This window comes from Solanum dulcamara, chromosome 6 (genome assembly GCF_947179165.1).
Source record: "Solanum dulcamara chromosome 6, daSolDulc1.2, whole genome shotgun sequence".
Taxonomy (NCBI): domain Eukaryota; kingdom Viridiplantae; phylum Streptophyta; class Magnoliopsida; order Solanales; family Solanaceae; genus Solanum; species Solanum dulcamara.
This window is the reverse complement of record NC_077242.1, coordinates 31,021,172-31,093,260: the sequence shown is the minus strand read 5'-3', so window position 1 is coordinate 31,093,260 and position 72,089 is coordinate 31,021,172. Positions and strand designations below refer to the sequence as shown.

General features: G+C 36.1%; 1 long non-coding RNA gene across 1 annotated transcript; it reads left to right on the top strand.

Annotated features, from left to right (window-relative positions):
• The first annotated feature begins 42,266 nt into the window (after window positions 1-42,266).
• LOC129892618 (uncharacterized) lies at window positions 42,267-44,913 on the top strand. Its single transcript, XR_008767355.1, has 3 exons — window positions 42,267-42,574; window positions 43,037-43,113; window positions 44,729-44,913. It is a non-coding gene; the product is annotated as an uncharacterized LOC129892618 (long non-coding RNA).
• Window positions 44,914-72,089: the final 27,176 nt, after the last annotated feature.

The following is a 72,089-nucleotide window of genomic DNA, read 5'->3' as shown; positions in this document are numbered from 1 at the left end:
TCTTTATAAGTTATTCCTATTGGTATATAGATACTATATGGACTTGTCATTTTGATATGAAAATTATCTTATCGTCGTAAGTAATCTTGATACCATGATCAAGAATATCATATGGTTTTACACTATCTAGGAAAGTGGTTCCTAGCAGTATTTCTAGCATATCATTATTTCCTTCTGGTTTAACCAATAGTCTTATAGGTATAGTGTTATCTTTGAATCTTAAAATAGTTTCTATCATGTTTGTTATTTCATGATTCTTTCCATTAAAATCAGTATAAAGATGATTATCTTTTAGTTTATATTGTTGGAGGTGGTTACATAGCCTAAGGCTAATGTAATTTCCACTAGCACCTGTATCTAATAGGATGTTAATGGGAACAAATTGTATTCCATTAAAATATTCTCCTTTTATCTTATAGTTTTTTATTTTATCATTTTTTGCTTTTAAGATAGGTTGTCTAGCTCTTTCTGATTGGGTTCTTCTTATCATTACTGTAGGATTTATGACTCGAGTCTCCTCAAAGGATAATCGAGAGGTGGAATCTTGTTGGTTGTACAAAGGTTTAGATTGTAAATCTAAATCTAACGGCGTATCTTCTATTTCTTGTATCTGCATTATACTAGACATTTGTATCTGACTAACTTCCTCGAATAGATGGGGATAATCTATTGTCTCTTTTATGGCAAAGCAATCAGAATGATGTGTATTAGAAATAGCATATGATATTACATATGTTATCGAATAGGGTCTATTGTATTTATGAAAGAAATCTTTTCTTTTAAAATCTTGTACTAAGCTTAAAGTTTTATCAAAGTCTTTATCTAGAAGATGGTATGAAATTCTAGGATAAACATTAAATTTAATCTTTCCATATTGTAAATTTCCTCGTAATATTCCTAAGCAGGCTTCTTTCCTGTTTATTATCCTATTATCTATAATAGCTAAATCTATTGGGCTATCTAATCCTTCTCTAAATGTGGATTTTATTATTATCTGGATTGCTCCTATATGTATCCATCCTAGAGTATTTCGAATTTCTGTTTTTATTTTTTATAATTTATCTTGAATATCTTTTTTGGATAATAAAGGAATCATTATTTTATTAGAAGTAACTGAAACTTCTAACGCTCTTTCTTGGATATTTAATCCATAAAATAAATGATGTTGTCTTATTCTTAATCCGAATCTATCAAGTGTATTTACGTCAAATCCTAAGTAGTTAGTCAAAGAAAACTTTTCTTTTTGTATTTGTTTTAATTTTCTTTTATCAATAAAAATATCTTGTTTATATTCTCCAACTTGTTCTATCGTTTCTTCTATTACATCAGTTTCTATTTCATTATTCATTTTGACTGTCTTCATCTGACGAAGAATAAAAATCTGTATCAGTTAAAATAAATATTGTATCGTCGGAATCTACTTCTTAAAAGTTATTTAGTTGTATAAATTCTTCTAAATTTATCATTTCTTCTAAAAAAGGATCTAAAAGCATGAAGCAATTTATATACTACTGCTGTTAAAAATATTAAATTAAAAGTTAAAAAATTACCATGTTTAACTTTAGCTAATTCAAATTGAAAAAAACTATTGAAACATATGCTTTTGATATTGGTTACGGAGGTATTTTAACTCAGTATTCTCCTATTGATAAAAAAAATTTATTATTCAATTTTATTCTGGCAAATGGAATAATAGTCAGAAAAATTATGCGACTGTTGCGAAAAGAAATTCTAGCTATTGTTAAATGTGTAAAACAATCCAAACTGATTTATATAACCAAAAGTTTTTAATTAAAACTGATTGCCAATCTGCTAAATTTATGTTCAATAAAGATTGTAAGCATAACGTGTGTCACGACCCAAGCCTAGGGCCTAGACGTGACATGGTGAATGAGGAACCCGAAAGTACCTCAATCAAGCCTCTTAGCATTCTTTTAGCCTTTCATAGGTAATGATGATAAATAAACAAGCGGAAATCATAATAGTAAATCTTCAACTTACATATGTCCAACAATACCTCTAACTATTAGATTTAACGGGGCTAAGACAAGTCCCTAGCTCACCCTCTATCATAATAGAAGAAATGCCATAGTAAAATATCTTAACATATCATAAGCTAGAAAAATAAAGGAGTATTATTCTCGGAACATGGGAACTCACCAAAAGTAGTCTTCAATGGAATATCAACTAGCCACGTGGAGGAGAACGAGGAGGAGCACTGATCCATACATGGTGATATCATGTAGGCAAAAGAGTATGCGTTAGTACTTTGAATATACTAAGTATGTAAGGATGCATGAACATTGGAGAAACATTAAAAGTTTATGTAATATGGAACATAATTTAATGTATGCATAATAAATCATATATATATCCTTTAAAACATTCATTTTGTGGGAAATTAACCATAACCGACATTTAAGACCATGCGAGCTATTACATGGAATCCAACATAACCCCCTACGTTGGCCGGGGAGACTACTTGCCAGGTAGAACTCCGTCAACTTCATTCATTTCTTTAACTTTAACTTTAAGGGCTTTCATGGATCCATTAGCCTAAGCCTACAAGGGCTCCTATGTTGGCACATAGTTAATGAGACAAGGGGTTGCTACTAGGATTCCCTTACCGAATCCCACCTCAATGCCTCATTCGGTGCTAAGTCAATCCCACAGAATAGTTTAATACTTCAAAATATTCATAGCATATAACTTGAGAATTCAAACATCATATTTGGTAGAATAGCTCATTAAAACATTTGATAATTCAAATATGCAAGAATTGTCGTTATTGCATAAAGAATCCATCATTCATATCATTTCATCATTATTTCATTTCATAAGACTCCCTTTTTGATCATAGATATTGCTTTCATAAACATTTATTTGGAGTCAAAGCTTTCAAGTCAAACTTTATTAGAAACATAGTAAAACTAGGTGGGATCAAATCACTTCAACTTGCAAATATGTATGTAAATAAATATACATAAATACTTTAAAATTCATTAATTAAAAATCATGGTTTAAACAACCCACCATGAATTTCAAGAACCTTTAAATAGATAAATAGAGGAATTACTTGTAAACCATCAATTCATACATATAAAATTATGTTGCATCAAAATAGACCAATAATCATTAGTTTAACCATGATTCAAAGTATTAAGTAAAAATAAGAATTACCATAAGAAAATATTACTTGAAATCAAAAGACTTAATTGAAAGAGTTTTTGGACTACATGGGTCAAAGAACCCATGGATAAACACCCACATAACTTAGAGTAGAGCTAAAAAAATAAATATAATTTATCATATAATCAAAATAATTTAGACATGATAATGGAAGGAATACTCTCATTGAAGCCTTACATACCTGGAGACCGAGCTTTAGTTGGTACCGAAAGACTTAATGAACACTCTTGAGTCCTAGCTTCTCTCCTCGCCGGAACGTTTTGTGTACTACCCGGAGTACATGAATCACCGGAATAGTATTTCTTCACTACTAGTAACTAAAATTATATTTGAAAATGTGTAAAGAAGTGTATAGAGAGAAGATTTGCTTGATAAAGCTTGATGAATAAAATGAGGAAATAAGGTGGGTATTTATAGGTGGGAAAGAGGGATCTAACAATAAATAAAATAATTATAAAGAAAAATCTGAAAATTTAGTGAAATATATTGATGTCATGGATGATGTTAAATGAAGGACAATTTATGTCATGAGTGATGTAAAATGTATCTAGATCTTTCTATGGTAGGTGAAATGAGTTATCTTTGAAAGAATACTCTTTTTGGGAGCTACGTTTGAATAAGATAAATTCCTTATTAGGATTTGGTGTCTTCATAAGAATTGTAGATATGGAAGTCTAATTTCATATCGTTCATGAATAAATAAATTTGGATAAACCTACAGTGATATATGATTTTTCTTCTATAAATACTCATTTCCGTCACAACATCCTACCTTACAAAAAATAATTTATTTGACCTACTTAACCTCCGAATCTTAAAATATGGTCTTCATAAAAGTTGTAGGTAATGATCTTGTGGTTACTCAGAAATTTGAATCACTCAATGTCGATATTCCTATGAAAGGTTATGCCCACAATACAGAGGTTGTATCATGTTTAGGCGAAAATTGAAACATCGTATACAACGTTTTTAGGGGATGTTACATTATCTCCCCCTTGGGACCATTCGTCCTAGAATGAGAAAAGATTTAGCTTGAGTAGAGTAGAGTGTTAACAAACAACCTATCATTAATGCAACAGTGTAATTTAAAATATCATTTAAAATATATTTTATAATTTTGCAAGCATATGACAAGAAAAGTTGAGATGTAAAGATTTCAAGTAATTGAGCAAGGGCAACTTAATACCTTAGGTTTGGGTAGAGGGGAAAAGATGAGGGTATCTCTTAATCATATCCGCTTCCGCTTCCCATGTTGCACTTTCTATTTATTGATTCCTCCAAAGAACTTTAACAGATGCAACTTCTTTGTTCCTCAATCTCTTAACTTGTCGGTCCAAAATTTCCACAAGAACTTCTTCATAGGTCAAGTTTTATTCAATATTCACTACTCCCATAGGTACAATGGAACTAGGATCACCCACACATTTTTTCAACATAGATACATGAAACACCGGATGAACCATGGCCATTTCCAATGGTAATTCCAACTCATATGCAACCTTACCAACACGTCTCACGATTCTATAAGGCCCTACATATCTAGGGCTCAATTTCCATTTCTTGCCAAATCGAACCACACCTTTCATGGGTGAAACCTTCAGATACACCCAATAATCCACATTAAACTCAAGATTCCTTCTTCTAGTGTTAGAATAGGACTTTTGACGACTTTGAGCCGTCTTCAACCTTTCTCTAATGATCTTCACCTTCTTTAAAGCATCAAGTACCAAATCGGGGCCCAACAAGGTCATCTCGTCTACTTCGAACCAACCAACTGGTGATCTACATCGTCTCCCATACAAAGCCTCAAACGGCGCCATCTCAATACTTGAGTGGTAACTATTATTATAGGCAAACTCGATGAGAGGTATATGATCATCCCAATTCCCTTTAAACTCCAACACACAAGCCCTTAACATATCCTCTAGTGTTTGAATCGTCCTTTCGGCTTGCCCATCCATTCGAGGATGGAATGCTGTGCTCAACTTTACCTTAGTACCAAGGCCTTTTTGAAATGATCTCCAGAAGTGTGAAGTGAATTGGGTACCACGATCTGAAATAATGGATAATGGCACACTATGCAACCTCACCAACTCTCGAATATACAACTTAGCATAGTCTTCAGCACTATAGGAAGTTTTAATCGGTAGGAAGTGAGCTGACTTAGTCATTCTATCAATAATTACCCAAATCGAGTCATGACGGGTATGAGGCAAACCCACTACAAAATCCATATTTACATCTTCCCACTTCCAAGTAGGGATTTCAATGTCTTGAGCTAGTCCACCCGGCCTTTGATGTTCGGCCTTCACTTGTTGGCAATTTGTACATTCGGACACAAACCTTGCTATGTCCTTCTTCATGCCACCCCACCAATACAACTCTTTTAAGTCTCGGTACATTTTCGTTGAACCGGGATGAATGAAGTATCTAGAATTATGAGCCTCCATCAAGATCAAACTCCTTTACCAACTTCTTTAACTCAATAAACTTTGGGTCAAGATCTTGCTTTGTTTTAACATCCACCACCAAAGAGGATTCAGACCTATTTTGAACAACCATACCCCCATCATTAGTACTACCCAACTTCACCCCTAATCTAGCCAATCGGTGAACATCTTTCACCAACTCCCTCTTCCTTTAATCCACATGGGCCATACTCCCCATAGACACTCTACTAAGTGCATCAGCAACCACATTGGCTTTACCCGGATGATAGTGCACACTCATGTCATAGTCTTTAAGGAGTTCTAGCCACCTCCTTTGCCTTAGATTAAGGTCCTGTTGGGTGAATACATATTGAAGACTCTTATGATCAGTATACACATCCACATGAACCCCATAAAGGTAATGCCTCCAAATTTTCAGAGCAAAAACAACGGCCGCCAATTCAAGGTCATGGGTAGGGTAGTTGCGCTCATGCACCTTTAATTGCCTAGAAGCATAGGCTATTACCTTGCCTTTTTACATTAAGACACAACCTAAACCAATCTTTGAAGCATCACAATAAACTACAAACCCTTCTAATCCTTTTGGGAGAGTCAAAATAGGAGCAGAGGTAAGTCGATCTTTTAAGGTCTGGAAACTCTTCTCACACTTATCTGTCCATATGAATTTGGATTTCTTTTGGGTCAATTTTGTCATAGGAGATGAAATGGAAGAAAAGCCTTTGACGAACCTTCTATAGTACCCCGGCTAGACCTAAGAAGCTCCTAATGTCTGAAGGAGATAATGGTCTAGGCCAATTTTTGACTGCCTCTATTTTCTTAGGATCAACCTTGATTCCATCACCGGACACTACGTGACCAAGAAATGCTACCTCCTTTAACCAAAATTCACACTTACTAAATTTTGCAAATAATTGTTTATCCCTCAATGTTTGAAGCACAACTCTCAAGTGATTTTTATGTTCTTCCTCACCCCGAGAGTAAATTAAAATATCATCAATGAAGACTACTATAAAAGTATCAAGGTAAGGTTTGAACACCCTATTCATCAAGTCCATAAACACCGCCGGTGTATTCGTCAACCCAAAACTCATCACCACAAACTCATAGTGACCATACCTTGTTCGGAAGGCTGTTTTGGGAATGTCACACTCCCTTACCCATAGTTGGTGGTAGCTGGACCGAATGTCGATCTTGGAGAAGTGACTTTCCCCTTGTAATTGATCAAATAAGTCATCTATTCTAGGGAGTGGGTACTTGTTCTTAATGGTCATCTTATTTAATTGCCAGTAGTCTATGCACATTCGAAGTGACCCATCTTTCTTTCTTACAAATAGAATGAGAGCACCCCATGGAGAAATACTTGGTCTTATGAACCCCTTCTCTAACAAGTCCTTTAATTGTTCCTTCAGCTCTTTTAATTCTGCTGGGGCCATGCGGTAAGGAGGAATAGAGATAGGTTGGGTATCGGGGAGGAGATCAATACCAAAATCAACTTTCCTTTCGGGAGGGACACCGGGAAGGTCATCAGGAAAGACATCAGGGAATTCATTGACTATAGGAACTGACTCAGGAGAAGGACTTTTGGAGTTGACATCCCTAACCCTCACAATATGGTAAATACATCCCTTAGAAATTATTTTGCGAGCCTTAAGATAAGAAATAAACTGACCCTTCACCATCGAATCACGACCCTGCCATTCAATAACAGGCTCATTTGGAAATTGGAACTTGACTCGACGATTCCTACAATCTATGGAAGCATAAGATGCATGTAACCAATCCATACCAAGAATGACATCGAAATCTATCATATCAAGCTCAATGAGATCACAAGGAATAACTTTATGCAAGATAGACACAAGGCAACCCCTATAGACCTTTCTAGCAATAATTGACTCACCAACAAGGGTAGACACCAAATAAGGCTCTAATAATATTTCAAGTAAAACATCAAATCTATTAGCAAGGAATGGAGTAACAAAAGATAAATTTGCACCCGGATCTAATAGTGCATACACATCAAAAGAAAAGACCTTTAACATACCGATAATGACATTGGGTGCATCCTCAACCTCTTGTCTCCCATGCAAGGCGTAAAAGCGGTTGGTGTGTTGGACACCTCCTTGGACTTGTTGACCATGAGCAATTTGTCCTTGAGTCCTACCACCACCATTTCTACAATCCTTAGCATAGTGGCCCAGCTTGCCATACTTAAAGCATGCATTGGAGCCGGCTAAGCATTCCCCTTTGTGAGTCCTTCCACACTTTTTGCAAGTGGGGAAAGTTTGAGTAGCAACATTCTCTCTTGGAATCATTGGTTTACCACTTTTGTCCTTGTTGAACTTTGGAGGAGGAGTATTGGTGGAACGTTGTCCCACAAATCGTTGCCCACCTTGGCCTTTGCCATTGTTACCATGATTGGACCTTTGAGGGTTAAACCCTCCACCATCCATTCTAGCCTTTTTGAACCCCCTTGATCTCTCTCTAATCTTCTCTTCTTCGATTTGTTCTGCGTAAGTCATTAACCGAGAGATGTCCATCTCCTTGACCAACATGGCCATTTTGCACTCCTTGGACACCAAGCTTGAGACACCGGAAATAAACTTGCTCATCCTAGCTCTTGGGTCGGAGACCATGAAGGGAGCATACTTTGACAACTTAGTGAATTTGAGAGCATACTCCCTCACGCTCATACTTTCTTAATGGAGGTTGATGAACTCTTAGAATTTGGCCTCCCTTAGCTCCAATGGGAAGAAGCGGTCTAGGAAGGCACCTTTGAACTCTTCCCATCCTATCGACCCTATTTCTTCATCCCTCTCAACAATCCATTGTTCGTACCACACTCGAGCCACACCTTTGAGTTGATAGGCCACTAGCTCAGCCTTCTCATTTGGTGGCACACCCATGATAGCCACAATCCGGTACACCTCATTAATGAACTCCATAGGGTCCTCATCTAGTTTAGAACCATCGAACTCGGGCAGATTCATCCTTTGGAAATCCCGAATCCTAGAGGCTGGATTTTGCATTTGGGGAAGTAGAACACCTAGATTCCCTTGGTTGGCTACGACTTGAGCTAACAAAGTAATAACACTGCAAAACTCAGCATGGGTTACCCCATCCTCATGATGTTGGGCATTGGGAACTGGAGGAGTTTGGTCCTCATCGTCAACCCTTGTTCTTTGAGGTGGTATTCCACGAGTCATTATCTAGAGCACACAAAATAGGTCGTTAGTTAAATGAAAGCTTAGGATGCTCTAAGGCACGACATGAATTTGAAAGAAGTGAAAAGTTTTCCTAAACGACTTATAGTCTCCTATTCATAATTGTGGCACGCTTCACAACCATGAACAAGACCCTATTTGACGCGGTATGTTGGACTCCAAGGATCATTCAAAACCTCGGGCTCTGATACCAAGTTTGTCATGACCCAAGCCTAGGGCCTAGACATGACATGGCGAATGAGGAACCCGAAAGTACCTCAATCAAGCCTCTTAGCATTCTTTTAGCCTTTCATAGGTAATGATGATAAATAAACAAGCGGAAATCATAATAGTAAATCTTCAACTTACATATGTCCAACAATACCTCTAACTATTAGATTTAACGGGGCTAAGACAAGTCCCTAGCTCACCCTCTATCATAATAGAAGAAATGCCATTGTAAAATATCTTAACATATCATAAGCTAGAAAGATAAAGGAGTATTATTCCCAGAACATGGGAACTCACCAAAAGTAGTCTTCAATGGAATATCAACTAGCCATATGGAGGAGAACGAGGAGGAGCACTGATCCCTACATGGTGATATCATGTAGGCAAAAGAGTATGCGTTAGTACTTTGAATGTACTAAGTATGTAAGGATGCATGAACATTGGAGAAACATTAAAAGTTTATGTAATATGGAACATAATTTAATGTATGCATAATAAATCATATATATATCCTTTAAAACATTTATTTTGTGGGAAATTAACCATAACCGACATTTAAGACCGTGCGAGCTATTACATGGAATCCAACATAACCCCCTACGTTGGTCGGGGAGACTACTTGCCAGGTAGAACTCCGTCAACTTCATTCATTTCTTTAACTTTAACTTTAAGGGCTTTCATGGATCCATTAGCCTAAGCCTACAAGGGCTCCTATGTTGGCACATAGTTAATGAGACAAGGGGTTGCTACTAGGATTCCCTTACCGAATCCCACCTCAATGCCTCATTCGGTGCTAAGTCAATCCCACGGAATAGTTTAATACTTCAAAATATTCATAGCATATAACTTGAGAATTCAAATATCATATTTGGTAGAATAGCTCATTAAAGCATTTGATAATTCAAATATGCAAGAATTGTCGTTATTGCATAAAGAATCCATCATTCATATCATTTCATCATTCTTTCATTTCATAAGACTCCCTTTTTGATCATAGATATTGCTTTCATAAACATTTATTTGGAGTCAAAGCTTTCAAGTCAAACTTTATTAGAAACATAGTAAAACTAGGTGGGATCAAATCACTTCAACTTGCAAATATGTATGTAAATAAATATACATAAATACTTTAAAATTCATTAATTAAAAATCATGTTTTAAACAACCCACCATGAATTTCAAGAACCTTTAAATAGATAAATAGAGGAATTACTTGTAAACCATCAATTCATACATATAAAATTATGTTGCATCAAAATAGACCAATAATCATTAGTTTAACCATGATTCAAAGTATTAAGTAAAAATAAGAATTACCATAAGAAAATATTACTTGAAATCAAAAGACTTAATTGAAAGAGTTTTTGGACTACATGGGTCAAAGAACCCATGGATAAACACCCACATAACTTAGAGTAGAGCTAAAAAAATAAATATAATTTATCATATAATCAAAATAATTTAGACATGATAATGGAAGGAATACTCTCATTGAAGCCTTACATACCTGGAGACCGAGCTTTAGTTGGTACCGAAAGACTTAATGAACACTCTTGAGTCCTAGCTTCTCTCCTCGCCGTAACGTTTTGTGTACTACCCGGAGTACATGAATCACCGGAATAGTATTTCTTCACTACTAATAACTAAAATTATATTTGAAAATGTGTAAAGAAGTGTATAGAGAGAAGATTTGCTTGATAAAGCTTGATGAATAAAATGAGGAAATAAGGTGGGTATTTATAGGTGGGAAAGAGGGATCTAACAATAAATAAAATAATTATAAAGAAAAATCAGAAAATTTACTGGAATATATTGATGTCATGGATGATGTTAAATGAAGAACAATTTATGTCATGAGTGATGTCAAATGTATCTAGATCTTTCTATGGTAGGTGAAATGAGTTATCTTTGATAGAATACTCTTTTTAGGAGCTGCATTTGAATAAGATAAATTCCTTATTAGGATTTGGTGTCTTCATAAGAATTGTAGATATGGAAGTCTAGTTTCATATCGTTCAGGAATAAATCAATTTGGATAAACCTATAGTGATATATGATTTTTCTTCTATAAACACTCATTTCCATTACAGCATCCTACCATATACAAATTAATTTATTTGACCTACTTAACCTCCGAATCTTAAAATATGGTCTTCATAAAAGTTGTAGGTAATGATCCTGTGGTTACTCGGAAATTTGAATCACTCAATTTGGATATTTCTATAAAAGGTTATGCCCAAAGTACAGAGGTTGTATCATGTTTAGGCGAAAATTGAAATATCGTATACAACGTTTTTAGGGGATGTTACATTATCTCCCCCTTGGGACCATTCGTCCTAGAATGAGAAAAGATTTAGCTTGAGTAGAGTAGAGTGTTAACAAACAACCTATCATTAATGCAACAGTGTAATTTAAAATATCATTTAAAATATATTTCATAATTTTGCAAGCATATGACAAGAAAAGTTGAGATGTAAAGATTTCAAGTAATTGAGCAAGGGCAACTTAATACCTTAGGTTTGGGTAGAGGGGAAAAGATGAGGGTATCTCTTAATCATATGCGCTTCCGCTTCCCATGTTGCACTTTCTATTTATTGATTCCTCCAAAGAACTTTAACAGATGCAACTTCTTTGTTCCTCAATCTCTTAACTTGCCGGTCCAAAATTTCCACAGGAACTTCTTCATAGGTCAAGTTTACTTCAATATTCACTACTCCCATAGGTACAATGGAACTAGGATCACCCATACATTTTTTCAACATAAATACATGAAACACCGGATGAACCATGGCCATTTCCAATGGTAATTCCAACTCATATGCAACCTTACCAACACGTCTCACGATTCTATAAGGCCCTACATATCTAGGGCTCAATTTCCATTTCTTGCCAAATCGAACCACACCTTTCATGGGTGAAACCTTCAGATACACCCAATAATCCACATTAAACTCAAGATTCCTTCTTCTAGTGTCAGAATAGGACTTTTGACGACTTTGAGCCATCTTCAACCTTTCTCTAATGATCTTCACCTTCTTTAAAGCATCAAGTACCAAATCGGGGCCCAACAAGGTCATCTCGCCTACTTCGAACCAACCAACTGGTGATCTACATCGTCTCCCATACAAAGCCTCAAACGGCGCCATCTCAATACTTGAGTGGTAACTATTATTATAGGCAAACTCGATGAGAGGTATATGATCATCCCAATTCCCTTTAAACTCCAACACACAAGCCCTTAACATATCCTCTAGTGTTTGAATCGTCCTTTCGGCTTGCCCATCCGTTTGAGGATGGAATGTTGTGCTCAACTTTACCTTAGTACCAAGGCCTTTTTGAAATGATCTCCAGAAGTGTGAAGTGAATTGGGTACCACGATATGAAATAATGGATAATGGCACACCATGCAACCTCACCAACTCTCGAATATACAACTTAGCATAGTCTTCAGCACTATAGGAAGTTTTAATCGGTAGGAAGTGAGCTGACTTAGTCATTCAATCAACAATTACCCAAATCGAGTCATGACGCTTCCGGGTATGAGGCAAACCCACTACAAAATCCATATTCACATCTTCCCACTTCCAAGTAGGGATTTCAATGTCTTGAGCTAGTCCACCCGACCTTTGATGTTCGGCCTTCACTTGTTGGCAATTTGTACATTCGGACACAAACCTTGCTATGTCCTTATTCATGCCACTCCACCAATACAACTCTTTTAAGTCTCGGTACATTTTCGTTGAACCGGGATGAATGAAGTATCTAGAATTATGAGCCTCCATCAAGATCAAACTCCTTTACCAACTTCTTTAACTCAATAAACTTTGGGTCAAGATCTTGCTTTGTTTTAACATCCACCACCAAAGAGGATTCAGACCTATTTTGAACAATCATACCCCCATCATTAGTACTACCCAACTTCACCCCTAATCTAGCCAATCGGTGAACATCTTTTACCAACTCCCTCTTCCTTTCATCCACATGGGCCATACTCCCCATAGACACTCTACTAAGTGCATCAGCAACCACATTGGCTTTACCCGAATGATAGTGCACACTCATGTTATAGTCCTTAAGGAGTTCTAGCCACCTCCTTTGCCTTAGATTAAGGTCCTTTTGGGTGAACACATATTGAAGACTCTTATGATCAGTATACATATCCACATACACCCCATAGAGGTAATGCCTCCAAATCTTCAGAGCAAAAACAACGGCCGCCAATTCAAGGTCATGGGTAGGGTAGTTGCGCTCATGCACCTTTAATTGCCTAGAAGCATAGGCTATTACCTTGCCTTTTTGCATTAAGACACAACCTAAACCAATCTTTGAAGCATCACAATAAACTACAAACCCTTCTAATCCTTTTGGGAGAGTCAAAATAGGAGCAGAGGTAAGTCGATCTTTTAAGGTCTGGAAACTCTTCTCACACTCATCTGTCCATATGAATTTGGATTTCTTTTGGGTCAATTTTGTCATAGGAGATGAAATGGAAGAAAAGCCTTTGACGAACCTTCTATAGTACCTCGGCTAGACCTAAGAAGCTCCTAATGTCTGAAGGAGATAATGGTCTAGGCCAATTTTTGACTGCCTCTATTTTCTTAGGATCAACCTTGATTCCATCACCGGACACTACGTGACCAAGAAATGCTACCTCCTTTAACCAAAATTCACACTTACTAAATTTTGCAAATAATTGTTTATCCCTCAATGTTTGAAGCACAACTCTCAAGTGATTTTTATGTTCTTCCTCACCCCGAGAGTAAATTAAAATATCATCAATGAAGACTACTACAAAGGTATCAAGGTAAGGTTTGAACACCCTATTCATCAAGTCCATAAATACCGCCGGTGCATTCGTCAACCCAAAACTCATCACCACAAACTCATAGTGACCATATGTCACGACCCACTTTTCATCAGGTCATGATGGCACCTACTATAACCCTCTAGTAGGTAAGCCAACCCGTCAACCCAGAACTTCAAGTAATGTGTTTGAAGGCAAAAACTATATAAGAGCATTGAATTATAAAAGTAAACAGAATGAATAAGCGGAAGTAAACCAAAATATGTTTTAAACAACTAAAGATCCCTCCCAGAACCTGGAAGTCACAAGTACAGAGCTGCTACAAAATAAAATACGAGTACAAGTCCCGAAAGTGGACCAAAAAGATATAAAACAACTGGCTAGTCTCAGAAGGCAAAAGACGGGCCATCCATGCTGAAGGAGACAAGAATGATCTAAAAACGCCAAGTACTCACCCTAGTCTCCGAAGTTGACTGCAACAGGCTCGATTTATCCACGGCGATAGCTGGTGCTCGGTCCTGCATCACGAAAGTAGATGCAGAGTGTAGTATGAGTACCAAGGCAACAGGTACCCAGTAGGCATCATAGGCCGACTGAGCAGAAAAGGTGAAAACAATATGAAAAAGAGGAATAAGCCTAAATAGGAATCAACATAAGCATCTAAAGTGAAAAGAGTACTATCTACGAGAGCTACAGCTAACTATACCCAACTGGGCCCCCATAAGCCCAGCCGAGACACTCGTACGCAAGTTAAATAAAAACCCGAACGAACCCCCATAAGTTCGCCGAGTACACAGAATAGCTACAACTACCAAGGCTAGGAACCAAGAATATGCGATGTCAGGAACTGAAGTACTGTATCATTTCCAAAACCCAGAATCTCCAAGAGTCAATCGATCTAGGGGTGACTTAGGGGTCGAGGCTGGGACTGGGACCCAGAGGCTCACCCGAATATTCAAAGTGGTCAAGGCCAGGACTGGGTACCCGGATGCTTGCCATAATACAAAAGTACGGTCGAGGCCGGGACTGGGTACCCGGATGCTCGCCATAACACATCGATATAATCGAGGCCAGGACTGGATACCAAGATGCTCGACATACTACCAAGTCGACGGAGGCCGGGGCTGGGTACCCGGATGCTCCTCGATAATTCAGAATGGAGGCCGGGACTGGGTACTCGGATACTCACAGATATTTTATCTTATGGTGCCGAATATTCTCCTTTCCAACTAAATAATAATAGTACCGAGAATCTCCTTTCTAATGAGTCAACCAATATGCCGCCAAAACTAAAACCGGAGTCAAAGTCAACGATCACGAAATCTAGTGCTGCCGACGCCTCACAAAAGTCACGATTATATCGAGTTATGGATGATGGTATTTTTAAGAGCAAGAGTAACGCCTAACTAAGGCCAAACTACTAGGCACTAGCCCGCTACACCATTCTACAAGGATCTAAGTCTACCGGAGCGACGCCGGGACATCTAAAGCAAGTTTACATCCTATACTAAGGCCAACATACCCCACTGTATCAATAACATGCTCATTCAACTCTACTTATAAAACTTAACAAATAACGACAAGATACACATGCTTCTAAATATCCGAAAACCCTATAATAAGCCTAAAGCATGATTTCTAACGCCTAAGATATACAATCAAACTACCCAACCCAAATTCCAACTATTTCAACATGCTTTCACACATTTCGGCTCAATCTAAAGAAAGGTAAACCGTAGCCTACCTGTAGGCCAAACACGCGGGCTCCAAATCACTGTGCTGTAGCTTTTCCCTTTTGAACGGCCTCAGAATGCTGCCAAGCTGTCAAAAATAGAACCACAACGTCGATACGGTCGTTTAGACACTAATTTCATAATTTTTGGAGATGGACCAATTTTTGGGTCGAAAACGGGAATTGTGGGGCCCACATACGAAATTCCGGATTTGACCCCCAAAACAGGTTCTAAACGTCACCCCAAGCTCAAAAATTAGATTTATAATACAATTCGGGGTGGGAAATTACGCAAGATGATCAAACAACCAAAACTCATAAATTTGGACTAAAGGACCAAAAATGGCAGCATCGAAATCAGTAGATTTTGGAAATACGAGACTCTTTCAACCCAAACAAATTGCACTATGATGATCCTTGCGAAAAACCCCACAATCTAGCCTCAAGAATCACTCAAAACGGAGTTATATTGACCAAGATACACTCTTTCAAAATTCAATAAAATTTCATTCCGAAAATCACTAAATCTGCAGCTAAAAATCAATTTATTACCTCGAACGACATGCCAAAAACAGATTCTGAAACTTCCACTATGTTCTCCTTAAATTTCCACGCAAGATAGCCTCTGGAATCGCCCAAATCGGATTTATATTGGTCAAGAAATAACTTGTCAAAGTTCTTCAAAAATCCATTCCGGAAATGGACACTGCTGCAAATAATATCACGATTTTTACCTGAATCGAATACTCCAAATCAGTTTTCAATCTCTCCAATGCATTCTCCACGAAAAACCTCACAATTTTGCCTTTTGAATCACCCAATTTGGAGCTCTAGAACTCAAGAAATGAGGGTTCAAAGTTGAGGAGAAAATCTGAAAAATTTTCTGCACTGTTGCTGCAGATTTTCTGGTTTTGCCACAATTTAAAGTCTCCGAACGAACCTTCGGAATTCGTTCGGAATCAGATAAAAATAAACCAAATATGCTACCCCACTAAATTCGATATTCCGGACTCAATGGCGTATTCAGAATTTCCATACGAGATCATTTTAATAAAAAGTGGGTCCCACATCCAAGAGTCATTTTAAGCCTCATTCCACAACGGGCCTCGATATTAGTTCGGAAGCCTCGAAAAATGAACGAAGGGTCGTTCTAGACCAAAATCAACATTTCGGAACTAACCGCGCTGCCATAATTTTCATTTGAGCGCATTTTCCAAGAATGTTGACCAAAGTCAACCATAAGCTAAGTTTAAAAGTCAAAAGCGTCAAATGGCCTCAAACTCGTATCGATTGCCTCGATAGTCATTCCAACAGTGCTACTAGCCTAATTTGATCATTCCGGAGCTGATGGAACCATCAAAATTTGAATTCGAGATCTCGTTGACCCAAAACTCGAAAAGTCGCAACTAAACTAACTTAGGCCTTTAAAATACCAAAATGGACTCGAGACCTCTAAAAAATCAAACAACACTTCTTCTAGACCAAAAACCATCTCCTAAATCCAACGGAGTTGTCGGAATTCTATTCCGAGCATTGGAACTCCAAAAGTTGACCAAAGTCAAACCTTGGCTTAAAGTTCCTCAAATTCTCAACTCAAGGCCTCAAATCTTCGTTACAACTCCAAAACTGATTCCGTAAAGTCTCCTAAGCCTATTTCGACAATTCGGAGCTGCTGGAATCGACGGAATTCCATTCTGAGACCCATAGCTCCAATTGACCCCAAATACCACTTTTTAACACTTAAAACTTATGAAACTCAAAATTTCCAAAGACTTAACTTTTCATAGGATTTTCTAAAAATCAACATCCGATAACAATTAGAAATGACTCGGGGCATCTAAAGGGATGGGTAAAATGGTTATTTTACAAAAAATTCAAAAAAATGACCTTGAGGATCATTACACCATACCTTGTTCGGAAGGCTGTTTTGGGAATGTCACACTCCCTTACCCATAGTTGGTGGTAGCTGGACCGAATGTCGATCTTGGAGAAGTGACTTTCCCCTTGTAATTGATCAAATAAGTCATCTATTCTAGGGAGTGGGTACTTGTTCTTAATGGTCATCTTATTTAATTTCCAGTAGTCTATGCACATTCGAAGTGACCCATCTTTCTTTCTTACAAATAGAACGAGAGCACCCCATGGAGAAATACTTGGTCTTATGAACCCCTTCTCTAACAAGTCCTTTAATTGTTCCTTCAGCTCTTTTAATTCTGCTGGGGCCATGCGGTAAGGAGGAATAGAGATAGGTTGGGTATCGGGGAGGAGATCAATACCAAAATCAACTTTCCTTTCGGGAGGGACACCGGGAAGGTCATCAGGAAAGACATCAGGGAATTCATTGACTATAGGAACTGACTCAGGAGAAGGACTTTTGGAGTTGACATCCCTAACCCTCACAATATGGTAAATACATCCCTTAGAAATTATTTTGCGAGCCTTAAGATAAGAAATAAACTGACCCTTCACCATCGAATCACGACCCTGCCATTCAATAACAGGCTCATTTGGAAATTGGAACTTGACTCGACGATTCCTACAATCTATGGAAGCATAAGATGCATGTAACCAATCCATACCAAGAATGACATCGAAATCTATCATATCAAGCTCAATGAGATCACAAGGAATAACTTTATGCAAGATAGACACAAGGCAACCCCTATAGACCTTTCTAGCAATAATTGACTCACCAACAAGGGTAGACACCAAATAAGGCTCTAATAATATTTCAAGTAAAACATCAAATCTATTAGCAAGGAATGGAGTAACAAAAGATAAATTTGCACCCGGATCTAATAGTGCATACACATCAAAAGAAAAGACCTTTAACATACCGATAATGACATTGGGTGCATCCTCAACCTCTTGTCTCCCATGCAAGGCGTAAAAGCGGTTGGTGTGTTGGACACCTCCTTGGACTTGTTGACCATGAGCAATTTGTCCTTGAGTCCTACCACCACCATTTCTACAATCCTTAGCATAGTGGCCCAGCTTGCCATACTTAAAGCATGCATTGGAGCCGGCTAAGCATTCCCCTTTGTGAGTCCTTCCACACTTTTTGCAAGTGGGGAAAGTTTGAGTAGCAACATTCTCTCTTGGAATCATTGGTTTACCACTTTTGTCCTTGTTGAACTTTGGAGGAGGAGTATTGGTGGAACGTTGTCCCACAAATCGTTGCCCACCTTGGCCTTTGCCATTGTTACCATGATTGGACCTTTGAGGGTTAAACCCTCCACCATCCATTCTAGCCTTTTTGAACCCCCTTGATCTCTCTCTAATCTTCTCTTCTTCGATTTGTTCTGCGTAAGTCATTAACCGAGAGATGTCCATCTCCTTGACCAACATGGCCATTTTGCACTCCTTGGACACCAAGCTTGAGACACCGGAAATAAACTTGCTCATCCTAGCTCTTGGGTCGGAGACCATGAAGGGAGCATACTTTGACAACTTAGTGAATTTGAGAGCATACTCCCTCACGCTCATACTTTCTTAATGGAGGTTGATGAACTCTTAGAATTTGGCCTCCCTTAGCTCCAATGGGAAGAAGCGGTCTAGGAAGGCACCTTTGAACTCTTCCCATCCTATCGACCCTATTTCTTCATCCCTCTCAACAATCCATTGTTCGTACCACACTCGAGCCACACCTTTGAGTTGATAGGCCACTAGCTCAGCCTTCTCATTTGGTGGCACACCCATGATAGCCACAATCCAGTACACCTCATTAATGAACTCCATAGGGTCCTCATCTAGTTTAGAACCATCGAACTCGGGCAGATTCATCCTTTGGAAATCCCGAATCCTAGAGGCTGGATTTTGCATTTGGGGAAGTAGAACACCTAGATTCCCTTGGTTGGCTACGACTTGAGCTAACAAAGTAATAACACTGCAAAAAATCAGCATGGGTTACCCCATCCTCATGATGTTGGGCATTGGGAACTGGAGGAGTTTGGTCCTCATCGTCAACCCTTGCTCTTTGAGGTGGTATTCCACGAGTCATTATCTAGAGCACACAAAATAGGTCGTTAGTTAAATGAAAGCTTAGGATGCTCTAAGGCACGACATGAATTTGAAAGAAGTGAAAAGTTTTCCTAAACGACTTATAGTCTCCTATTCATAATTGTGGCACGCTTCACAACCATGAACAAGACCCTATTTGACGCGGTATGTTGGACTCCAAGGATCATTCAAAACCTCGGGCTCTGATACCAAGTTTGTCATGACCCAAGCCTAGGGCCTAGACATGACATGGCGAATGAGGAACCCGAAAGTACCTCAATCAAGCCTCTTAGCATTCTTTTAGCCTTTCATAGGTAATGATGATAAATAAACAAGCGGAAATCATAATAGTAAATCTTCAACTTACATATGTCCAACAATACCTCTAACTATTAGATTTAACGGGGCTAAGACAAGTCCCTAGCTCACCCTCTATCATAATAGAAGAAATGCCATTGTAAAATATCTTAACATATCATAAGCTAGAAAGATAAAGGAGTATTATTCCCAGAACATGGGAACTCACCAAAAGTAGTCTTCAATGGAATATCAACTAGCCATATGGAGGAGAACGAGGAGGAGCACTGATCCCTACATGGTGATATCATGTAGGCAAAAGAGTATGCGTTAGTACTTTGAATGTACTAAGTATGTAAGGATGCATGAACATTGGAGAAACATTAAAAGTTTATGTAATATGGAACATAATTTAATGTATGCATAATAAATCATATATATATCCTTTAAAACATTTATTTTGTGGGAAATTAACCATAACCGACATTTAAGACCGTGCGAGCTATTACATGGAATCCAACATAACCCCCTACGTTGGTCGGGGAGACTACTTGCCAGGTAGAACTCCGTCAACTTTATTCATTTCTTTAACTTTAACTTTAAGGGCTTTCATGAATCCATTATCCTAAGCCTACAAGGGCTCCTATGTTGGCACATAGTTAATGAGACAAGGGGTTGCTACTAGGATTCCCTTACCGAATCCCACCTCAATGCCTCATTCGGTGCTAAGTCAATCCCACGGAATAGTTTAATACTTCAAAATATTCATAGCATATAACTTGAGAATTCAAACATCATATTCGGTAGAATAGCTCATTAAAACATTTGATAATTCAATTATGCAAGAATTGTCCTTATTGCATAAAGAATCCATCATTCATATCATTTCATCATTCTTTCATTTCATAAGACTCCCTTTTTTATCATAGATATTGCTTTCACAAACATTTATTTGGAGTCAAAGCTTTCAAGTCATACTTTATTAAAAACATAGTAAAACTAGGTGGGTTCAAATCACTTCAACTTGCAAATATGTATGTAAATAAATATACATAAATACTTTGAAAAACCATTAATTAAAAATCATGCTTTAAACAACCCACCATGAATTTCAAGAACTTTTAAATAGATAAATAGAGGAATTACTTGTAAACCATCAATTCATACATATAAAATTATGTTGCATCAAAATAGACCAATAATCATTAGTTTAACCATGATTCAAAGTATTAAGTAAAAATAAGAATTACCATAAGAAAATATTACTTGAAATCAAAAGACTTAATTAAAAGAGTTTTTGGACTACATGGGTCAAAGAACCCATGGATAAACACCCACATAACTTAGAGTAGAGCTAAAAAAATAAATATAATTTATCATATAATCAAAATAATTTAGACATGATAATGGAAGGAATACTCTCATTGAAGCCTTACATACCTGAAGACCGAGCTTTAGTTGGTACCGAAAGACTTAATGAATACTCTTGAGTCCTAGCTTCTCTCCTCGCCGGAACGTTTTGTGTACTACCCGGAGTATATGAATCACCGGAATAGTATTTCTTCACTACTAATAACTAAAACTATATTCTAAAATGTGTAAAGAAGTGTATAGAGAGAAGATTTGCTTGAGAAAGCTTGATGAATAAAATGAGGAAATAAGGTGGATATTTATAGGTGGGAAAGAGGGATCTAACAATAAATAAAATAATTATAAAGAAAAATCAGAAAATTTACTGGAATATATTGATGTCATGGATGATGTTAAATGAAGAACAATTTATGTCATGAGTGATGTCAAATGTATCTAGATCTTTCTATGGTAGGTGAAATGAGTTATCTTTGACAGAATACTCTTTTTGGGAGCTGCGTTTGAATAAGATAAATTCCTTTTTAGGATTTGGTGTCTTCATAAGAATTGTAGATATGGAAGTCTAGTTTCATATCATTCAGGAATAAATCAATTTGGATAAACCTATAGTGATATATGATTTTTCTTCTATAAACACTCATTTCCGTCACAGCATCCTACCTTACAAAAATGAATTTATTTGACCTACTTAACCTCCGAATCTTAAAATATGTTCTTCATAAAAGTTGTAGGTAATGATCTTGTGGTTACTCAGAAATTTGAATCACTCAATTTGGATATTCCTATGAAACGTTATGCCCAAAATACAGAGGCTGTATCATGTTTAGGTGAAAATTAAAACATCGTATACAACGTTTTTAGGGGATGTTACAACGTGTCTAAACAGATGTTTGTAAGGTGGCAAGGCTTATTAGCCCCTTTTGATTTTAATATTGAATATAAAAAAGGGATTGAAAATAGTTTACCTAATTTTCTTACTAGGGAATATTTAAATTAACTATTTAAATGTGCAGGATGCATCCCAATTGGTCCGAGTCCTCTAATAGAGGAAGAGCCCGACCTCAATATGGAAATAGATTTCAGTCACTAGGGCAAATTCCAAGCCCCAACAGATTACTTTCAGGAACAATTTCTCCAGGAGCATCGTCTTCAATAGCTGGCAATGCCAGTATTCGACCTTCCTACCAAGATTATCAGAATTACCTAAATTTTATCAATGCCAGCAATGCTGGAACTACTGGGGGTAACCATGTTACCAGTCAACCCACCTCTGTTGAGGATTACATTGATGAAGATTCTTTTGCCTCAGTTATTGACAAATCGGATAAAGAGATTTTTGAAACAAATTCAAAAAAGGAATTGATTTTATATATTGATCCAAAAGATTTTCAATGGAAACACAATCCATGGATCGTAATTAAAAGGTATTTAAGTAATGCATTATTTCCTATGCAGACATACAAGAACATATTACATTTTGAGATGATTTTAACATCAACAGGGTCAATTGGGATTACTCACAATAATACTGGTGGCCCAAATAAATTGTATTTTACATATTCAAAAATGGTTATTAAATGATTAATTTTACCAGAAGAATGGGGATTAAGCACTTTGAAAGATTCCCAATATGCCCACCCAATAGCCAAGACCTCTGTTAATTTTAACTACTGGGATTATGTTGAAGCTTTTTCTAAGACTTTATTTTATGAAAATGATGACCATAAACATTCATGGTTCAATAAGGTTTGTTCCCAAGTTTTTAGAAGTACAACAATTCCCACATGGTTTATCAAATGATGGTCTCTTTTCGGACCCTCTAGCAAGATCTTACCCAAACAATTTCGGAGCAGTTTCTTCAGGAGCGTCGTCTTCAACAGCTGGCAATGCCAGTATTCGACTAAAATTAAAGGGGTAAACTTAGACTAAAATTTCCGTCTTTTAAAATGGAGAGGCCTCGAAAATCGATGAAGAAATTTTTTCATTGGCCAATTAATATGTGTATAACAATGATTATAAATATTAAAAGATAAAATAATAAAATAACTATATGAAACCATATAAATAATGATATAGGGACAATCACCCCAACAACACAATCAATAATAAAAGGGCAGCCCGGTGCACTTAAGCTCCCGCTATGCGCAGGGTCCGGGGAAGGGCCCGACCACAAGGGTCTATTGTACGTAGCCTTATCTTGCATTTCTGCCAGAGACTGTTTTCAAGGCTTGAACCCGTGACCTCCTGGTCACATGGCAGCAACTTTACCAGTTACTCCAAGGCTCCCCTTCAACACAATCAATAATGATAGCAACAAATAAAAAATTTGGACAAAAAAAAATGAGATGTATAAATAATAAAAAATTAACAATAATTAAAGCAACGTAAGATTCATTAAAAATGAACAAAAGATATATAAAATTAATTTCAAACAACTATCGCTTCGCGCGCGGGAAGGCAACGAAGTTCAGTTCATGAGACCGCAGCGGAGTGGAGCAGCCGCGACACTTCCTTACTGGATCTCAACAAAAGCCATTAAATCTATTTATATATAATAGAAGAGGCAAAACTGCCATGTGTCAATGCCACAATTTTTCTTGCATTTTTCATTTTAAAAAAATCTATTAATTAAATATTATAAATTAGATTTTTAATTGTATTTTAGAATGCAAATCGGTTACATGAAAGTTTAATATTTAAATTAAATTCAAAAAATATGCAACAAATATTATTTTTATATTCCCATTATCCAGTAAATGACTAATTCCACGTTTTCTAATCGAATGACCCATTTTGTCTCATGTATTACTATCCCGACTTTTTAATTTTTAAAATGCCAATTGACAAATAATAAAAAAAATGTAAAAGATTAATGTGAAAAAAAAAACATTAATGAAGGGTCAAGTAAAATCAATCAATAAATGATAGACCCAAAAAAATATCAACTACTCCAAACCACTCCTAAAATTCACCCACTAGCCTACCTTCTCTATTCCCCAAAACTCAATCACCGTATTCTTCAATAAATTTAACAACATACCTCCATCCTTTCTTGAGTTTTTATAGTGCAAAAATGAAAGTTTCTTAACAAAAGACAAGAAATATCAAGGCTATAATGATCCCTACAATTCATGAAAAGATAAGTCTTTGTATATTTAATTTTTCTTCTGTTCTTCTTTTTTACTAATGAAAATGTACTAATTATTTAACATTATGCATTATTCTATGGGACTCAAATCGTGGATATAAATTGAAACTCATGGTTAAAGTTAATTTGAAACATAAAAGATCAAATTATTTTGATCTTTCTTCAGTGTCTACGCAATATATGTTGTATCTATTTATGCTAATTATAAACTAATTATATAGAAAAGTAAATTCGTTCATAGAAAAGTAAATTCGTTCTTTTTGACCATTTAAAGCACAAATAAATAAACTCACTAATTCAAAAAAGAAAATACACTATATCTAAAAAAAAATACACTATATATATGGAAGAAAAGAATATTATAAATTTAAATTTTTATCCCATTATATTTAGTCTACTTATGAGGAAGGAGACTCAATATTAAAAGATTCGTATCTAAGTATTTAAAGTTTCATCGTAATATCTTAAGTGTGTTGCAAAAAATATTATTTATAATTTCGTTGCTTTCATATTATCTGCCATAATTGCAATTCTATTTAACATAGTATTTAAATTATAGCTAATATATATCTTTATTTGGATGCAAGAAATAATCTGGATATACCTACAAAATAAAAATAAAAATATTAAACATTGCAGAGATACTTACAATTGAAACTGCTTGGAGATTAGCCTTAATTCTCTCCTTCTCTATTAGATAATCATTAAAAAAAATCATCTTTCTGTTTGTGTGTGTAATGTGTATATATGTGATAAGTTGATGAATCTTGAATTCTTTCTTCAAATGCTAGGGATTTGTTTATATTTTTTTATGTGGATTGAGATAATATATTATGTAGTTTTTGATGAGTTGATTAATGCCTAATATAAAAAATTTTAATACAAGATTAGAAATGAGGCTATTCGAGACAAGGTAGGAGTGACCTCGGTGGAAGACAAGATGCGGGAAATGAGACTGAGATGGTTTGGGTACGTGAAGAGGAGAGACACAGATACCCCAGTGCGGAGTTGTGAGAGGTTGGCCATGGATGGTTTCATAAAAGGTAGGGGTAGGCCGAAGAAATATTGCGGAGAGGTGATTAGACAGGACATGACGCAGTTACAACTTACCGAGGACATGACCTTAGATAGGAGGGTGTGGAGGACCCATATTAGGATAGAAGGCTAGTTCGTAGTCTCGTTATTCTTCCTTTTTAATAGGCGTATTAGCGCATTATAATTCCTTGTGGTCTGATTTCTGTTATTATCTATTACTTTCTGTACTTTGATTGCTCTATTTTATCTGGGTTGCTTTCGTTATTTGCTTTGCCATATCGCTTTGAACTTCTTATCCTTATCTGACTTCTTTTTATGATTTTACTAAGCCGGGGGTCTTTCGGAAACAGCCGTCCTACCTTGGTAAGAGTCAGGTCTGCGTACACTTTACCCTCCCCATACACCACGTTGTGGGATTTCACTGGGTTGTTTTGTTGTTGTACTATAAATTTTTTTATATATTTTTGGTCCTTTCACAAGAGGACAAAGAAGAAAATTAGCATAAATATTAAAATTTTGAATGCTAATCATATGTCAAACGGACAGAGTTGAAAAAGGATGAAAATTGATGCTATCTATTTATCCAAGATAAAATACTTTATATAAAAAGAAGTAATTAAAAATTTTATCATTTTTTCACGATCCAAAATGGGTCGTGAGTGGCACCCACATTTAACCTCCTAGGTGAGAGAATCAACGATACAAACCTCAACTTATATTAACAATTTAACTTATAAACCACGACAATAATGCGGAAGCTCAATCTTATTAAAGTCAGAAATAACAAAAGCCACTAAAATCTATTACATAACGTTTCCCAAAATCTGAAAGTCATCACATTAAGGACATCTAAATTTTAAAACTAAGTCTGGAAATGTCAAGCACCAAAATAAATAAATAACAAAATGTGTCCGAAAACTAAGGACATCATGCCATAACCGAGAGAATCCATCACGAGCTAGAAAGATAGCTTACCCTGAAATCTTATGAATTGGAGACTGACTAGAGCTGAGGTCGAGTTGAAGTCGGTGGAACATTCACTGCACTCCACAAAATAAAATAAGAAAAGATACAAGTAGGGGTCAGTACAGGACAACATGTACTGAGTAGGTATCATCGTCCGACTCAAAATAAAAAATCAATATGCATAAAGTAATAGCAGAAAATCAACAATAACACTTAACAGGTGGCAACCAATGAACAATTACATAACCATTCAACAATATCAAGATCACACATGAGGACTTAAGCCTCCACATCACACTCTTTTTGAAAATGAGTTATTGGACATACGGTAGTATTAAGTCATTTTAATTTATTTTCCTTTAATATTATCGTGACGAAATGTGAAACCTGATCCAAAGATACCATATCGGAATGTGACACCCGATCTAAATTTACCGTGTCGGAATATGACACTCGATCTAAATATACCGTGTCGGAATGTGACACTCGATGCAAATATAGCTTAATTTATCATTCTTTATGGTTACATTCTATTTCATTAACAATATTTCATAAAGCCTTCTTTATTCAAGGCACTATTTTCGATAGGGCAAAGTTCAAGATTATTGATTTCACGGTCTTGGATTTCAGAAAAATCACAAGAACATACCAACCATCCAAACCACGACAATTAAATGCATAATTAACTTCACGCATTACTCAATGACTATCAATCACTATTAAGAGTCTATCTATGATATAGAATAAATCATAACCTACCTCAACCGAAGAACGAAAGTCGAGTGAGCTAATTCACCAATGTCTTTCCTTTATTTGATGCCTCAAAATGTTTCCAATCTATCAAATATATAATATTCATAAGTACACGAGAGTTTAGACACCCATATTACTATAATCAATTTTTCAAATCTCAAGCCTAGTGTTAAGTCTCAATTTTCTCAAATATCATCTACCTAATGGATATACAATACACCTAATATTTAATTACCCATCTTAATACGTCAAAAATTAATTTATTATATAATAACAAAGAACGTAAATTCCAAATTACACAAAACAGTACCCAACCTAACTTTGCAGAACCTTAAACCTAATACTAAAAAATATATCATCTACACCTAATCGTTCCTCATGACCACCGAATGATTAGCCTATAATCATCTTCCAATCATTACCAATTGACCTCAATTCTATAGAAAATTCCAAAAATATTCCAATTCCCTTTCTTTCCGTAAGAATCTAAACCATTAAATAAATAAATTTGGATAAGACTAAGAAATTAAATATTACTAAAAAGATTACTTAGAAGTGCACAATGTAAATAGTGGATGAGAATGGTTTAATAAATAATAAATTCCCCCCCACCCATCAGTAACCATTGTTGTACAAAAGATATTTACTTAAGAATGTCAAACATAAGATTTTCTAATTGATATTCTATTACAATAACCTACCAACATTAGTGCTTTCTGAAGATTCTCACCTGGGGTCACTGCTCGCCGCCATTGCCGCACAGGTACGTCCTATCTCCCAATTTGTTTTGTTTTAAAAAATAGGGCAATTAATTATGTACCAATACATAAATAAAAGTGAAATCACACTAACTTATTAATAATATAGAACAAGTGGTATAACATATTAATCAAATTATTAATTTAGCCCACGAATAAAATTAATTATCTAAAAGCACCCCTCAACTAATTAACCATAGTTATCGAATGGTCCAAATACCCATTAAAAATTTACAAAGTAAATCTTTTATGAAATAAAAGGTCCTAGTACTCAAAATGACCTAATGGGTCATTACAACAAATACCAATTTACCCACCGTTCGTCCTCGAACGGTCAAAAAAAGAGCGAGGGTTGAAAAAGGTACCTGACTCGATGAACAAATGTGGATACCTTCTATGCATATCCGCCTTAGTCTCCCTAGTGGACTCCTCAACTGGACGATTCTTCCATTAAACCTTCACAGATGCAATCTCCCTTGATCTCAACTTGCGGAACTCCCTATCAAGAATAGCTATAGGCTCTTCCTCATACAATAAATTCTCATCAAGTAATATCGAATCCCAGCGGATAATATAGTTTCCGTCACCATGATATTCTTTAGCATAGACACATGAAACACTGGGTGCACTCCAGACAAACCTGAAGGTAAAGCCAATTCATAGGCCACCTCTCCAACATGCTTAAGGACTTTAAATGGCTCAATATACCTCAGACTGAGCTTACCTCGCTTACCGAATCTCACCACACCCTTCATGGGTGAAACCTTCAACAACACTTTCTCTCTCTTCATAAACTCCATGTCCCTGACCTTTCGGTCTGCATACTCCTTCTGCCTGCTCTGAGCTGCTAGAAGCTTCTCCTAAATGAATTTCACCCTCTCTAATGATTCCCTCAAAAGATCAGTTCCCCAAGGTCTTACCTCAAACGCATCAAACCAACCAATAGGAGACCTATATCTCCTCCCATATAATGCCTCAAATGGAGCCATATCAATACTCGAGTGATAACAGTTATTATACGAAAACTCTGCCAAGGGTAGGAACTTATCCCAATGACTGCCAAAATCTATCACGAATGCACGAAGCATATCCTCCACTACTTGAATTGTCCTCTAAGACTACCCATCGGTCTGAGGGTGAAATGCAGTACTAAGATCCAATCTAGTACCTAACTCAGCATGCATGTAACATCCCCTAAAAACGTTGTATACGATATTTTAATTCTCGCCTAAAAATGATACAACCTCTGTATTTTGGGGATAACTTTTCATATAATTGTCCAAATTGAGTGATTCAAATTTATGAGTAACCACAAGATCATTACCTACAACTTTTATAAAGACAATAATTTATGTTTCGGAGGTTACATAGGTCAAATAAATTAATTGTTGTAAGACAGGATGCTGTGACGGAATAGAGTGTTTATAGAAGAAAAATCATATCTCACTGTAAGATTATCCAAATTGGTTGATTCTTGAACTATATGAAACTAGACTTCCATATCTACAATTCTTATGAGACACCAAATCCTAATATTAAATTTATCATATTCAAACGCAGCTCCAAAAAAGAGTATTCTGTTAAAAAGAACTCATCTCACCTACCATAGAAAGATCTAGATACATTTGACATCACTCATGACATCAATTGTCCTCCATTTAACATCACCCATGACATCACAATTTTCTATTAAATTTTTAGATTTTTTCTTTATAATTATTTTATTTATTGTTAGGTCCCTCCTCCACACCTATAAATACCTACCTTATTTCCTTATTTTATTCATCAAGCTTTCTCAAGCAACTCTTCTCTCTATACACTTCTTTAGTCTTTCTCAAATATAGTTTTAGTTCTTAGCAGTGAAGAAATACTATTACGGTGATTCATATACTCTGAATAGTACACAAAATATTTCGGCGAGGAGAAAAGCTAGGACTTAAGAGTGTTCATTAAGTCCTTCGGTTCCGACTAAAGCTTCAGATTCCAGGTATGTAAGGCTTCAATGAGAGTATTCCTTCCACTCTCATGTCTAAATTATTTTTATTATATGATAAATTATATTTATTTTCTTTAAACTCTACTCTAAGTTATGTGGGTGTTTATCCATGGGTTTTTCCACCCATCTAGTCCAAAAACTCTTTCAATTAAGTCTCTTGATTTTAAGTAATATTTTATTATGGTAATTCTTATTTTTACTTAATAGTATGAATCATGGTTAAACTAATGATTATTGGTCTATTTTGATGCGACATAATTTCATATGTATGAATTGACGGTTTGCAAGTAATTCCTCTATTTATCTATTTAAAGGTTCTTGAAATTCATGCTGGGTTATTTAAAGCATGATTTTTAATTAATGGATTTCAAAGTATTTATGTATATTTATTTACATACATATTTGCAAGTTGAAGTGATTTGAACCCACCTAGTTTTACTATGTTTTTAATAAAGTTTGACTTGAAAGCTTTGACTTCAAATGAAAGTTTATGAAAGCAATATCTATGATCAAAAGGGAGTCTTATGAAATGAAAGAACGATGAAATAATATGAATGATAGATTCTTAATGCAATAAGGATAATTCTTGCATATTTGAATTATCAAATGTTTTAATGAGCTATTCTACCGAATATGATATTTGAATTCTCAAATTATATGCTATGAATATTTTGAAGTATTAAATTATTCCGTGGGATTTTTTTTTTATGGGAACAGACCCTACATGAGGCTCCCACCTCTCGTGCACAGTCAGGGGTTGAGCAGCACCCGCAAGCCTTATCATAAATAAAATTAAAGAAAAATACACAGAGGGGGACATAAACCTTACCTCCGAACTTAGGATGGTTCATGAGTCAGCCGACCTACTCAAGTCGGCCTACTCATCCCCATTACTAGATGGAAAGCGATAAACCTATGGGATGACTCCTCCCGGTACAAGTCGACTAAGAAAGCATAAATGAGGGAGACTCTCCCCTTCCATGAGAAAACAAGAAAGTAACCTACACTAGTCCTATTCAACTACGCTACGTATCATACATAGCTAAATTGAAGAAGAACAAGTATATGAACCTTCTATCTCGCATGGGGTGAGGAGGTTCTATTCATCTTTTCCCTTTTTAGTCTTGTCATACCAAGTAAGTCCAAATGGAAAGGTGCATCCACATCAAGATCATGTATATATCAGTTAGGGAGGATGATAGGAGAGGAAATATATTGAGCTGTAGCAACCAGCAGCCTTGGAGTTGTTGTTGATAAAATATTGGCACTGATGTTTTGCATGCTGCATTTTGAAGGTGTTGCAGCTCTAACGTGTGCAGCTGCTTGGAAGCTCCTCTGATGGTGCCTTGCATATTGGAGTATTCTAGCCAGTAGTGTAGCCTGCACTCAAACAAGTAACCCACCAAGGATTCCAAGTAGCTTGGCTGCCATAGGACTGCTGCAAACAACGAAGCATAGTAGCTGGCATGTATGGATTGTTGGAGAGTGTTGGGGAGGCCTTAGCATGCCAGTCTTTAGTCTCCCTTCGTTTGAAGATTTGTAAACCTGCACCTACAAGAGGCCAAAGAAACAGACAAATGTAGGATATGTAAAGGCTGCTGCAAATCTGTAACCTATTCCTTATGGCCTCTCTTGCTGAAGTGGTAGGCTGCTTGTTGTTGCATGTTATACTCAGAAATAGATCCTTCATTGTGATGAGGATCAGCTCCTTGGGATACCTGCATAGACAAACAAACCCAGAGCAATACACAAATAAACAATTCTGCAAGCTGCTGTAACTAGTATTATTGACTTGTAGTTACTCCTTGTGTGCTGCATATAGGTAGGGAAGATGATGGATGATGTTGGCAGCTGATGAATTGAGAATCAATGTTTTCTCAAATTTGGATCTATAGCTGGGGTGCAAGAGTGTTGCTGCAGGTGTTGAAGTATGGAAATTGGTATGGATGGATTGTTGATGTGTTGATGAGTTCCCAGCATACCAGGCTGTTGTCTCCCTTTGTTTGAGACTCTGAGAACCTGCATAAGCAGTTAGTAAAGAAACAAACAAATGTGGGGGATGGATAGGCTGGTGCAGGTCTGTGTGCAGTTCCTTGTTGTTTCCATAGTAGTAGTAGTTAAGATGCTTGTTGGTGCAAGTTTCACAGAAAAGGAGACCCTTCCTGGTGAACAGGTTCAGCTCCTTAGAATACCTACAAAGACAATCAAAAACAAAACAACACACTACCAAACAAATCTGCAAGCTGCTGTAATTTGTACTATTAACTTGTAGTTGTTCCTTGTGTGCTGCAGGTTGGAATTATTGTTCTTGGCTTGTCTTCCTTGAAGATGTTGCTACTTGTTGGTGCAGCTGCTTAGTGGTTGTGTCTCTCCACAGTTGAATCCTGCACAAATAAAGAAACCAGAAGCAAGCAAATGACCACCCAACCATGTCTCCTGCTGTACCCTGTCCATGGTTGCTGTACTTGGTTTGGTTGTTGATAACCCTGTTGTTGTTTGCATAGTTGTTGTAGTTAGGATGTTTGATGTTGTATAGTACACCTATTGTTGCTGCAAAAATACTCCCACTCACACACCAACACTTATGTTTGATCTCCAAAGTTGTTGCTCTGCAGCTGCACCCTGGCCATGATAAGTACTTTGTTGGATTGTTCAGCTGAGGTATGTTTTTCCTGTTGGATTTCCACAGATGATGTATATGTCTTTGTTGCTGACTGACACCTTCACAACTAAGGAAACAAGAAACAACAAAGCAAACATCCAAAAAAGGCTCCTGAGTTTCTAAAGTTTCTGCAATTCTGAGAGTTAAGCCGACTAACTTTTTCAAGGTCGCTCGACTAAAGTCTCTAATTATACGTTTGAGCTGAAACTTATTAGGGTTTGAAATTACTATATTTGTTGTAGTCTTGTAACATTTGGAGGCCTTTTCCACAAGCTGGAAGCTCCAAATAGCAAATTGCTCCCTTATTATGCTTAAGTCGTCTAACTTTTTCAAGGTCGCTCGACTAACGTCTCCAATTATCCGTTTGAGCTAAAACTTCATGGGCTTTGCAATTACTATATTTTCTGTAGTCCTACAACATTTGGAGGCCTGGAAACTCCAAATTGCAAGTTGCTCTCTCATTAGGCTTAAGTCGGCTAACTTTTTCAAGGTCGCTCGACTAACGTCTCCAATTGTCCGTTTGAGTTAAAACTTCTTGGTCTTTGCATATACTGTACAACAACAACAACAACCTAGTGAAATCCCACATCGTGGGGTCTGGGGAGGGTAAAGTATACGCAGACCTGACTCCTACCAATGTAGGACGACTGTTTCCGAAAGACCCTCGGCTCAAAAAAGCATAGAAAAAAGTCAGACAAGAATATTAGAGTAAATAAGTAGATGACGAAAACGGTTCAAACAATAGTATAATCAAAGCATAAAAAAAACAGTAGATATTATTATTGGATAATAACATAAATCTTTGCATATACTGTATTTGCTGTAATACTGCACAAGCTGGAGTCATTTTGATTTTGCATGGTGTATTTGTTGAGGATTGTTGATTGCTTCTGGGCTCTGCTGTTGCTGTTGAGTTGCTGCTGCTGTTGCTCAGTTGCTGTCACTGTTGCTGCTGTAGTATGGCCTATGTTGTTGAGGTATTGGTGCAAGAACTCCAAACTCAGCTGCTGCAAGTCCAACCCAAGGCTCAAAGTAGCATGATACCTGAAGTGAATTGCAATTGTTGGCTAATATGTTTCTGATCTGCAGGTACCTGCACAATCACAAAGGAAAAGAAAAAGGAAGATATCTATTTTAATCCTTACCTCAAGGGGTAAGTTGATTGTTCTAGGATGACAATAAACAAGGGAGACTCTCCCCTTTACAAAATTCCTATCTATGAATTTATACATAGGGAATTCTATACTACAATTAATGATATACAAATCAAGGAGGTTGTTTGATCCTCTTCAGTTTTGTCCTCCTAAAGTTTGCCATCCCCATTTTGTCCAAGAGGTAGTATCCTCTTGTTTCCTTAGGAAGCTGTTGAGCACTGTAGAATTGAACCATGCTGTCTACACTGTGGCTATGCTTGGAAAGTGTATCTGCAACAAAGTTAGCTTCCCTATAGATGTGCTTACATTGAAAGAAATCCAGCATTATGATCAGCTCCTGCAGGTTTGTGATGTAGTTCCTGATGGTCCAGGGAGATGTGATCTCTTGTTTTAGCCATTTCATAAAGTAATTCAGAGTCAACCTCCAGTAGAACCCTGTTGTAGCCATGTTGAATACACCAGATAATGCCTATGACTGCAGTTTGTACCTCAGCTTGGTTGTTAGAACTAATTCCAAGTGGTGCAGCAAATGCATAAAGGATGTTTCCTTTATGATCTCTTAGGATGCCCCAGCTGCAATTCTTCCAGGATTATCCAAGGCACTTCCATCAGTATTCAATTTAACCACATGGTAAGCTAGTTTGTGCCAACTAACTTGGATGATTTTAGCTCATGGCTGCAGCTTTCCACCATAGCTATTAGCTCCTTCCAGTCACTTGGCCAATTAATGTAAGGGAAAGTTGTGAAGATCAGCATGTATAGTTCTTTGATGACTGAGAACTTCACTCTAGTACTGCTTGACTTTTTGCCACCATATTTGCTAGCACATCTGTTCTTCCATAGGTTCCAACAAATAAATATAGGCGTCTCTTGCAATAATAGTTTATTGAGGTGGGATTCGGTAATGTGTCATTGAGGTGGGATTCGGTAAGGGAATCCTAGTAGCAACCCCTTGTCTCATTAACTATGTGCCAACATAGAAACTCTTGTAGGCTTAGGCTAATGGATCCATAAATTGCCCTTAAAGTTAAAGTTAAAGAAATGAATGAAGTTGACGAAGTTCTACCTGGCAAGTAGTCTCCCCGACCAACGTAGGGGGTTATGTTGGATTCTATGTAATATCTCGCATGGTCTTAAATATCGGTTATGGTTATTTTCCCACAAAATGAATGTTTTAAAGGATATCTATATGATTTATTATGCATGCATTACATTATGTTCCATATTACATAAATGTTTTAATATTTTCTCAATGTTCATGCATCCTTACATACTTAGTACATTCAAAGTAATAACGCATAATCTTTTGCCTACATGATATCACCATGTAGGGACCAGTGCTCCTCCTTGTTCTCCTCCACATGGCTAGTCGAGATTTCGTTGAAGACTACTTTTGGTGAGTTCCCATATTCCAAAAAACAATACTTCTTTATCTTTCTAGCTTATGATATGTTAAGATATTTTACTATGGTATTTCTTCTATTATGATTGAGGGTGAGCTAGGGACTTGTCTTAGCCCCGTTAAATCTAATAGTTAGAGGTATTATTGGACATATGTAAGTTGAAGATTTACTATTATAATTTTCGCTTGTTTATTTCATCATTACCTATGAAAGGCTAAAAGAATGCTAAGAGGCTTGTTTGAGGTACTTTTGGGTTCCTCATTCGCCATGTCACGTCTAGGCCCTAGGATTGGGTCGTGACAATGCAAGGTCCTCCAAAAATTAGAAATAAATTGCGTACCTCTATCTGAAATGACCTTGCATTGTCGGACCTTGCATTGTAGTAATTTAGATAGAGGTACGCAATTTATTTCTAATTAGAGGTACGCAATTTATTTCTAATTAGAGGTACGCAATTTATTGCGTACTATTACTACTACTACTACTACTATTATTATTATTATTATTATTACTACTACTACTACTACTACTATTATTATTATTACTATTATTATTATTACTATTATTATTATTATTATTATTATTATTATTACTACTACTACTACTATTATTATTATTATTATTATTATTATTATTATTATTATTATTATTATTACTACTATTACTATTATTATTACTATTATTATTATTATTATTATTACTATTATTGTTATTACTATTATTACTATTACTATTATTATTATTATTATTATTATTATTATCATTATAATTATTACTACCACTACTATTACTATTACTATTATTATTATTATTACTATTACTCTTACTATTATTATTATTATTACTGTTACTATTATTATTATTACTATTACTATTACTATTATTATTATTATTACTATTATTATTATTATTATTATTATTATTACTATTATTATTATTATTACTATTACTATTACTATTACTATTATTATTATTATTACTATTACTATTACTATTATTATTATTATTATTATTATTACTATTATTATTATTATTATTATTATTACTATTACTATTATTATTACTATTATTACTATTATTATTATTATTATTATTATTATTATTATTATTATTATTATTATTATTATTATTATTATTATTATTATTATTATTATTATTATTATTATTACTATCTCCCAATGTCTTACTTCGAACAAAATAACATCCTGAATTTTACAAAAAATGTCAATTGAAAAGAAATAACAAATCAAAAAGTGTCATTTAATGGCATGACAAACCAATTAAAAAAAGTATCATTTTGAATGGCATGATAAACCAATTTTAAATAGTATCATTTTGTAAGAAATAACATATCAACTTTAAAAAAGTGTCAATAGTGAATGGTCAAAGAAAAGTCCTTTGACAAGTATTAAAAGGCGGGTATCAACCCATTTTTATTTTTCGAATGAGGAAACATATTTTAACTATAGTTAGCACCAACAATAATATTGCATAGAAATATCTCACCAATGCTTTCTCATTCAACCGAGATAGACTTCGAGGTAATTCATATGGCTTCAAATGGTACCTCAAATGTACTTAAGTGACGACAAGATTTGTTCATTTTGCTTCAAACAAAGGTTTTGAACTAGGCTCATAATCATGCTTCAAGTGCTCTCACCAAAAGGAAAGTATTAATTTGCACAGATTTAAAGTGTTTTGATTTGAGGACATTTTGTAAAGTATACTCACACTCCAAAAAATATTCAATACATGCAATTGTGATGCCATAGGCTTGGCCTTTATGTTAATCTCCACTAATGTGAGAACATTTGAAATAAAATCATGTTGGATTTGTTATTGGCTTGTAATGTAGACTTAGGGAAGGGTAGGATAGTCATTTGGGATAAAAGTGACTTAATTCCTTCTTGAGCATTGCACTAAATTTGTTCTTTCAACATTTGTTATGCCTTTAGTGCTTGATCCTTATTGTTGTCCCTTTCTTGTGTACTTTTAGACTTCTTTTGAAGCTTAACTTTGTTTGAGCTTTTTTTTTCAATTATTTTTTTGAAGTTTCTCCTATTTGTTTGGAGTGTTCTTCTTTTTTTTTTTTTTGCAATTTTGCAATTTTGCTTGCTTGAACTTCTTGGAAATTTTCAACTTTCTTATCTTTTGAAGTCATTCTTGCATCCTAAACTTTGAAGGACTTTTCAACTTTTGTCTTTGACAACTTTGAACTTTGAATCTTCTTTTGTAACTCATATGTCTTCACTGCGCTCAAAAAGATCAGGTCAAGAGAGAGATAGTTTGTATAAGCACTCACAAAGGGTATAGACTAAAAATGTGGTTGTCCAAAAAAAGGTTTTAGGTTCACAGTGGGATATGATTAGGATTAATGTCATTTGGTAGGCTTTGAAAAGCACAAACGTGTCAAAGAAGGCTTACAGTCATTTTTCAAATCAAACAGTACTCAAAATTTTATCTCAATAACATTCAGGCCAAGTTCTAGATCAACAATGCAACACATTGAATTTAATTCAAAACTCACTGCACAATGCACATGAAACAGTGAAGCTGACTTTGTTCTTATCTTGAAAGCATGTAGGAAAATATTTTCATATGTAACAAAAGTATGAATGAGAGGTACCAAAAGAATCTATGATTTACCATGAAGTCAGTCCTCTCCATTGTATTAGTTGTTCTTTCATATGCACACTCTAACTGTGTTGGCACCAACTAAGTTAAAAACAATGATTCTACTAATATATATTTCTCTTTTGAAATTTTATGAGTAAAGAATATCGAACCTTATAAGGGCTGCCTACGTATCTCATTTGGATGAGAATGAGGTGTGCGTAGTTCGTACATGTAAGACACATAATATGTGTTTTGAAAAGTAAATGTACTTTTTGAAAGAAAAAATAACAGAATTGAGAAACCAATGAGTCACATTGAAGGGCGGACAACCCAATTTTAAAAAAAAGTTAAACAATTTTTTTTAAAATTAATAAAGTTGTAAGATAACAAAAATTAAAGATATATACTAAATATAACATCATGTACAAAAATTAATAAGAAGATGTAGACAAACTCGGAGCGATGCCTCGCAAGTATGGTGTCTGAATGTAGCCTTGGTTGAATTTTTGAGAATTTTCCTAAAATTTTTTGCCCCTGTTCTAGCTTAAACAAACTCTGGTATTCAATGTTGTAGCAAATGTCTTCTTGGGAATTTTTTTGAGATCTTCTCAAAATAATTGCCCCAGCTTCTGTTGTAAAATAATGGAAAGCTTATGGAGAAAATGACCGAGCTGCGGTGGCACCTACGTATCCCGTTGAAACAGGAATCAGGTCAAACCTAGTTCCAATAATTGATTAGGTAGCCATAATTTTTGACAAGACAACAACTTTTGACTAAAATAGCCATAACCTTTGACTAAGCAGCTGCAACTTTTGACTAAGCAACCATAACTTTTGACTATACAATCAAAACTTTTGACTAAGCAGCCATAACTTTTGACTATACAACCGCAACTTTTAACTAAACAACCACAACTTTTGACTAAGTAGCCGCAACTTTGGACTAAACAGCCACAAATTTTGACTATACAACCAAACTTTTTGACTAAGAAGCTATAAGGTTTGACTATAAAACCACAACTTTTTACTAAGGAGCCGCAACTTTTGACTAAGTAGCCATAACTTTTGACTATACAACCAAAACTTTTGATTAAGCAACCGCAACTTTTGACTATACAACCACAACTTTTGACTAAGCAGTTATTTTTATGAATCATCAAGAGTGGCTTTTGAAAGACCGGTAACCCAAGCGGACAACTTGGGTTGGAACTTATGACAACCATTGACCACATGGTGAACTCATAAATTGTCACGCATTCTGAAAAGGGTTATGTATAAAAAAGACAAGTTGCGGGTTCTCAAAACTATTCTTTCAAATATAAAAAATTAGAGTCGATTGAAGGAATATGCCATGAATGCAAATGACAGTATACATATAACTGAACAGATAATGAATAAATAATAAGTACAATATATAAATAATCAACAGAATATAAAAGATACAATGTATGACATAATAAAAATAAAATCTCCTCATTTAACCCATAATGGTTAGAACCTCTATGTTCTAGTAGAGTCGTAATTCTGTTACATCCCTATTTTTATAAATAAGGCACAACGTCTTGGGACTCATAAAAAGATCAATTTAATTATTTAAAAAATAATATTATTTTAAGGAGTCGTCACCTAATTTTAGGATAATTAGGAAACTAATTAATTATAAAAAAAATATTTACAAAATCAATAGATTCTAGATAAGGGGTTCAAGTGATTCCGAAGGGAAGGTATTACCATCTTTCAGAATCCACAACTGTGGGTCCTTACTGAATTCATTTTTTAAATTGAAGAGGAGATAAACATATCGCACAAGTATAATAAATATAAAATAAACACAAAATATAGAGTAAAACAATAATATAAAGAGTGGTTTAATATTTGTCTAACGTCAATAATATACATAATAATGAATAAAAGATATTATTTGAATTTAGTTCAAATAGCTTACTCGGGGTGAAACTCTGGGTACATGCAGAAACACTTAGTAAAAATATTAGTAATAGATAAATATGAATAACAATAATAATAATAATAACAACAACAACAACAACAACAATAACAACAACAATAACAACAACAATAATAATAATAATAATAATAATAATAATAATAATAATAATAATAATAATAATAATAATAATAATAATAATAATAATAAAAAAATATTATGTAAGGATCTCTTCGATTCTAAATTAATGCAAGGAGAATCAATCAGGCACGACATATGACAAAGACATCCAATCATGTAAAAGGTTGTTCCAACTTAAAAAAAATTAAAAAGGAGAAATAATAAATCACTATCTTATCCCCCTTTAGTTTGGTCAACAATGGAGGCAAATTATCACGATCCAAAAACCGAGGTCATGATGACACACATTCTCAAGCCCCATCCCAATGTGTAAGTCAAAAAGTAAAATCATATGAGACTCCCAAAGAGAAGTCAGGCCAGAATAAATACAATAAAAGGGCAACAACAACGAAATAATCTAAAAATCTGGTGTCATAAGTGTAAAGAACATCTAAATACAAATCTAAGTTTGAATACACAGTGTAAGTCTCTGAATATAGAAAAAACTAGACATGAAAGATGGACTAGCGGCAATCTGGATCCTAATATCTCACCACAGATCCAATGATTAATGTATCCGCTGGAATCAACTACCGCTGAACACCCTGGCTAATATCTTCATCAAAAGGGACACAGAAGTAGGGATGATTACAATCCATATGTACTCAGTATATTTAACCGACTGAATATAAAGAATTAATCAAAAGCTACAAAATAAACTAATGAACGCTTCCACATGTACGCAGAACAGTCCCATTTCGGCTACGTTGCCTCCAATTTATATAGAACGGCTTGACTAAAGTAAACACATAAATATAGTTCAATATCACAATGTAACACCTTCTAAAAACGTTGTATATGATGTTCCAATTCTCGATGAAAATGATATCTCTTTTGTATTTTGAGCATAAATTTTAATAAGATGGTTCAAATTAGATAATTCAAATTTCTGAATAACTCAACATCATTGCCTACAACTTTTCTGAAGACCATATTTTAGGTTTCGTAGGTTAAGTGGTCAAATAAATTAATTTTTGCAAGACATGATGTTGTGACGAAATAGAGTATTTGTAGAAGAAAAATTATATATTAATGTAGGATACTCCAAACCAGTTGATTCTTAAATGACATGAAATAAGACTTCTAGAGCAACAATTCATATTAAGACACCAAATCCTAATGAGAAAGTTATCTTTTTCAAACGCAGCTCCAAAAAAGGGTATTCCGTTAAAAGAATGTTCATCTCACCAACCATGGAAAGATCTAGATCCATTTGACATCACCCATGACATCAATAGACCTCCATTTGACATTACCCATGAAATCATAATATTTCATTAAATTTTTAGATTTTTCTTTATAATTATTTTAATTATTGTTAGGTCCCTCCATTGTAATGACCCTCAAGGTTATTTTTGGAATTTTTGTAAAATGACCATTTTACCCCTCCCTTTAGATGCCTCGAGTCATTTCTAATTGTTACCGGATGTTGATTTTTAGAAAATTCTATTAAAAGTTAAGTCCTTGGAAATTTTGAGTTTCATAAGCTTTAAGTGTTAAAAAGTGGTATTTGGGGTCAATTGGAGCTACGAGACTCAGAATGGAATTCCGTCGATTCCAGCAGCTCCGAAATGTCGAAATAGGCTTAGCAGACTTTACGGAATCAGTTTTGAAGCTGTAACGAAGATTTGAGGCCTTGAGTTGAGAATTTGAGGAACTTTAAGCCAAGGTTTGACTTTGGTCAACTTTTGGAGTTCCGATACTCGGAATGGAATTCCGACAACTCCGTTGGATTCAAGAGATGGTTTTTGGTCTAGAAGAAGTGTTGGTTGAATTTTTAGAGGTCCCGAGTCCATTTTGGTATTTTAAAGGCCTAAGTTAGTTTAGTTGCGACTTTTTGAGTTTTGGGCTAACGAAATCTCGAATTCAAATTCTGATGGTTCCATCAGCTCCGGAATGACCAAATTAGGCTAGTAGCACTGTTGGAATGACTATCGAGTCAATCAATACGAGTTTGGGGCTATTTGGCACTTTTGACTTTGAAACTTAGCTTATAGTTGACTTTGGTCAACATTCTTGGAAAAAGCGCTCGAATAAAAATTCTGACAGCGCGGTTAGTTCCGGAATGTTGATTTTGGTCTAGAACGACCCTTCGTTCGCTTTTTGAGGCTTCCGGACTAATATCAAGGCCCGTTGTGGAATATGACTTAAAATGACTCTTGGATGTGGGACCCACTTTTTATTATAATAACCTCGTATGAGAATTCTGAATGCGCCATTGAGTCCGAAATATCGAATTTAGTAGGGTAGCATATCTGGTTTATTTTTATCGGATTCCGAACGAATTCCGAGGGTCCATTCGGAGACTTTAAATAATAGAAAACCAGAAAAATCTGGTGCAATAGTGCAGATTTTTGCACCAGATTTTCTCCTCAACTTTGAACCCTCATTTCTTGAGTTCTAGAGCTCCAAATTGGGTGATTCAAAAGGCAAAATTGTGAGGTTTTTCGTGGAGAATGCATTGGAGAAATTGAAAACTGATTTGGAGTATTCGATTCTGGTAAAAATCGTGATTTTATTTGCAGCAGTATCCATTTTCGGAATGGATTTTTGAAGAACTTTGACAAGTTATATCTTGACCAATATAAATCCGATTTGGGTGATTCCAGAGGCTATCTTGCGTGGAAATTTAAGGAGAACATCGTGGAAGTTTCAGAATCTATTTTTGGCACGTCGTTCGAGGTAATAAATTGATTTTAAGCAGCAGATTTAGTCATTTTCGGAATGAAATTTTGTTGAAAATTGAAAGAGTGTATCTTGGTCAATATAACTCCGTTTTGAGTGATTCTTGAGGCTAGATTGTGGGGTTTTTCGCAAGGAACGTCATGGTATAATTTGTTTTGATTGACAGTATTTCGTTTTTGAGAAATCGACGTGTAAAGAGGCTGCCTTATATCGTTTTCTTAGTTTAAAAATGTGGGAATTGATTTTTGATCGTCTTACGTAATTTCCCACCCCGAATTATGTTAAAAATCTGATTTGTGTGCTTGGGGTGACGTTTAGAACCTGTTTTGGGGGTCAAATCTGGAATTTCGTATGTGGGCCCCACAATTCCCGTTTTCGACCCAAAATTGGTCCATTTCCAAAAATTATGAAATTAGTGTCTAAACGACCGTATCGACGTTGTGGTTCTATTTTTAACAGCTTGGCAGCGTTCCGAGGCCGTTCGAAAGGGAAAAGCTCCAGCACAGTGATTTGGAGCCCGCGTGTTTGGCCTACAGGTAGGCTACGGTTTACCTTTCTTTAGATTGAGTTGGAATGTGTGAAAGCATGTTGAAATAGTTGGGATTTTGGTTGGGTAGTTTAATTGTATATCTCAGGTGTTAGAAATCATGTTTTAGGCTTGTTATCGGGATTTTCGGGTATTTAGAAGTAGATGTATCTTGTCGTTATTTGTTAGTATTATAAGGAGAATTGAATGAGCATGTTGTTGATACTGTGGAGTATGTTGGCCTTAGTATAGGTGTTAGAAATCATGCTTTAGGCTTATTATCAGGTTTTTCAGGTATTTAGAAGCATGTGTATCTTATCGTTATTTGTTAATATTATAAGGAGAGTTGAGTGAGCATGTTGTTGATACTATGGAGTATGTTGGCCTTAGTATAGGTGTTAGAATCATGCTTTAGACTTGTTATTAGGTTTTTTTAGGTATTTAGAAGCATGTGTATCTTATCGTTATTTGTTAGTATTATAAGGAGAGTTGAATGAGCATGTTGTTGATACTGTGGAGTATGTTGGCCTTAGTATAGGATGTAAACTTGCTTTATATGCCCGGCGTCGCTCCGGTGGACTTAGATCCCTGTAGAATGGTGTAGCGGGCTAGTGCCTAGTAGTTGGCCTTAGCTAGGCGATACCCTTGTTCTTAATAACACTCCCACCCATAACTCGATATAGTCATAACTTTTGAGATGCGTTGGCAATACTAGAATTCATGATCGTTTGGCTTCGACTCCGGTTCAAGTTTTGGCGGCATATCAGTTGACACATTGGGGAGGAAATTCTCGGTACTGTTGTTGATTAGTTGGAAAGGATATATTCGAAACCATGGGATAAATTATCTATGAGCATCCAGGTACCCAGTCCTGGCCTCGATCATATCGATGTGTTACAGCGAGCATCCTGGTACCAGTCCAGGCCTCGACTGCACCGATGTATTACGGCGAGCATCCGGGTATACAGTCCCGGCCTCGATCGCACCAATGTATTACGACGAGCATCCGGGTATCCAGTCCTGGCCTCGATCATATCGATGTGTTACAGCGAGCATCCTGGTACCAGTCCAGGCCTCGACTGCACCGATGTATTACGGCGAGCATCCGGGTACCCAGTCCCGGCCTCGACCGTACTGATGTATTATGGCAAGTATCCGGGTATCCAGTCCCGGCCTTGGCCACTATGAACATTCGGGTGAGCCTCTGGGTCCCAGTCCCAGCCTCGACCCCTAAGTCACCCCTAGATCGATTGACTCTTGGAGATTCTGGGTTTTGGAAATGATACAGTACTTCGGTTCCTGACATCGCATATTCTTGGTTCCTAGCCTTGGTAGTTGTAGCTATTCTGTGTACTCGGCGAACTTATGGGGGTTCGTTCGGGTTTTTATTTAACTTGCGTACGAGTGTCCCGGCTGGGCTTATGGGGGCCCAGTTGGGTATAGTTAGCTGTAGCTCTAGTAGATAGTACTCTTTTCACTTTAGATGCTTATGTTGATTCCTATTTAGGCTTATTCCTCTTTTTCATATTGTTTTCACCTTTTCTGCTCAGTCGGCCTATGATGCCTACTGGGTACCTGTTGTCTTGGTACTCATACTACACTCTGCATCTATTTTCGTGATGCAGGACCGAGCACCAGCTACTGTCACGAATAGATCGATCTTGTTGTAGTCAGATTCGGAGACTAGGGTGATAACTTGGCGTTTTTGGATCACTTCTGTCTCCTTCAGAATGGATGGCCCGTCTTTTGCCTTCTGAGACTAGCCAGTTATTTTATATCTTTTTGGTCCACTTTCGGGACTTGTACTCATATTTTATTTGTAGCAGCTCTGTACTTGTGACTTCCAGATTCTGGGAGGGATCTTTTGTTGTTTAAAACATGTTTTGGTTTACTTCCGCTTATTCATTCTGTTTACTTTTATAATTCAATGCTCTTATATAGTTTTTGCCTTCAAACACATTACTTGAAGTTCTGGGTTGACGGGTTGGCTTACCTACTAGAGGGTTATAGTAGGTGCCATCATGACCTGATGAAAAGTGGGTCGTGACATACTCATTCTCAAAATATAATTTTAGTTTTTAGTAGTGTAGAAAAACTATTTCGGTGATTCATATTGTCACGACCCAAGCCTAGGGCCTAGACGTGACATGGCGAATGAGGAACCCGAAAGTACCTCAATCAAGCCTCTTAGCATTCTTTTAGCCTTTCATAGGTAATGATGATAAATAAATAAGCAGAAATCATAATAGTAAATCTTCAACTTACATATGTCCAACAATACCTCTAACTATTAGATTTAATGGGGCTAAGACAAGTCCCTAGCTCACCCTTAATTATAATAGAAGAAATGCCATAGTAAAATATCTTAACATATCATAAGCTAGAAAGATAAAGGAGTATTATTCCCGGAACATGGGAACTCACCAAAAGTAGTCTTCAATGGAATATCAACTAGCCACGTGGAGGAGAATGAGGAGGAGCACTGATCCCTACATGGTGATATCATGTAGGAAAAAGAGTATGCGTTAGTACTTTGAATGTACTAAGTATGTAAGGATGCATGAACATTGAGGAAAACATTAAAACATTTATGTAATATGGAACATAATTTAATGTATGCATAATGAATCATATATATATCCTTTAAAACATTCATTTTGTGGGAAATTAACCATAACCGACATTTAAGACCATGCGAGCTATTATATGGAATCCAACATAATCCCCTACGTTGGCCGGGGAGACTACTTGCCAGGTAGAACTCCGTCAACTTCATTCATTTCTTTAACTTTAACTTTAAGGGCTATTTATGGATCCATTAGCCTAAGCCTACAAGGGCTCCTATGTTGGCACATAGTTAATGAGACAAGGGGTTGCTACTAGGATTCCCTTACCGAATCCCACCTCAATGCCTCATTCGGTGCTAAGTTAATCCCACGGAATAGTTTAATACTTCAAAATATTCATAGCATATAACTTGAGAATTCAAACATCATATTTGGTAGAATAGCTCATTAAAACATTTGATAATTCAAATATGCAAGAATTGTCCTTATTGCATAAAGAATCCATCATTCATATCATTTCATCATTTTTTCATTTCATAAGACTCCCTTTTTGATCATAGATATTGCTTTCATAAACATTTATTTGAAGTCAAAGCTTTCAAGTCAAACTTTATTAAAAACATAGTAAAACTAGATGGGTTTAAATTACTTCAACTTGTAAATATGTATGTAAATAAATATACATAAATACTTTGAAATCCATTAATTAAAAATCATGCTTTAAACAACCCACCATGAATTTCAAGAACCTTTAAATAGATAAATAGAGGAATTACTTGTAAACCATCAATTCATACATATGAAATTATGTTACATCAAAATAGAGCAATAATCATTAGTTTAACCATGATTCATACTATTAAGTAAAATTAACAATTACCATAAGAAAATATTACTTGAAATCAAGAGACTTAATTGAAAGAGTTTTTGGACTACATGGGTGGAAGAACCCATGGATAAATACCCACATAACTTAGAGTAGAGCTTAAAGAAAATAAATATAATTTATCATATAATCAAAATAATTTAGACATGAGAGTGGAAGAAATACTCTCATTGAAGCCTTACATACCTGGAGACCGAAGCTTTAGTTGGTACCGAAAGACTTAATGAACACTCTTGAGTCCTAGCTTCTCTCCTCGCCAGAGCGTTTTGTGTACTACCCGGAGTATATGAATCACCGAAATAGTATTTCTTCACTACTAAGAACTAAAACTATATTTGAGAATGTGTAAAGAAGTGTATAGAGAGAAGATTTGCTTGAGAAAGCTTGATGAATAAAATGAGGAAATAAGGTGGGTATTTATAGGTGGGAAAGAGGGACCTAACAATAAATAAAATAATTATAAAGAAAAATCAGAAAATTTAATGGAATATATTAATATCATGGATGATGTTAAATGGAGGACAATTTATGTCATGAGTGATGTCAATTTATCCAGATCTTTCTATGGTAGGTGAAATGAGTTATCTTTGACAGAATACTCTTTTTCGGAGCTGCGTTTGAATAAGATAAATTACTTATTAGGATTTGGTGTCTTCATAAGAATTGTAGATATAGAAGTCTAGTTTCATATCGTTCAAGAATCAACTAATTTGGATAAACCTACAGTGAGATATGATTTTTCCTCTATAAATACTCATTTCCATCACAGCATCCTACCTTACGAATATTAATTTATTTGACCTACTTAAACTCCGAAAATTAAAATATGGTCTTCATAAAAGTTGTAGGTAATGATATTGTGGTTATGCATAAATTTAAATCACTCAATTTGGATATTTCTATGAATAGTTATGCCCAAAATACAGAGGCTATATCATGTTTAGACGAGAATTAAAATATCGTATACAACGTTTTTAGGGGATGTTACATTATCTCCCCCTTGGGAACATTCGTCCTCTAATGAGAAAAGACTTAGTTTGAGTAGAGTAGAGTGTTAACAAACAACCTATCATTAATGCAACAGTGTAATTTAAAATATCATTTAAAATATATTTCATAAGTTTGCAAGCATATGACAAGAAAAGTTGAGATGTAAAGATTTCAAGTAATTGGGCAAGGGCAACTTAGTACCTTAGGTTTGGGTAGAGGGGAAAAGATGAGAGTATATCTTAATCATATCCGCTTCCGCTTCCCATGTTGCTCTTTCTATTTGTTGATTCCTCCAAAGGACTTTAACAGATGCAACTTGTTTGTTCCTCAATCTCTTAACTTGCCAGTCCAAAATTTCCACAGGAACTTCTTCATAGGTCAAGTTTTATTCAATATTCACTACTCCCATAGGTACAATGGAACTAGGATCACCCACACGTTTTTTCAGCATAGACACGTGAAACACCGGATGAGCCATGGCCATTTCCAATGGTAATTCCAACTCATATGCAACCTTACCAACATGTCTCACGATTCTATAAGGCCCTACATATCTAGGGCTCAATTTCCCTTTCTTGCCAAATCGAACCACACCTTTCATGGGTGAAACCTTCAGATACACCCTATAATCCACATTAAACTCAAGATCCCGTCTTCTAGTGTCAGAATAGGACTTTTGACGACTTTGAGCCGTCTTCAACCTTTCTCTAATGATCTTCACCTTCTTTAAAGCATCAAGTACCAAATCGGGGCCCAACAAGGTCATCTCACCTACTTCGAACCAACCAACTGGTGATCTACATTGTCTCCCATACAAAGCCTCAAATGGCGCCATCTCAATACTTGAATGGTAACTATTATTATAGGCAAACTCGATAAGAGGTAGATGATCATCCCAATTCCCTTTAAACTCCAACACACAAGCCCTTAACATATCTTCTAGTGTTTGAATCGTCCTTTCGACTTGCCCATCCGTTTGAGAATGGAATGTTGTGCTCAACTTTACCTTAGTACCGAGGCCTTTTTGAAATGATCTCCAGAAGTGTGAAGTGAATTGGGTACCACGATCTGAAATAATGGATAATGGCATACTATGCAACCTTAACAACTCTCGAATATACAACTTAGCATAGTCTTCAACACTATAGGAAGTTTTAATCGGTAGGAAGTGAGCTGACTTAGTCATTTTATCAATAATTACCCAAATTGAGTCATGAAGCTTCCGGGTATGAGGCAAACCCACTACAAAATCCATATTCACATCTTCCCACTTCCAAGTAGGGATTTCAATGTCTTAGGCTAGGCCACCCGACCTTTGATGTTCGGCCTTCACTTGTTGGCAATTTGTACATTCGGACACAAACCTTGCTATGTCCTTCTTCATGCCACCCCACCAATACAACTCTTTTAAGTCTCGGTACATTTTCGTTGAACCGGGATGAATGGAGTATCTAAAATTATGAGCTTCCATCAAGATCAAACTCCTTAGGCCATCAATATCTAGAACACATATCCGACGTTAGTATTATAGAACCCCATCTCCCCCTTGGGAAAATACCTCTATTTTTTTTTCTTTACCAACTTCTTTAACTCAATAAACTTTGGGTCAAGATCTTGCTTTGTTTTAACATCTACCACCAAAGAGGATTCAGACCTATTTTGAACAACCATACCCCCATCATTAGTACTACCCAACTTCACCCCTAATCTAGCCAATCGGTGAACATCTTTCACCAACTTCCTCTTTCTTTCATCCACACGGGCCACACTCCCCATAGACACTCTACTAAGTGCATCAGCAACCACATTGGCTTTACCCGGATGATAGTGTTTGAATCATATTTTTGTCTTGCCCCTCTATTTGAGGATGGAATGTGGTGCTCAATTTTACCTTAGTACCGAGGCCCTTTTAAAACAATCTCTAAAAGTGAGAAGTGAATTAGGTACCACGATCCAAAATAATAGATAACGACACACCATGCAACCTTACCAACTCCCGAATATACAACTTAGCATAGTCTTCAGCACTATAAGAAGTCTTAACCAGCAGAAAGTGAGCCGACTTAGTCATTCTATCAACAATTACCCAAATCGAATCATGACACTTCTGGGTATGAGGCAAACACACTACAAAATCCATATTTACATCTTCCCACTTCCAAATAGGGATTTTAATGTCTTGGACTAGACCACCTGGCCTTTGATGTTCGGCGTTCACTTGTTGGAAATTCGGGCATTCCGACATGAACCTTGCTATGTCCTTCTTCATGCCAACCCACCAATGGAACTCATTTAAGTCTTGGTACATTTTCATCGAACCGAGATGAATAGAGTATGTAGAATTCTGAGACTCTATCCAGATTAAACTTTTTAGGCCATCAACATCCGGAACACATAGTTGACCTTGGTAGTATAGCACCCCATCTCCCCCTTGGGAAAAGACCTCTATCTTTTTTTCTTTCACCAACTTCTTTAACTCGATAAACGTCGGGTCAAGATCTTTCTTTGATTTAACATCCACCACCAAAGAGGATTCAGACCTATTTTGAACAACCATACCACCATCATCAGTACCATACAACTTCACCCCTAATCTATCCAACCGGTGAACATCTTTCACCAACTCCCTCTTCCCTTCATCCACATGGGCCACACCCCCATAGACACTCTATTAAGTGTATCATCAACCATATTGACTTTACTCGAATGATACTCATATCATAGTTCTTAAGGAGTTCTAGCAACCTCATTTGCCTTAGATTAAAGTCCTTCTAGGTGAACACATATTGAAGACTTTTATGACCGTTATACATATCCACATGCACCCCATAGAGGTAATGCCTCCAAATCTTCAGAGGAAAAATAATAGTCACCAATTCAAGGTCATGGGTAGGTTAGTTACACTTATGCACCTTTAATTATCTAGAAGCATAGGATATGACCTTTTTATTTTGCATTAAAACACAACCTAAACCAATCTTCAAGCATCACAATAAACTACAAACCCTTCTAATCCTTCTAGTAGAGTCAAAACAAAAGTAGAGGTAAGTCAATCTTTCAAGTCTGGAAACTCTTCTCACACTCATCCGTCCATATGAATTTTGCTTTCTTTTGGGTCTATTTCTTCATAGGAGATGAGATGGAATAAAATCCTTTGATGAACATTCTATAGTACCCGGCTAGACCCAAGAAGCTCTTAATATCTGAAGGGGACAATGGTCTAGGCCAATTCTTGACTGCCTCCATTTTCGTAGGATCAACCTTGATCCCATTACCGGATAATATATGACCAAGAAATGCCACCTTCTTCAACCAAAATTCACACTTACTAAATTTTTCAAACAATAGCCTATCCCTCAACGTTTGAAGTACAACTCTAAAGTGATTTTATGTTCTTCCTCACCCCGAGAGTAAATCAAAATATCATCAATGAAGACCACTATAAACATATCAAGGTAAGGTTTGAACACCCTATTCATCAAGTCCATGAACGCCGCCGGCGCATTCGTCAACCCAAAACTTATCACCACAAACTCAAAGTGACCATACCTTATTCAGAAAGCCATTTGGGGAATGTCACACTCCCTCACCCATAGTTGGTGATAGCTGGACCGAAGGTTGATCTTGAAGAAGTGAATTGCCTCTTGCAATTGATCAAATAAGTCATCTATTCTAGGGAGTGGGTAATTATTCTTAATGGTCATCTTATTTAATTGCTGATAGTCTATGCACATTTGAAGCGACCCATCCTTCTTTCTCACAAATAACACGGGAGCACCCCATGGTAAAATACTTGGTCTTATGAACCCATTTTCTAACAAGTCCTTTAATTGTTCCTTCAGCTCTTTTAATTTTGTTGAGGCCATCTAGTAAGGAGAAATAGAGATAGGTTGGGTATCAGGGAGAAGATCCATACCAAAATCAACTTTCCTTTTAGGAGAGACACTGGGAAGGTCATCGGAAAAGACATCAGGGAACTCATTTATTATGAGAACCGACTCAAGAGGGAGACTTTCGGAGTCGACATCCCTAACCCTCACAATTTGGTAAATACAACCCTTAAAAATTATTTTTTGGGCCTTAAGATAAGAAATAAACTTACCCTTCACCACCTAATCACGACCCTCCTATTCAATGACAGACTTATTTGGAAATTGGAACTTGACTCGATGAGTCCTACAATCTATGGAAGCATAAGATTCATGTAACCAATACATCCCAAGAATGACATCAAAATCTACCTTGTCAAGCTTAATTATATCACAAGGAATAACTTTATGCAAGATAGACAAGAGACAACCCTTATAGACCTTCCTAGCAATAACCGACTCACCAACAGGGTTAGACACCAAATAGGGCTCTAATAATATTTTGACTAACACATCAAACCTATTAGCAAAGAATGGAGTAACAAATGATAAATTTTCACCTGGATCTAATAGTGCATACATATCAAAAGCAAAGACCTTTAACATACCAGTAATGATATTAGGTGCGTCCTCAACCTCTCATCTCCGATGTAAGGCGTAAAAGTGGTTGGTGCGTTGGACACCTCGTTGGACTTGTTGACCATGATCAATTTGGCCTTGAAGCCTAACACCACCATCTCTATAATCCTTAGCATGGTGGCCCAGCTTCCCACACTTAAAGCATGCATTGGAGCCATCTAAGCATTCCCCTTTGTGAGTCCTTCCACACTTTTTGCAAGAGGGGAAAGTTTGAGTAGTAACATTCTCTCTTAGAACCATTGGTTTAGCACCCTTGTCCTTGTTGAACCTTGGAGGAGGAGTATTGGTGGAGTCTTGTCCCACAAACCGTTGCCCACCTTGGCCATTGTCATTGTTACCATAACCGGATCTTTGAGAGTTAAACCCTCCACCATCCACTCTAGCCTTTTTGAACCCCCTCGATCTCTCTCTCTACTTCTTTTTTTCAATTTGTTTTGCATAAGTCATTAACCGAGAGATGTCCATCTCATTGACCAACATAGTTGTTTTGCACTCCTTGAACACCAAGCTTTAGACACCAAATATAAACTTGCTCATCCTAGCTCTTGAGTCAGAGACCATAAAGGGATCATACTTTGACAACTTAGTGAATTTAAGAGTATACTCCCTCATGATCATACTCCCTTGATGGAGGTTGATGAACTCTTAGATTTTGGGCTCCTTTAGCTCCAATAGGAAGAAGCGGTCTAGGAAGACACCTTTGAACTCTTCCCATCCTATCGGCCTCATTTATTCATCCTTCTCAACAACTCATTGTTCATACCACACTCAGCCATACCTTTGAGTTAATAGGCTACTAGCTTGGCCTTTTCATGCAGTGGAACACCCATGATAGCCACAATTCGGTACACCTCATCAATAAACTCTATGGGCCTCATCTAGTTTAGAACTATCAAACTCGAGCGGATTCATCCTTTGGAAATCTCGAATCTTAGAGGCTGGATTTTACATTTGGGGAGGAGGAACACCTTGATTCCCTTGGTTGGCTATGACTTGAGTGCACTATCATCCGGGTAAAGCCAATGTGGTTGCTGATGCACTTAGTAGAGTGTCTATGGGGAGTGTGGCCCGTGTGGATAAAAGAAAGAGGGAGTTGGTGAAAGATGTTCACTGATTGGCTAGATTAGGGGTGAAGTTGGGTAGTACTAATGATGGGGGTATGGTTGTTCAAAATAGGTCTGAATCCTCTTTGGTGGTAGATGTTAAAACAAAGCAAGATCTTGACCCAAAGTTTATTGAGTTAAAGAAGTTGGTAAAGGAAAAAAAGATAGAGGTCTTTTCCCAAGGGGGAGATGGGGTTCTATAATACCAAGGTCGGATATGTGTTCCAGATGTTGATGGCCTAAGGAGTTTGATCTTTATGGAAGCTCATAATTCTAGATACTCCATTCATCCTGGTTCAACGAAAATGTACCGAGACTTAAAGGAGTTGTATTGGTGGGGTGGCATGAAGAAAGACATAGCAAGGTTTGTGTCCGAATGTACAAATTGCCAACAAGTGAAGACCGAACATCAAAGGCCGAGTGGCCTAGCCTAAGACATTGAAATCCCTACTTGGAAGTGGGAAGATGTGAATATGGATTTTGTAGTGGGTTTGCCTCATACCCGGAAGCTTCATGACTCGATTTGGTTAATTATTGATAGAATGACTAAGTCAGCTCACTTCCTACCGATTAAAACTTCCTATAGTACTGAAGACTATGCCAAGTTGTATATTCAGGAGTTGGTGAGGTTGCATGGTGTGCCGTTATCCATTATTTCGGATCGTGGTACCCAATTCACTTCTCACTTCTGGAGATCATTTCAAAAAGGCCTCGGTACTAAGGTAAAGTTGAGCACAACATTCTATCCTCAAACGGATGAGGAAGCCGAAAGGACGATTCAAACACTAGAGGATATGTTAAGGGCTTGTGTGTTGGAGTTTAAAGGGAATTGGGATGATCATCTACCTCTCATCGAGTTTTCCTATAATAATAGTTAACACTCAAGTATTGAGATGGCGCCGTTTGAGGCTTTGTATGGGAGACGATGTAGATCACCAGTTGGTTGGTTCGAAGTAGGCAAGATGACCTTGTTGGGCCCCGATTTGGTACTTGATACTTTAGAGAAGGTGAAGATCATTAGAGAAAGGTTGAAGAAGGCTCAAAGTCATCAAAAGTCCTATTCTGACACTAGAAGAAGGGATCTCTAGTTTAATGTGGACGATTGGGTGTATTTAAAGGTTTCACCCATGAAAGGTGTGGTTCGATTTGGTAAGAAAGGGAAATTGAGCCCTAGATATGTAGGGCCTTATAGAATAGTGAGACGTGTTGGTAAGGTTGCATATGAGTTGGAATTACAATTGGAAATGGCCATGGTTCATCTGGTGTTTCACGTGTCTATGTTGAAAAAATGTGTGGGTGATCCTAGTTCCATTGTTCCTTTAAGACTAGTGAATGTTGAAGAAACTTGACCTATGAAGAAGTTTTGATTGAAAATTTGGGCCGACAAGTTAAGAGATTGAGGAACAAAGAAGTTGCATCTGTTAAAGTCCTTTGGAGGAATCAACAAATCAAAAGTGCTACATGGAAAGAGGAAGAGGATATGTTTAAGTAATAGCCTCATCTTTTTCCCTCTACCCAAACCTAAGGTATTAAGTTGTCCTTGCTCAATTACTTGAAATCCTTGCATTTCAACTTTTCTTATCATATGCATGCAAAATTATGAAATATGTTGGAGTAGGAATATTAGGAAGAGCCGCAACCCCTTGGTTGGCCACAACTTGGGCTAGCATGGTAATAGTGGTCCGAAACTCCACATTAGTCACTTAGTCATGTAGGGGACCATTCTCTTGATGAACCAGACGAGCTTGGGGTATATTAGCATTGATTCCTTTTTGCATAGGTGCTCTTGGAGGCATTTTTTGAAAATCGCAAAGGACAATCGTTAGGGAAAAGAAGTATTAGAACACACTCTATCACACGATACAAATCATGAAAGAAGTGAGGATTTCTTAAAACTCCTTATAGCCTCCTATTCATTGATGTGGAATGCTTTACATCTATGAATAAGACGCTACTTGATGCAGCATGTTGGATATCCTAGGACATCATAAACTTTATGCTCTGATATCTAGTTTGTCATGATCCGACATAGGGCCTAGGCATAACACGATGATCAAAACCCCAAAGGGTTCCAACCAAGCATCTTGACATATCATAAGTATACATAAGATAAAATAAAGTGGAACATAGCATAAGAAAGAGTCCAAGTATGAATCATAAAAAGAGATTGTAATGTTGACTATAAAGACTCTATTTCATTTTTTCCCAACAAATGCCTCTACTAAACAATAAGGGCGAGGGAAAAGACATATCCCTAGCTCATGCTCAATCATAAATAAATGAAAGTCCTTGAAAGAACACAACTCATTACCATTCCTGGATAGATGATGACTCACCAAAATTTCATCAAATGGAAGCTCAACTAGCTACGTGTAGGAATATGATCCTTGACACCTACATTATGGAACAATGTAGGCAACAATATGCGTTAGTAAGTTTAAGTATACTAAGTATGTGGACATGACACGCAATATAAATCATAGGATGCAATGATCAATAAGGTACATGATAAAATGGATAAGTAAAGTCATGAGAAAATCATAATGATCAAAGCATTTGGAGACATAGTTGAAATCATAAAGGAACACAAAGAAATATACATATATGGGATAGAACCATAGCCAACAATAAGACCATGCGAGCTATGATATGGAATCTCGTTGTCTCCCCATACAACGGAAGATAGGGAATATAGTTTCCAAGGTAGACTCTACCCCGCTAGGTGGGTCATGTACATACGCTATATGTGGATCTACTAGCTAGGCCATAAAGAGCAATCCTACGGTGTCACTTAGTTATGAGACAAGTGACTTTATATAAGGACTCCATAGGTCGATCCCCCACCTCAAGTCATCATTTGGATCTAAATCAAATCCCACAGAATATATATGTAGTGATCATACTTAATATATATGATGCAAAATTGTACATACGTTTAACATGCATTAGCTCATTTTCCTAACATACTTGCAATGTGAGTATTAGCCTTTCATCATTACAATATCATACTTAAATAATTAATATCATGAGGTCCCTTGGTCACCAACATACGTCCCTAAGTCACCTTCTTTCATAACTTACATAAAATTCATAATTTGATTATTATTAAAATCATAATAATGATTCATACTTGAAATTAGGGTAAAACTTGAATATATTGTCAAAAAAACTGGAAGATTGGATTAAAAAATGCATGATCATACTAGTTTTAACAATCCATAGACAATTCATGAAAATAACATCAATTAGGTAGGTGACTTAATAAAATATCATAGAATTCATCATAAGTAAGAAAACCCAATGCATAACCATTGAAATTAGGGCTTCTAAATTGAAAATCATAAGAATAATTTGAGAAGAACCTTGGACTCCATAGTTGGAAGGGCCGATGAATGAATCCACACATACCATGATTGAAATTGAAGTTGAAATTGAAAAAGAAGACTTGATATTGAAGAAACACTAACAAAAGCTTGATGAAGATGATGAAATCTTAAGGAACTTGCGGAGAGAAGTCTAAAACTTGTTTGGGAAATAATGTGGAAATGAAAAGGTTTTAGGAGTGTTTATGAAAAATTACAAACTGAATCTAGTTCCAAAAATATCTACAAATATTGATCGAATATAGGGAAAATACCAAAATTCCCCTTATTTAATTCTGATTCAGACAACTTTATGATTGGGTTATATGATTCGAAGACACTTCGATGAGTTGTAGAAACGTTTCATCCGGTAGGCTTCCCAAAACTCTAAAAAATCTATCTCTAATCTTTCTCTATGAGTCATCTTTGTGACTCGCCTATGACCAATCCTACAGATTCATATTACCTCTCCTAAACTTTGGTCCGGAACAAGCCCTAAGGCTTCCCTCTACGACTCGTCCTTACGACTCGTAGGAAATTATACGAGTCGTAGGAATACTTGTCAATCTAAAGTTAATCCTTATTTTGGGAAAGTTTTTCTTTGGGTCTAACTTTCTGACTTTCGAGGTGTTACATGAAGTATCACAACACACCACAAAACCTTTTAAGTCGATCTTTCAATGTTTGGAAACTCCTCTCACACTCATCTGTCCAAAGGAAATTTGCCTTTTTTTGAGTCAATTTCATCGTAGAAGATGATATGAAAGAGAACCCTTCAACAAACCTTCTATAATACCTGGATAGACCCAAAAACCTCCTATAGTCGAAAGGAGAAAAGGGTTTAGGCCAATTCCTACCACCTTGGTTTTCTTAGAATCAGTCTTGATCCTATCACCGAACATTATGTGACTAAGAGACACCACCTATTTCAACAAAAATTCACACTTACTAAATTTGCCAAGCAATTGCCTATCCCTCAAGGTTTGATACACGATTCTTATGTGACTCCTATGTTCTTCCTCACCTCGAGAATAAATTATAATATAGTCAATGAATACCACCAAAAATATATCACGGTAGGGTTTCAACACCTTATTCATTAGATCTATATACACTATCGGTGTATTCATCAATCCAAATGACATCACTAAAAACTTAAAGTGACCATATCTTGTTTGAAATGCTATCTTGGGAATGTCACACTCCCTTACTCTTAATTAATAATAGCTGGACCGAAGATCAATTTTTAAGAAATGACTTGCCCCTTGCAATTGGTAAAATAGGTCATCAATCCTAGGAATCGGATATTTGTTCTTAATGGTCACCTTGTTCAATTGTTGGTAGTCGATGCACATTCAAAGCAACCCATCCTTCTTCCTGACAAATAATATGGGAGCACCCCATGGTGAAATACTTGGCCTTATGAATCCTTTTTCTAACAAGTCCTTCAATTATTCCTTTAAATACTTTAATTCCATCGGGGCCATTTGGTAGGGTGGAATAGAGATAGGTTGGGTATCAAGGAGAATTTCAATATCGAAATCTTCACTTTCAGGAGGGATACCAGAAAGATCATCGGGAAAGACATCGGTAAACTCATTGAACCAATTCAAGAGAAGGACTTTTGGAGTCAACATACCTAACCCTCACAATATGGTAGATGAAACCCTTAGAAATTAAATTTCGGACCTTAAGATAAGAAATGAATCTACCCTTAACTATCGAATCATGACCCTTCTATTCAAGAATAGTCTCATTTGATAAAATTGGAATATGACTCTATGAGTTCTATAATCTATAGAAGCACAAGATGTATGCAACCAATCCTTCCCCAGAATAACATCAAAATCTACCATGTCATACTCAATGAGATCAAAAGGAAAAACTTTATGCAAGATGGAAATGGGACTACCCTTATAGACCTTTCTAGAAAAAATCGACTCACCAATGGGGGTAGACACTAAATAGAGATCTAATAGCATTTTGAGTAAAACATTAAACCTATTAGCAAGGAATGGAGTAACAAATGACAAGCTAGCACCCAGATCTAATAATGCATACACATCAAAACAAAAGACCTTTAACATACTGGTAACAACATCAGGAGGTTCCTCAACCTCTTTTTTCTCATGCAAAGCATAAAAGCGATTAGTGCGTTGGACACCTCCATGGGCTTGTTGACCATGAGAGATTTATCCTTGAGGCCTACCACTACTCCCTCTACAATCTTTAGTTTGATGACCCAGTTTACAACACTTGAAGCATGTATTGGAGCCGGCTAAGAATTCCCTTTTGTAAGTCTTCCCACACTTCTTGCAAGCAAAAAAAGCTTGAGCACCAACATTCTCCCTTGGAGCCATCAGATTAGTACCCTTGTCCTTGTTGAACCTTGGAGGAGGAGTATTGGTGGGAACTTGCCCCATGAATCATTGCCCACCTTGGCTCTTTCCACTACCACTATAACCGGACCTTTAGTGATTGAACCCTCTTCCATCACCTCTAGCCTTCTTAAACCCTCTTGACCTCTCTCTCAACTTTGCATCCTCAATTTGTTCCGTATATATCATGATTCTGAAGATATCTATCTTTTTGACTAATATGGCCATCTTACATTCCTTGGACACCAAACTAGAAATGTCAGAAATGAACTTGCTCATCCTTTCCTTTGGTTGGAAATCATGAAAGGAGCATACTTAGAAAATTTAGTAAATTTGAGGGCATACTCCCTCACACTCATGCTTCTTTGGCGGAGATTGATGAACTCTTGAATCTTTTTCTCCCTTAGCTCTAAAGGAAAGAACCAATCTAGAAAGGCACCCTTGAACTCTTCTTATTATATTAGTTCCATGTCTTCACCCCTTTTAGCAACCCATTGCTCATACCAAATCCTTGCCACGCCCTGGAGTTGATAGGCCACTAGCTCAGCCTTTTCACTTGGAGGTACTCCCATGATAGCTATAATTTGATAACATTTCTCAATAAACTCCATAGGGTCCTCCTCTACCTTGGAACCTTCAAATTTGGGTGGATTCATTCTCTTGAATTCCCGGATCTTAGAAGCCAGAGTAGGCCCTTGAGGAGGAGAAGGAGGAATAATGCCTTGGTTAGTTTGGATGGCTATGGCTTGGGCAAACAAAGTGATGATGTCTCATAATTCCACATGTGTGACTTCTTCCTCATGATGTGGAATATCGGGAACCAGAGGAGCTTGGTCCTCATTATGAATATGCATTATCTAAAGAACACAAATAAATCGTTAGTTAGAGGAAGTCTTAGGACGACTCTAAGGAACAACATAAATCATGAATAAAGGAAAAACTTTCTTAGACATTCCATATTCTCATATTCATAGTTGTGGTGCACTTCACAACCATGAAAAATGCCCTATTCGATGCAGTATGTTAGACTCTAAGAATTGTTCAAAATCTTATGCTTTAATACCAATGACCTAAGCCTAGGACCTAGACATGACATGGCGAATGAGGAACCTGGAGGTACCTCACCCAAGCCTCTTAGAATTCATTTAGCCCTCATAGGTAATGACAATGAAGAGTAAGCAGAAATAAAAGGTGAAAATGGGACTAAGGGAGAACATCAAAGAATAAGAGTCAGTATCAACTTCAAAACTACTTATGTTTGTGTCCAAACATAAACCTACATATAGATTTGGCGGGGGATAAGAAATGTACCTAGCTCACCCTCAATTGAAATTAAAATAAATACCATGAAAGGTATCTAAAAGTCTTACATAACATAAGCTAGAAAAGGAAAAATATTTTTCCTGAAATATGGGAACTCACAAAAGTAGTAGACTTCAATGAATCCAACCAGCCACATGGAGGTGAATATGGAGCAACGCCGGTCCCTACATTGTGATATCATGTAGACAGAAGAGTATGTATTAGTACTTTTAATGTAAAAAGTATGTAGGCATGCAATTCAATGAAAACGTTTAAGCATTATAGGATAAAGTACATAAGTAGATGTATGCATAAATAGTTAATACGAATAACCCTTGAAATATTCATTTTTGTTGAAAGATGACTATAACTAACATCTAAGACCATGTGAGGTATTACATGGAATCCAATATAACACCTATATTGGCACGGGGAGACTACTTATCGGGTAGAACTCCATCAAAATTTATTCATCTCTTTAACATTTAGGGCTATTTGTGGATCCACTAGCCTAGCCTACAAGGGCTCCTACATTGGCACATAGTTCAATAAACTAGAGGTTGCTAATAGGATTCCTTTACCGAACCCCACCTCAAGCCTTATTCGGTGCTAAATCAAATATCATGGAATAGTTCATATAACATAAGAACATAGTCATTTACATAGAATTAGATCATCAAAATATCATTCAATAGAATATCTTCTTAAAAACCTTTCATTCAATAGAATATCTTCTTAAAAACCTTTCTCTGATTCACACAAGTGAGAATTGGCCTTTCACAAGTAGAATTCATCATTTCATATTCATTTCCTCAATAACTCGTTCATAGAAGAACCTTTACAATCATGGTTGTACTTTTTATAAATATTCATTTGACACCTTTTTCATTCAAGTCACAATTTATTGAAAAATAAGACATATTAGGTTGGTTTTGTGTAAAACAATATTAAAACTTGCAATTTAGCTAAACAAAGCATAACTACGTTAAAATCAAACAGTTTGCCTTCATAATTTAATCAATCTACTATAACTGTCAAAACCCTAACATGCTTAGTATAGGAAATTCATTGTGAGTAACAATTTAATGAAATTAAGAGTCATCAGGTACCAAATATAATGCAATAATAATGAATACAACATAATATAAGCATTTGAGATTAAAGGGCAAGAGCCCATGCAATTTCCATAATCTTAACTTAGTGAAATAATTGGAAAAGGTTTTGGGCATCATGGGGGGAAGACCCATGATTGAAGACCCACATATCTTGGGGAAATAAATCCCTATTTCAAGCTTTGAAAATAGAGACTTGAAGATCGTGGGATGGAACCCTAGACTTTGCTTTAGATGAAGAAGACTTTGGGAGGATCTTTGGGAGAGGAGGGTTTTCTAAATTTGGGACTTAGAATAAGAATGAGGGGTTTGGGATAGCTTTGGGTCATTAGATAGGGTAGAATTGGACCCTAAAACAACCACACTTTGCTGATAGGTGAAAGGAAAAGACAAAAATACCCCTTTAAAAATCTTGCCGGATAAACCCTACGATTGGTCCTTACGACTCATAGGCCTTTCTACAAGTCATAATGTGGACTCGTTTTGCAGGGTATGATAAAAACCCTAAGAACTGACCCTCTAAAGTTTCTCTATGACTCATTCTTATGAGTCGTCAACCTGATTTTGAGTCATAGACTCGAGTCGTCTTGTAGGGCTTGAAAAACCTACAACTTAGGTCTCTAATGTTTCTTGACCAGTCATTTCTACCACTTGTCTTATCTGTTAAGAGTCGTAATCTTGACTCATGGACTCATTCCTGCACTTGATAATATTTCCAACCTCAATATAACTCTTATGAGTCACTTCTATGACTCTTTGGAGCTTCTACGACTGGTAGGTTGAGTCATAGAACTCAAATCTAGCCCACTCTCCAAAATGTTTTCTTTGTTTTGACTTTTTAACTTATGGGACCTTACACCAACAACCACACCCTCGACTGACCTAAGAAGTTTCTTGGGGTTGGATAGTTTTTATATAAGATTTGTTTAAGGATTCTCATCCATATCATTACCATTGACTTAATTGACTCAAAATAAGACTAAGTTTTAATTGTCTGATTTTTGTGAGAAGAGTTTTCATGAGCTAAAAACAAGATTGACTACTACTCTAGTTTTATCCTTACCCGAGGGAACTTATGTAGAAAGGAAAGGTCATTGGATATGCTTCCACACAACTTAAGGTTCACGGGAGGAATTATCCAATTCATGATCTGGAATTGGTAGCGATAGTATTTGCATTCAAGATTTGGCATTACTATCTTTATGGCATACTTTTATATGTATTATCCGATCACACAAGTATGCAATATATATTAAGTATGAAAGAGCTCAACCTAAGGCATAGAAGATGGCTTGAGTTGCTCAAGGACTATGACATGTGTATCCTCTACCATCCAAGTAAAGCTAATGTTATTTCTGATGCTTTTAGCAGTATGTCTATGCGGTGTACCTCTTATATTGATGAGGAGAAGAAAGATTTAGCCAAGTAAATGCATAGGTTTGCATATTTAAGAGTTCATCGTGTAGACTCTGATGAGGGAAGTGTTATGGTCTAGAATAGGGCTGAGTCTTCATTAGTTTTAAAGGTAAAAGAAAGGAAATATATAGATCCTATTCTCCTCATATTAAAAGATGATGTTCATAAGAAAAAAGAAATGACTTTCGCCAAAGAGGGAGATGGAGTGTTGAGATATCAAGGCAAGTTATGTGTTCCAAGTGTTGACGGTCTCTGAGACAGAATAGTGGCAGAGACCCATAGCTTTAAGTATTCTATCCATCTATGTTCTACAAAGATGTACCATGACTTAAGAGAGGTCTATTTGTGGAATGGTATAAAGAGAGACATAGCAGAGTTTGTATCTAAGTTCCCAAATTGCAAATAAGTCAAAGTTGAGCATCAAATGCCTTGTGGTGCAACTCAGAATATAGAGTTTCTAGAGTTAAAGTGGGAGATGATTGACACGGATTTCAAAATAGGCTTACCAGGTTCTCGCAGGCAACATGATTTAATTTGGGTAATTGTGGATAGAATGGCTAAATTAGCCCACTTCTTGCCATAAAGACTATAGATTCAGGAGAGGAATATGCAAGGTGTACATTCAAGAGATAGTTAGACTTCATGGAGTTACCTTGTCAATCATCTTAGATAGAGATACCCAATTCACTACTCAATTTTGGAAGTTATTCTAGAAAGGTTTGGGTTCGAATGTGCATCTTAGCACCGCTTTTCACCCACAAATAGTTGGTCAGATAGAAAGTACGCTTTAGACTCTTGAGTACATGTTAAGGGTATGTGTTAAAGATTTTAAAGGTAATAGATATGACCACTTGCCACTTATTAAGTTTGATTACTATAAAAACTTTCATTCGAGCATTCAAATGGCTCCATATAAGACCCTTTATAGGAGGAGATGTAGATCACAAATTAGTTGTTTTGAGTTAGTGAGCTGAGTTTATAGTACCAAACTTAGTTCATCAGGCAATGGAGAAAGTCAAGATTATACTAGAATAGTTGAAAACTGAGCAAAATCATCAAAAATCATACACTAATGTTAGGAGAAGAGACTTGGAGTTTGAGGTAAATGATTGGGTGTAGTTGAAGTTTTCTCCCATGAGAGGAGTTATGAGTTTTGGAAAGAAAGGGAAGTTGAGTTTGCATTACATTAGTCTTTACCAGATTATATAGAGAGTGGGCCACGTCTCCTATGAGTTAGAGCTTCCTTTAGAGTTAGATGTCGTTCATATAGGGTTTCATATATTCATGCTTAAGAAATGCGTGGTAGATCCTTCACTCATTGTTCCTAATAAAAATATTGGAGTGAAAGGCAGCCTGTCTTATGAGGAGGCCCCTTTTTAAATTATTGATCGCCAAGTTCGTTAATTGAGGACCAAAGAGGTTGCTTCAGTCAATTTTTTATGGTGAAATAAATTTATTGAGGAGGCTACATAGGAAGACAAGAAGGATAAGAAATCCAAGTACCCTTACCTATTCAGTCCTCCTAGTGTTGATGGTGAAGGTACCATTCCTATTCCCATTTAGGAGATTAGTACCTTATTTAGTTTGATGAAATTACAAGAGTTATTCTTCAGTTAATGTTTTATAGTTCTTGCATCTTATTCGTTCCTTGTGTAAATTCTAAGCAAGGTTATTATTCGAGGATGAATGATCCCAAGGGGGAGATATTGTAATTCCCCGTACAATTTTAACTTAGATTATTCCAAGAACCAAGTGAAAATTTGCAAAAAATAAATTTGGAAACCAAGTCTGCATCACGAACCTTGAAGGGTATTTTTGATGTGGATAAATTTTAAGATAGTGGAGTCCGCAATGTGTCTGCATAGCGGAGAAGAAAAACATTTGAAATATGGACCTGTAAGCTTATATTTGCCTGCCTGTTTTAATAAGGGTGTTTCAATCTTTTCCCACCTTTTTCAAACTAAACCCACTATGTTTTGGGATAAAAATCTATCTCTTATTAGTACCTAAAGAGGTTTTTCTCTCATTAATACCCAAATAATTTTGAGAAAAAGAATTAAATAGAAAAGGAGAGGCTAGGGTTCAAGGATTTCAAGCCTAATCTTCAATTTTCTCTTAACAAATCTTCGTTCCAGGCATGTAAGACTATCATAATGACGGACTAAGTTTTTTATCATTCCCTACTTCTCTATATAAACAAGTAGAATTAGTACCTAAAGAGGTTTTTCTCTCATTAATACCAAAACATTTTGAGAACAAGAATTAAATAGAAAGGGAGAGGCTAGGGTTCAAGGATTTCAAGTCTAATCTTCAATTTTTGCTTAACAAATCTTCATTCCAGGCATGTAAGACTATCATAATGATGAACTAAGTTTTTCCTCATTCCCTACTTCTCTATATAACCAAGTAGAGTTTCAGGATTCAGTTTTTATTTCCAATAATGTAGAGTGTTGTGTTTCCTATATAAATTCCATTGTGTTCGTGTGTATATTCAAATATATCTTGATGAATTTCTTGGTTGAGTTTTCAGATTTGGGAATCATGGTTGTACTCATATGAACCCTAGTTGAATTTTACATTGATTATTTTATGCACTATTTGAGTTACAAATGAGTAATTATTTTCATCATTTCATTGAAAAATAGCTTGAGCATGAGTTGAGATTAAGAAGACTTTTATTTGTCATTTTGAGCCCTTTTATTTTTATTTTGAGCATGACTTGAGTTTGAGAAGTCTTTTATGTATCATTTTAAGCATGAGTTGAGAAGTCTCTTAATCACAATTTGGAGCATGAGAATTATTGAGTATAAATGATGTGAACATTTTTAAACAACTATTTTGAGAGTGAGTTGAGAAGTCCAATGTTCTTTTTAATGCATTCATTGAGTTTAGTTGATGTATATTTTAAATAGAAGAGATGGATTGAGAAGAGTTGAGTTTTGAGCTAAGTTCAAAAGAGACTAAATGAGCTAATTGAGTAAATACACTCATTTAAGTTATGAGCATAATAAATTATAATTTGGGAGTAGTATTGACCATTAATTTAGGTAAGAGTATAAAATAACTCGAACCCCATAAACAACTTAGCCAACATAGGATAGGATCGTATCGTTCATTCGAGCGACTCCTTAGTATCCCAAAAGAGGACATTTATTGGATCAAAAAATGGGTTTACGTCCCTTACCCTGGTAAGGTATTGGACGACTGTGGCAATGATAACAATTCATTGTAGCATCACATATCTTATAAGTGGTGGTTGTCGATTAGAGAAACTACTCAAGAAGTAGATTATTATATTTTATACACTGAGCTGCATTACCATCTTCTTAAAGTATTGTCTCTTATTATATTTTATGCTTGTTTGAGTTGAGTTGTTTTCAAAGTTTAGTATCCTGAGTAAGTTTCCTTTTGCAATTTTGCATACTCGTACATTCCATGTATAGAGGTCATTTGACCTGCATCATTTTATGATGCAGTTACAGGTGATAGAGATCCTCAACAAGCGCACCATTGAAGATCAATTTCTACCCCATATTTGGTGAGACCTCTTTCCATTAAGAGGCGCTCTTGAGTCTTTACTTTTCCATTATTAGTTATTAGTTTGAGGTAACCATGTACCTGTCCCTTTACCTATTCCAAAGTCAGTATTCTAGAGGCTTTATAGACTAACAAATATTGTTTGATTTATTTCCCTAAGTATATTTTGAAAATATTGTGTTAAGTCTCATACATTATTATATTTTTGAGTTTTTCTGATTTATGATAAAGAATATTAAGTTGCATGCTTCATTGTTCCCATTTGAGTTTATTTATGAGTTAAAGTCTTCCGCTAAGTGAGTTAGAAGGCCAAGTATTTCGCTTGGGACCATCAATGATTTTTGAGTACTGGCTACATTCAGCGTGTAGGCTCGGGGGGTGACATCCCCAGAGTGCTAGAGAAGTGTATAGGAAGGTAGAAAAAGTTGTAGAGTTGGGGCTTACTTCAAGGGTGGACGAGGTCATTTTTATACAGTTTATATTAGGCCAAAGGTTGAGGCCTCCAATTCATTAATTATAGGTATGATCTCAATTTGCCATTAGCTGGTATTAGCTTTATTTGATCCAAGCTCTGCTTATTCATATGTGTCTATTTATTTTACTCTTCGGAAGGAGTTGCTTTCTGATCCTTTGTTAGTGTTGTTGCGTGTATCAGCTCGTATGAGTGATTTTTTAGCAGTGGATCAGGTCTATAGGCTTTGTTTTTTAATGATTCAGTTGTGCGACATGAAAGGTAACCTTATTTCGCTTGATATACTAGATTTTGATGTTATTCTGAAGATGGACCGGTTATCCCCCAATCGTGCGCTCCTACATTTCTTTACCAAGATTGTTGCCTTAGCCATTCATAGTTCCCCTAATTGTGTGGCAGGGTTCTGGTAGCCACATACCAACTTGATTATCTCTTATGTTTGAACTCAAAGATTAATATTTAGTGGGAGTTTATCCTATTTTACTTATGTTCATGATGTGAGTAGGGAGGGCCCTATAGTTGGTTATATTCCTATTATGCACAAGTTTGCAAATGTATTTCCTACCAACCTACCAAGCTTTCTTTCTGAGTGTGACATTACTTTTTCTATTGATCTTGAGCTAGGCATTCATCCTATTTCCATTCCACTCTACAGTATAACACTTTCTAAACTTAAAGAGCTCAATATTCAGATTCAGGATCTTTTGGGTAATGGCTTTATTAAATTAAGTGTCTCGTATTAAGGGTACTATTTTTCTATTTATGAAGAAGATATATGAGTCTATGAATATGTGTATCTATAACAGGCAACTGAATAGGGTGATAGAGAAGAATAATATCAGTTTAGAGGTTTAAAGCGGGTGTTATCGGCTTTGAGGTAGGCTATAATTTACTATCCTTATATCTTGTTTGATGATTGTTTTAGCATTCTAATTACCAAGTGTGCGTTGTATATACAGATATGAGTCCTTATTATTTCATCATCTATATTGATTTTAGCCTTACTTTGGTTATTTTGGGTAATTCTTGAGATTTGTATGACCAGTTAATAGTTATTTTCCCCGCAAGTTTAATTTAGGCTAGAATGACCATAGTATTGTTATTATGGGGCTAGGTTATGACCTTTGGATAGCCCTACTAGTATTTATGATTGGCTGACTATCGTGAGTGGTTAGCTAGACTCGTTTAGGACCCAATTTCCTTTTACTGGTTTAGCTAAGCCAGGGTGAGATTTTGGGATGGGATAGCTAGTGTTGTAGCTATTTTGATGTAAGATTCTGGGATAGGATAAGGGTCTGTACAGATGATTCGATGTAGGATTTTTTGAGTTGCTAGGTGTTTGTGTGGACATTATGATGTAAGGATTTAGAGTAGGACCGGCCTCTCCAATGTAACATTCTGAAGACTGTTGCATTGTAATAAGGCTTTCCTATGTAAGATTCTGGTAAGGACTAAGCCTTGATAAAGGCTTTCTAGTGTAAGATTCTATAAAGGACTAGCCATTCCTATGTAAGATCTGGGGTGTGCTAGGTTTTGATAAGGATTTTTTATGTAAGATTCTATGAAAAACTCGCTTATCCGAAGTAAGGTTCTTGGAAAGGCTAGGTTTGGGGTGTTGTTGTTCATTTCAGAATTGTTCCTTATAGTTTAACCTTTATATGTACCCGTCGGTCTTATGGGAGTTCAGCCAGGTTATTGCTTGTATAATTTATTATTGTTATACCTTTGTTTATGCCTTTTAGGCTTATGGGATCCAATTAGGTTTAAAAAGTTTTATTGCTTTCATTTTTTTTCTTAGCAATTTTACTTTGATGCATGTTTGGTTATACCTTTACTGTTTCCTTATTACCTTGTTATACTTTCTTGTTATCTTTTCATTACAATTGCAAGCTTGGTCAGCTTATGGTACCTACTAAGTACCTATTGTTTTGATACTCATACTATATTGTACATCTTTTTTCCTAATGCAGGTTCGAGCATTAGTCAGCCCTATTGACGTTTGTGATTCTCCATCTAGTGTTTCATAGATTGAGTGATATTCAACACAACCTAATGAATTAATCTAAGTTAGCCTATGAGTTAAACAAGTTGTCAAACATGTTCTAATGAAGCAGTAAGAACAATAAGTAAAGAACACAATATTTTTACGTGGAAAACACCCAACTCAAAAGGTGTAAAAAAACCATAACCTGTACCCCTGCAGGGGTTAACTCCAACTTTACTAAGTTACTGAGCCTCAACAATTTTAGATTACAAACTCTGAAACCTAAGGAATTAACTCTAATTCCTAAACTTCAAGTTATGAGTTCAGATTACAACTCTTGCAATCCTTAGAACTAACTCTAATTCCTAAACTTTAAGTTATTAATTCAGATTACAACTCTTGCAATCCTAGGAACTAAGTCTAAATCCTAAACATAAACACAAACCTCCCAAGGTATGTGTTCCCAAGTCTTCGAGTTATCCCAACTTAAGAAAATACTCATAATTTAGTTTATAACTCATTGAACTAAGACTACATCAAAATTGAAACACAAAGAAAAACTCTTAGAACATAAACTCTGTAATATGACCTAGTTCTTCAATGTGTTTCTTCAGTCCACTAGTAGCACTTTGCGAAGTGAATTTTCCAACTGCCTTTTTGCTCTATAAGTGCAAACTTATTCTGGAAGACCTCATCTCTATTTAAGCACAAATCTTCATAGAGTTATTCTTCACTTCAAAGTCCACATTGACTGAAACTCTCTTGACTTAGAGTTCTACTTCGAGTGCGACTCCTTCTTCAATTCAAACTCCTTGCCTTTTTAGACTCCTTCTTCAAATCAAACTCCATGATTATTAAGATTCATTTTTCAATTCAACATTTGTATATTTCCTTGCATTTTATCATGAATATAAAACTATCCATTCTTGTAAAACCTCGGGAGTTTAAAAGTTTAAACAACAGTGGATTTCAAGAAAATTAGATTTTCCTCAAGTCTAAGACTTGACCTACGAGTCGTAGGCACTCCTATAAGGCATATGAGTAACTCATAGGATTGATACTGAGGTTGGGATATTTGACTAAGTGGGGAATTGAGTCTACTACTCGAGAGATGACTCGTAGAGGGAATTGTAGAAGCGAGGTCTGATCTTGAAAAAAATAAGAAGCATCAGTATTTTTTCTACCACTCAACAAGATGAGTCAGAGAAATATTTATCAGTCGTATGAATTACTCATAGAGAAAGTTTAGAGACTAAGGTTTTGTAGATTTTCAGAAGTTGCAGGATGAGTTAGGTCTACGACCCATTAATATTTTGACAAATCATATGAACGATTCATAGGGATGATTTAGTGACTCATTTTTTAGGGTTTTTCAGACTCAACATGACTAGTCATTGGTATGACTCATAGAATTCCATTCGTAGGGTATCTTGATAAAGCTTAATGAAGGGCATTTTCTTCCTTTACTACTTTGTGTTCAATGAATCTAGATACTTTTGGGGGAGAATTCAGAACTTATAAATACCCCATCTCTTCAAATTTCCTCCTATTCCTGTTCATTGTCTAAATTTTTCTAAGGCATTGAAGGAAGCTTCTCTCTAGTTCTTCTTCCATAAGTCAAGCTAGGGTTTCAAGAACTCAAGTCCCCTTCTCAATTTCAGGGTTACATTCATCAAAGTATGCGAGTTTCATTCATGAGTTTTGTTCACCCATGGAGTCTCTCCTCAATTTCAATTGCTATTTAACCCTAGATTGATGATATTGCACTGGGCTATTTCAATTATATTTGTACCTGGATTTATGATTATTATAAGCATGATTCTATCTTAATTGCATGATTTCAAGTTGTGTTACAAGTGCCAATGCATAAAGCTATTTTCGATGATAATTTCCATGAACTATGATCGTGAACTTCAATGATTTTTAGTGAAGGCTTTTATGAAAGATGTTTGAGACTTGTGAATAAATGTTGAAGTTATGAATGATGTTTCAATGATGTTCAAGAAGTTTACTATGGTGTGATAAGGATAATTCTCACAAAATTATGATTAAAGGGTGATAAGGACAATTCTCACCAAAGTTACTAATTCTTATGAATCACTAAGTTAATGAGCTATTCTTATGACTATTTTCATTATGATTCTATTTATAATGTATTAGTATTTTAATGAATTCTGTTGGGATATTGACTAAGCACCGAGAGGACTTTTAGGTGGGATTCAATTTGATAACCAAAGGTTTGTTACCCAAGGGAATCCTAGTAGGAACGTAAAGTCCCAAAATGCGTTTCCCCTTGAGATTGCCTTTATGTAGCCTTTCTTTTCTCTAATGTGGGAGTTACATCGAATTCCATGTTATAGCTCACATAGACTTAGATGTCAGTTAAAGATTTTATTCCACACAAGTTATATTAAATGATGTAAGTTTTACTATGATGATGATGATGCATTGACCGCATACTTTCGATATGATTTCAAATGCTTTTTAAGTCTTATCTATATTTTATTACTTTGGTCATGCATCTTATGACATATTGCTTGTTCTCTATTTCTTATTCATGCATATCTCACATAATTAGTACCTTCTATGTACTAACACATATTTTGCCTACACTAGCTCACAATATAGGAAAGGAAAATCAGGTTGTGCATCTTATTTGTAGCTAGAGCTTACTATATTCTAGAGTTGGTTGGTGAGTCCTTATTCATTGAGGACAAGACTTTCTTTCCCATTGTTACTTTTGACTCTTCTATGTTAGGTTGAGATAGGAGTTTGTCCTAAGCCCCTGCTAGTTACATAGAGGCAGGTTTAGACATAGAGAGATATAGTCCATTCACAGACATTTGACTTGAGTTTCATTTTATTCTTAGACATCTATAATTGAGTATTGTTCTTCCACTTGTTTCATTATGTTTTACTTGAACTTATGAATGCAATGAATGCTCAGAGTCTTGGATGGGATCCTATGAGTTCCCAATTATCGTGTCACTCCTAGGGTCTAGCTTGGGGTGTGACAAACTTGGCATCAGAACATAAGGTTTTACGAGTGTCCTAGGTAGTCTAACATGTTGTGTTAAGTAGAGTCTTGTTCATAATTGTGAAACACTCCAAACCTATGAATAAGAGTCTATGAGGCATCTTAGGAAAATCTCACTTCTTTCATGATCTATGTCGGGTAGAGTGGTAGTCTAAGTCTTTCTCTTCTAATGATTATTCTTTCCGATTTTCAAAAAATGCCTCCATGAAAAGCACATGTACGAAGGAATGTTGAAGAGGAGTAACAATCTCCAAATGATCCCTTGAATGAAAAAGTAGCACATGCCAAATTCGAGTAGCTTTCCAAGTGCCTGCTCAAGCTATGACCACACA